The sequence below is a fragment of the Moschus berezovskii genome, chromosome 16 (assembly GCF_049115385.1).
Source record: "Moschus berezovskii isolate FMDL1 chromosome 16, NW_MosBer_1.0, whole genome shotgun sequence".
NCBI lineage: Eukaryota > Metazoa > Chordata > Mammalia > Artiodactyla > Moschidae > Moschus > Moschus berezovskii.
In genome coordinates this window covers 85208161-85280249 of record NC_142475.1, presented here as the reverse complement: position 1 = coordinate 85280249, position 72089 = coordinate 85208161, and the positions used below count along the sequence as shown (strand labels likewise).

The following is a 72089-nucleotide window of genomic DNA, read 5'->3' as shown; positions in this document are numbered from 1 at the left end:
TGAGGAACGCTGGACTGGAAGAAGCACAAGCTGGAATCAAGATTGCCGGGAGAAATATCAATAACCTCAGATATGCAGATGACACCACCCTTATGGCAGAAAGTGAAGAGGAACTCAAAAGCCTCTTGATGAAAGTGAAAGAGGAGAGTGAAAATGTTGGCTTGAAACTCAACATTCAGAAAACAAAGATCATGGCATCTGGTCCCATCACTTCATGGGAAATAGATGGGAAAACAGTGGAAACTGTGTCAGACTTTATTTTTTGGGGCTCCAAAATCACTGCAGATGCTGATTGCAGCCATGAAATTAAAAGGCGCTTACTCCTTGGAAGGAAAGTTATGACCAACCTTGATAATATATTAAAAAGCAGAGACATTACTTTGCCAACCAAGGTCCGTCTAGTCAAGGCTATGGTTTTTCCCGTGGTCATGTTTGGATGTGAGAGTTGGACTGTGAAGAAAGCTGCTCACTGAAGAATTGATGCTTTTGAACTGTGGTGTTGGAGAAGACTCTTGAGAGTCCCTTGTACCACAAGGATGTCCAACCAGTCCATTCTAAGGGAGATCGATCCTGGATGTTCATTGGAAGGACTGATGCTAAAGCTGAAACTGCAATACTTTGGCCACCTCATGCGACGAGTTGACTCACTGGAAAAGACCCTGATGCTGGGAAAGGTTGGGGGTGGGAGGAAAAGTGGGCGACCGAGAATGAGATGGCTGAATGGCATCACTGACTCTGTGGACCTGAGTTTGAGTGAGCTCCGGGAGTTGGTGATGGACAGGGAGGCCTGGCGTGCTGTGATTCATGGGCCCACGGAAAGTCGAACACGACTGAGCGACTGAACTGAACTGAACCATGTTACAAATAAGTGGTGAGAATGTGAGAGTGTGCACTCATATTTGAGAGGAAGACATACTGCCTAGCTTGTGGGAGCACAACTCCTCACAGGATCTTAGTTCCATGACCAGGGATTGAACCTGGACCAGGGCAATGAAAGATCCAGTCCTACCATTGGACCACCAGGAAATTCCCAAGCTTGTACACACTCGTCTTAATCCAGATTTTATTGGAAAAGCTTTCAACCTTTCAATGCTGAGTAAGTTTTGAGCTGTGCGTTGCTGTATACAGCCTTTATTTTGTTTATTCTATACCCAATTTGTTCATAGCTTATTTTTTTATCATGAAAGGATGTGAATTTCTATTCTATCAGTGAGCAACAGAAAATTGAAATTAAGAAAGCAATTCCATTTAGAATAGCATCAGAAAGAGTAAAGAATTAAGCAAGGAGGCAAAGCTCCTGCACTGAAAACTACAAAAAGTTGCTGAAACATTATGGAATATGCAAACAACTGAAAAAATTTCATAAACTCGAATATTTAATATTATTAAGATGTCAATACAACATACAATGATCTACAAATTCAGTGCAATTCCAGTAAAAATCCCAAAATATTTAGTACAGAAATTAAAAAAATCTAAAATGTAAATGAAACCTCACAGTATTCCAAATAGACAAAACAATTGTTGTTGAGCAGTCACTAAGTCATGTCCAACTCTTTGTGACCCTACAGACTTTAGCATGCCAGGATCCTCTGTCCTCGACTGTTTCCCAGAATTTGTTCAAACTCATGTCCGTTGAGTTGACTATGCTCGCTAACCATCTCATCCTCTGCACTTCCACTCCTCCTTTTGCCTTCAATCTTTTCCAGCATCAGAGTCTTTTCCAATGCGACAGCTCTTCACTTCAGATGACTAAACTATTGGAGCTTGGGTTTCAGCACCAATCCTCCCAGTGAATATTCAGGGTTGATTTCTTTTAGGATTGACTCTTTAGATCTTCTTGCTGTCCAAGGGACTCTCAAGAGTCTTCTCCAACACCACAGTTCAAATGCACCAGTTCTTTGAATTTATGGATCTTTGTCAGCAAAGTGATGTCTCTGCCTTTTAATATGTTATCTAGTTTTGTCGTAGCTTTCCTTTCTAGGAGCAAGCCAAAACAATAATATTTTCTTTTCCTAAAATGTACTATAACGCTACGATAATCAAAACAGTGTGGTGTCGGCCTAGAGACAGACATAAAGAGAAAGTGGTCATCATGCTGGAGTAGGAAGACCCAAAGCACATGACCTACCTCAGATACATCAAAATTACAACTCTTCACAGTGCAAATGTTGATGACAATGACCTAAAGACCAGCAGAAAAGATTCCTATTCATAGAATTTAAACAAGCAGGCTAACAATATGCAGGCCTTGTCATTCTCCTTTCCTAGCTTTGAACCAGTCCATTGTTCCATGTTTAGCTCTAACGGTTGTTTTTTGACCTGTATACAGGTTTCTACAAAGGGAACATTTCATGCAAAGATGGGCTCAATAAAGGATAGAAACTGTTTGAATCTAACAGAAGCAGAAGATATTAAGAAGAGGTGGCAAGAATACACAGAAGAACTGTACAAAAAAGATCTTCACAAACCAGATAATCATGATGGTGTGATCACTCACCTAAAGACAGACATCCTGGAATGTGAAGTGAAGTGGGCCTTAAGAAGCATCACTATGAACAAAGCTAGTGGAGGTGATGGAATTCCAGGTGAGCTATTTCAAATCCTAAAAGATGATACTGTGAAAGTGCTGCACTCAATATGTCAGCAATTTGGAAAACTCAGCAGTGGCCATAGGATTGAAAAATGTCAGTTTTCATTCCAATCACAAAGAAAGGCAATACCAAAGAATGTTCAAACTACCACATAATTGCACTCATCTCACATGCTAGTAAAGTAATGCTAAAAATTCTCCAAGCCAGGCTTCAGCAATATGTGAACTGTGAAATTCCAGATGTTCAAGCAATACATGGACAGTGAAATTTCAGATGTACAAGCTGGTTTTAGAAAAGGCATAGGAACCAAAGACCAAATTGTTGACATCTGTTGGATCATTTAAAAAGCAAGAGAGTTCCAGAAAAACATCTATTTCTGCTTCATTGACTATGCCAAAGCCTTTGACGGTGTGGATCACAACAAACTGTGGAAAATTCTGAAAGACATGGGAATACCAAACCACCTGACCTGCCTCTTGAGAAACCTATATGCAGGTCAGGAAGCAACAGTTAGAACTGGACATGGAACAACAGACTGGTCCAAAATAGGAAAAGGAGTATGTCAAGGTTGTATATTGTCTTCCTGCTTATTGCACTTATATGCAGAGTACATCATGAGCAATGCTGAATTGTAGGAAGCACAAGCTGGAATCAAGATTTGCCGGGAGAAATATCAATAACCTCAGATATGCAGATGATACCACCCTTATGGCAGAAAGTGAAGAAGAACTAAAGCTTCTTAATGAAAATGAAAGAGGAGAGTGAAATTTTGACTTAAAGCTCAACATTCAGAAAACTAAGATCATGGCATCCGGTCCCATCACTTCATGGCAAATAGATGGGGAAATAGTGTCAGACTATTTCGGGGGGCACCAAAATCTATGCAGATGGTAATTGCAGCCATGAAATTAAAAGATGCTTACTCCTTGGAAGGAAAGTTATAACTAACTTAGATAGCATATTAAAAAGCAGAGCTATTACTTTGCCAACAAAGGTCCATCTAGTTCAGGCTATGTTTTTTCCAGTAGTCATGTATGGATGTGAGAGTTGGGCGATAAAGAAAGCTGAGTGCCAAAAATTGATGCTTTTGAACTGTGGTGTTGGAAAAGACTCTTGAGAGTCCCTTGGACTGCAAGGCGATCCAACCAGTCCATCCTAAAGGAGATCAGTCCTGGGTGTTCATTGGAAGGACTGATGCTGAAGACGAAACTCCAATACTTTGGCCACCTCATGCGAAAAGCTGACTCATTGGAAAAGACCTTGATGCTGGGAAAGATTGAGGGCAAGAGGAGAAGAGGACCACAGAGGATGAGGTTGAACAGCATCACCAACTCAATCGTTATTCATTTGGGTAAACTGGGAGTTGGTGGAAAAGGTGCTAGAGACCCACTCCAGTACTCTTTCCTGGAAAATCCCATGGACGGAGGAGTCTGGTAGGCTACAGCCCATGGGGTCACTAAGAGTTGGACACGACTGAAGGACTTCACTTTCACTTTTCACTTTCACTCATTGGAGAAGGAAATGGCAACCCACTCCATTGTTCTTGCCTGGAGAATCCCAGGGATGGCGGAGTCTGGTTGGCTGGTGTCTATGGGGTCGCACAGAGTCGGAGACGACTGAGTGACTGAACTGAACTGAACAGGTTTCTAAGCATACAGATGAAAAGAAAGTGGAAGGAAAGTAAAGTGTTAAACCCTCAGTCATGTCCAACTTTTTGTAACCGCATGCACTGCAGTCCACCAGGTTGCTCTGTCCATGGAATTCTAAAGACAAGAATACAGGAATGGTTTGTCTTTCACCTCTCCAGCTTCCCTCATAGTTCAGTTGGTAAAGAATCCACCAGTGATGCAAGAGACCCCGGTTTGATTCCTGCGTCAGGAAGATCCGCTGGAGAAGGGATAGGCTACCCACTCCATTATTCTTGAGCTACCCTGGTGGCTCAGCTGGTAAAGAATCCGCCTGCAATGTGGGTGACCTGGGTTCAACCCTTGGGTTGGGAAGATCCCCTGGAGAAGGGAAAGGCTACACACTCCAGTTTTCTGGTCTGGAGAATTCCATGAACTGTGCAGTGCATGGGGTCACAAAGAGTCAGACAGGACTGAGTGACTTTCACTTTCACTTCTACAGGTGATCTTCATGATCCAGGGATTGAACCTGAGTCCCCTGCATTGCAAGAGGTTTCTTTACCATAAAGTGGTCTGGTATCTCCATCTCTTTAAGAATTTCGCACATTTTTTTGTGATCTGTACAGTCAAAGGCTTTACCATAATTAATGAAGCTCAAGTAGATGTTTTCCTCAAACTTCCTTTCTTATTTCCTGATCCAAGGAATGATGGCAATCTGGTTTCTGGTTCCTTTGCTTTTCTAAACCCAGACTTTACACTTTAAAATTATCAGTTCATGTACTGCTAAAGCCTACCTTGAAGGATTTTAATCATAACCTTGCTAGCATGAGAAATTAGCATAATTATACATCGAGGCTGTGTATTGTCACCCTGCTTATTTAACTTATATGCAGAATACATCATGAGAAAAGCTGGGCTGGAAGAAGCACAAGCTGGAATCAAGATTGCCGGGAGAAACATCAATAACCTCGTATATGCAGATGACACCACCCTTATGGCAGAAAGTGAAGAGGAACTAAAAACCCTCTTGATGAAAGTGAAAGAGGAGAGTGAAAAAGTTGGCTTAAAGCTCAACATTCAGAAAACTAAGATCATGACATCTGGTCCCATCACTTCATGGAAAATAGATGGGGAAACAGTGGAAACAGTGTCAGACTTCATTTTGGGGGGCTCCAAAGTCACTGCAGATGGTGACTGCAACCATGAATTTAAAAACACTTACTCCTTGGACGGAAAGTTGTGACCAACCTAGACAGCATATTAAAAAGCAGAGACATTACTTTGCCAACAAATGTCTGTCCAGTCAGGGCTATGGTTTTTCCAGTGGTCATGTATGGATGTGAGGGTTGGACTGTGAAGAAAGCTGAGCACCGAAGAATTGATGGTCTTCAACTGTGGTGTTGGAAAAGACTCTTGAGAGTCCCTTGGACTGCAAGGAGATCCAACCAGTCCATTCTAAAGGAGATCAGTCCTGGGTATTCTTTGGAAAGACTGATGCTGAAGACGAAACTCCAATACTTTGGTCACCTCATGTGAAGAGTTGACTCGTTGTTAAAGACTGATACTGGGAGGGATTGGGGGCAGGAGGAGAAGGGGAAGACAGAGGATGACATGGCTGGATGGCATCACCGACTCAATGGACATGAGTTTGAGTGAAACCCGGGAGTTGGTGATGGACAGGGAGGCCTGGGGTGCTGCGATTCATGGGGTCACAGAGAGTTGGACATGACTGAGCAATTGAACTGAACTGAACTAATACAGTAGTTTGAACATTTGTTGGCATTGTTGGAATGAAAACCGACCTTTTCCATTTCCATGGCCACTGTTGAGTTTTCCAAATGTGCCTGCATACTGAATGCAGCATTTTAATAGCATTATCTTTTAGGATTTTAGATAGCCCAGCTGAAGTTTTGTCACCTCTACTAGCTTTGTTCATAGTAATGAAACCACTTGACTTCACACACCAAGATGTATGGCTCTAGATGAGTGACCACACCAATATGGTTATCTAGGTCATGAATTTTTTTTGTGTGTGTAGCTCTTCTGTGTATTCTTGCCACTTCTTAATAGTTTCTGATTCTTTTAGGTCCTTACGACTTCTGTTATTTATTGTGCCCATCTTTGCATGAAATATTTCTTGGATATCTCTAATTTTCTTGAAATGATTTCTAGGTTTTCTTACTCTACTGTTTTCCTCTGTTTCTTTTCATTGTTCATTTAAAAAGGCCTTCTTGTCTCTCCTTGCTATTCTCTGGGACTCTGCATTCATTTATTCTTTATGTTTTCTTTTTTTTTTTCCATTCTCCCATGCTTTTTGCTTCTCTTCTTTCCTCAGCTCTTTGTCAAGTCTTCTTGGACAATCACTTTGTCTTCTTGCATTTGAGCATCTCATGATGAGGACAGAGTATGAGATGCTTAGATAGCATCCCTGACTCAAGTGAATTTAAGCAAAATCTGGGAAACAGTGAAGGACAGGGAAGACTGGTGTGCTTCAGTTCATGGGGTTGAAGAAACAGACAAGACTTAGCAACTGAACAACAACACCATACTCACATAAATAATGTATTGAAGAGTAGCTTTCCCCACAGTCTTACTAATACTAAACATTGCATTATTGAGTATATTAACCAGTGAGGTAAAAATCATCTCATGTTAATTTGTTTTCATTTAACCATTCATTCATGGGATTGTATTGATAGCACAAATAATACATGTATTATTGGCTTCCAAATAAAATTAAATTAAATGTAATATAATGTCTATATATAGATTCATAATGTATACACATATGCCAATTAAGCTAATAAAGGTAATATATCATTTAGTACATTCTATGTATCAGAAATTATACAATTTTAAATTAAATGAGAATTTAATGCTCACAACTAGCTATAACAAGATGATTTTATGGGTGATAAAGCAAAATTATTAATTTGCTTAATACTATAAATTATAAAGCCTAGATTTGATCCAATAAGTCAGTTTTACAGCTGATAGATTTTTCTTATGTCTGAATTTCTCATGGAGCTAAGTGATTTATTCAGGAAAATCCTGGATAACAGCAAGGTGATAGAAATGTATTTAGGATGAGCCTCTGAGTCATCATTTTTAAGGAGCATTAGTGCCTTGTGTTCCTCAGAAATCCTCTGCCTGGAACACAGGCATCATCAACAGACTATGTCTCTAATGAAGGACTTTAAAAGGGTTATTTCTGATGGTAAGTCTTCCCAAGCTACTTGTTTTGCTTGAAAGATGAGTGGAGATTCAGTTACCTACAGTAACACTTTCTCTGGATGAAAGTTACTATCACTTTTTAGATACATAAATTGTTTTTGGAATGCTTCCAGAAGGAGGGGACTTAATTCCTAAACAACCTTTCTTGGTTTCACCACCACCTCCCAAAGCAAATCATCAGTATCACTCTCAGCACCAACACAAACACCATCCCTGTGGGCAGAGCTGCTCACTAATAAATATATATGTGTTGTATTTCTGTTTGTATATGTGATCCAAATTATTGATTCCTAGACTGAGCGACTGAACTGAACTGAACTGAAATAAATAGAATTATTAACTCAACAAAACAGAAAGAAAAACACTACCAAAATTCTTTCTCAAAGGTAAGTAGCAGAAAAATAAAGTTAAAGAAAATTATTATAAGTGGAAAACAGAAATACACATAATAATACACATATAGGCACACACATAGAAAACTGCATGAAAAAAGGAAAACATAAAATTTGTCTAAAACTCTCCTCTACACACTAGATTCTCCTGTTCCTCCTTTTTCTAAGAAATGTTTCTGAAACACACTCTCTCATTCATTCATCTCATGATCTGGATTGTAAATCAAGATAAAAATTGTTGATTACTTAGGACTCTTCCTCCTGAGGCATTGATGTGTTTATACAGAAAAACAGGTGAACTGCTGGCACTTTTTAAATATACTTGTCGCCTTATATAAGTGATTTGATTATTCAGTTCAGTTCAGTCGCTCAGTCGTGTCCGACTCTTTGCGACCCCATGAATCACAGCACGCCAGGCCTCCCTGTCCATCACCAACTCCCGCAGTTCACTCAAACTCATGTCCATCGAGTTGGTGATGCCATCCAGCCGTCTCATTTTCTGTCGCCCCTGTCTCCTCCCACCCCCAATCCCTCCCAGCATCAGACTCTTTTCCAGGGAGTCAACTCATCCCATGAGGTGGCCAAAGTATTGCAGTTTCAGCTTTAGCATCAGTCCTTCCAATGAACACCCAGGACTGATCTCCTTTAGAATGGACTGGTTGGATGTCCTTGCAGTCCAAGGGACTCTCAAGAGTCTTCTCCAACACCACAGTTCAAAAGCATCAATTCTTCGGTGATCAGCTTTCTTCACAATCCAACTCTCACATCCATACATGACCACGGGAAAAACCATAGCCTTGACTAGACGGACTATTAGTTCAAGTTAATAAAAGCAAATTTAACACACAAATAAGTTGTTAAAACTGCCTCCTCAAAAACTCAGTCTCATGTTACCTCATGTTAGTGACCTCTAAAAGAGGTGATTACCTGTGGTCCCAGTAAGTAGAATGCACAGATCATACAAGTAGATATTCTGGGATCATGTAAGGACAGCCAAAACCGTTGTCCCATCTAGGATGTGCTAAAGCAAACTTTTCTCTAGGAATCATGACACATTAGTTTCATCACAGCAAATCCAAGCACAGAGGCAAGTAAATCAGAACCACACTTGAAGCAAGACATCTGATCAACTAATAAGGAATCACTTTGATAGGACCAGTGTTTCTCATAATTTTGAAGAAATATTTAAAACAAGTGGTCTAAGTGGCCAAGGACTTATATAGGTAAACACCCTTGTGGATGGTAGAAGAATTCAAATTTCTTCTAAATAGGAAGGGTTGCCAAAAAGACAGCCAGATAAGCTGTTCACAAAATCATGGAAATAAGCCTGTCACTTAAGTATATCTGAGTTTAATTTGTAAACTCTTTCCAGTCCATATCTTAGAAGATTTATCATCAATGAGATGTTCTCCTTTGGGTAATAGACCTGGGCCAAAAGAGATCAAAGTGCTATTTTCAAATGGCACAGGATTTCAAAATATGTAGACTTTCATCATTTCAACTACATCCTAACTGAGGCACTGATCACCATGCCAGTGAGTTCCCATCCACCCCTTCAATGATCCCCTTTTCCCAGGGACAGAGCTTCCCTGGACCCAGGCCAAGCTGATGCTCCACACGTACAAAGCTAGATCATGTTATAATATTAACCATTCACTTATTTCTTCAACAGGTAAGCTCTCTTCTTGAAAATAAGAAAGTCCACACAATGATTCATTTGCCTGATAGTATAGATGAAGAAAAGTTAATAAGACTTGTTCTTGGCCACCTAATTAGTCCCAGGACTGAATTTTTCTATCATGTAATCTGGTGCTTTCTATACTTTCAATATTATTATTAATGCTGGGTCACATCTAACTACAGGACAGTTGCCTTTATAAAGGATTTGAAAATGTACCTCAGGTTTGAAAACTAATAACTAAATTCTTTCTCAATGCATGCATCATACTAAGTCGTTTCAGTCCTGACCAACTTTTTGAAGCCATGGGGACTGCAGTGGCTCAGTTCATTTGTCCATGGGATTCCCTAGGCAAGAATACTGGTGTGGGTCCCCATGCCCTCCCTCTGGTGATCTTCCCGACCCACGGATTGAATCCACATCGCCTATGTCTCTTGCATTTGCAAGCGTGTTCTTTACCACTAGTGCCACCTGGGAAATCCTTATCAGTGCATAATGGTCAGTATTATCAAGTGACGTAATTTCAATTTAGAAATATTTAGGGTTACAGTTTCATTCTTACAACACATTTCACAACAGATTACAACTTGTCCCTTAATGTATTTGGCCACTTAATGAAGTCTTCTGAGAAAGAGGAGCATCTGAATTTTACTGAATATGATTCTTGAAGGTGATGGGTCATGTTCTGTGTTTGGATGATCTATACTATCTTTCTAATGTTACTCCGTGATTGTACATAATGGCTTAGACACAAGTTAGTGAATTATTTTTTTCTTTCACTATTCAGTGCTTTTGCTATTCTGTGGTGTCAGACTTTCTTTTTTGGGGCTCCAAAATCACTGCAGATGCTGATTGCAGCCATGAAATTAAAAGACGTTTACTCCTTGGAAGGAAAGTTATGACCAAACTAGACAGCATATTTAAAAGCAGAGACATTACTTTGCCAATCAAGATTATGGTTTTTCCCGTGGTCATGTATGGATGTGAGAGTTGGACTGTGAAGAAAGCTGATCGCGGAAGAATTGATGCTTTTGAACTGTGGTGTTGAAGAAGACTCTTGAGAGTCCCTTGTACTGCAAGGAGATCCAACCAGTCCATTCTAAAGGAGATCAACCCTGGGTGTTCATTGGAAGGTCTGATGCTAAAGCTGAAACTCCAATACTTTGGCCACCTCATGCGATGAGTTGACTCCCTGGAAAAGAGTCTGATGCTGGGAGGGATTGGGGGTGGGAGGAGATGGGGACGACAGAGAATGAGACGGCTGGATGGCATCACCAACTCGATGGACATGAGTTTGAGTGCACTGCGGGAGTTGGTGATGGACAGGGAGGCCTGGCGTGCTGTGATTCATGGGGTCGCCAAGAGTCAGACACGACTGAGCGACTGAACTGAACTGAACTGAGTGTACACAATTGTGTTTTCTTAGAGATTTTGTTCCTTAATTTTCTCTGCCTTGAAAAGAGTAATACCACAAATATACCAGCTATTCATGTGATTTGTGTCTATCTGTGCGTTATAGCTGGAGAAGGCAATGGCAACCCACTCCAGTACTCTTGCCTGGAAAATCCCATGGATGGAAGAGCCTGATGATCTGCAGTCCATGGGGTCGCTAAGAGTCGGGCACAACGGAACGACTTCACTTTATTATTTCACTCTCATGCATTGGAGAAGGAAATGGCAACCCACTCCAATGTTTTTGCCTGGAGAATCCCAGGGACAGAGGAGCCTAATGGGCTGCCATCTATGGGGTCGCACAGAGTCGGACACGACTGAAGCGACTTAGCAACAGCAGAAAAATACTAAGAAATACTCATCCCCCAAGGAATTAGTTTTGCTTTGTTGGGAGAGATATTTTACCCATTTCAAATGCATGTTTTAAAATAACCTACTTCTTTTTCAAAAGGAAAATGTATAATGTAGTTATTTAAAGTTGGATCAAACTGAAAATCTGTCTTTGCTTCAAATAACTACACAAATATATATCTGATTCTTCTCTCTGGCATCACCCTCTTATGAATAATTTTTTTTAATCTTACCCATTACTAACAAAATTATACTTTTAGTTTAGGTGTTTACTTACTTATTACCTATATACGCCACATTGGAACTTTAGTTCCATACAAAAGAAGCATTTTTGTGTGTGTATTTACTGTTGTATACCAGCTCCCATAAGTCTCTGGCCCAGTGTAGGCACCGAACTATATATATATATATATATGTAAAGTAAGTTAAAATTACCTGCACTGAATGGAGTAGAACACAGAGCCACTTTTTCCAGTAATAATTGTGCACACTACAGAATAGCAATGGGAGAGCTCTATAGAGATGCACCTATTTAGTTCTTCAAGGTGCTACCTTATACTCAAACAGAATATCAATTTCCTCAGTGATTGAGTTGCTTATTTTTTCTTTAAATATCTCTTTCACCCAAGTGTCACTTCCTTTGAAATTCAAACATTTGAATTTCATTTCCTGAGCCTATTTCATTCCATTTATCATGATGCCCATTAAGGGAATGTATTTGCAGAAAAATATCATCAGATGACTTTTCATTAATACAAGAAGAGTCTACAGAGTATAAGTAATCTGGGAAATGAAGGTAAATGGGGAGATGAAGGGAAGAAAATGCCTCCTACTGAGAATAATGTCTCAATGACACTCTTCACAATGTGGCCAATGATCAGATATGTGTTTAGCTATTTTTCACTTCATGATATCAAGGAGTATTGATAGGTGAGAAGAGTAGAGGAAGGAAGCAAAGACTAAAAGTCCTGATAATGTTGTCTAACTTCATTTAATCACATTTTCCTCCTGTATAAAATGGAGTGAAGACCCCTCTAATAATATTTGCTGCTACATGATGTAAAGAACCTATCAAAATATATGCATTGTACTTGCATCCAACAGTAGTACACTCATTCCACTCACTCAATGCCTAATATTTTTATGGAATTAAAAGTTCAGATTAAACCAAAATATCCTCACATAACATTGCTTATGTCATTAATTTTTGTGAAGAACATATTAACTGCCCCTTATTTTCTTCAAAAATATCAGAGATAAGCAGGTGACCGTTGGTTCTTAGGGGAGATTCTTGGTGATGGTACAAAGGATCATCTAAACAAGCATTAAACTTACAAACCATCAAGACTCTATCCACCAAGAATGCCAGAATGCCTTGCATTTCCTCCTTCAGTTCTTATACCTTGAAAGATTGCTGTTGGCAATTAATAATGTATGCATCATTAATCTTCTTACTCTTCCATTGAGTCCCAGGTATAGCCTCTAGGACGCAATCATTGGCCAGAGTTTCCCTCTCCAAATCCTCTGTTTGGTCTTAGCATAGAAACCACACTTACTCAGTGTTTTTCCCATCCTTACCCCCAGGGTACTACCCTCTCTTCTGTAAAAATCATTAGACAGAATAAACCACATAGCATTTAGTCAAGATACTGTTGAAATGTTTCATTCTCATCAGCAAGTACAAACTGGATAATTTTAATAGATTAAGTACTGATGGTATGTTTTAGACCTAGACTTTGTTGGAAAATGTTTGGTTTCTTATGAACTGAAGATACTCATGCACAACTTAGTAAACACAGTCACACCAGTATGATGCTCTGGTATTATAGTATGTGTAAATTATGGGAAAAAGTAGTTTCAGTTGATCATTGGATTTGAGAAAGTGATATTTCTGAGAAGAAACAGAAGTAACATTTGCTACAAGTGTTTTAGTCAGAAAACTTAGATTTATGAGTTATATAATGTAGGATGACCTTGTATCCTTTACATGCATAGAGGAGCATTACAGTCTTTCAATAGTTCATCTTAACTATTTTATTTTTATGATGCATAATTTTAATACTGGGAAAATTCTGAAAGAAATTTTTAGTTTTATAAAAAAGGAATCCTTTGCAATACTATCAACTTGCAGTGCTATATGTGATACATTTGCTACAAGGCTGCAGCAATTCCAACACGATTTTCTTGAAGGACAAAGTGGATAATTAAAACTACAGGTGAGTTTCTTATCTATATACCTAAACATAGTATGGACTACTATGTTTCATTTGAATGAAAGCAAAACTGAGTTTTAAAAACTTTGGTCAGAAATTCATAACTGAAACTTTTGAAAGGAAGCTGTATTCTAGTTTTCCTGACACACACTGTGGGATAAAAATGTGTGATTTTATTTCAGTAAATTAGTAAATATTCATGGTTTCAATTTGTTTCTCTGTAATATGGGGAAAATGATAATGGAACCACCAGTTTACATGGACAAATCAACTGAAGTAAATATGCCATGTAGATAATAAGGGGATCATTTAATGTAAATACATGTATTAGACCTACACATAGATACATATAGTTCCCTTCATAGCTTTGAACCTAATTAAATGACTTTCTGTTGAAATTTGATAAAAAAAAATGCTTACCATTCTTATTTCAAATGTTTCCTCAGTCTTTGTATGGAAGAAAACATTTCCTTCATATTCAAGGAAACCATGCGGTGTAAGGATATTTAAACAAATAAGAAAGCAAATTAAGAGTAATTTCAAAATTTCTGGCCTAAATTATGTGGCAAAAAAAATGAAGTAGATTGTGAATTATTCATTCCTCCTTTTGCAGGTACTTCTCTATTTGTTTTTAGTAAATTCTTATTTCAGAAAAAGAAAATCAGTAGTGATTCTTGCACTTCCCATCTGTCTCTTGCCCACATATTTATCTGAGAAGTTCTATACCAGACTACAGGCTAAGCAGAAATTAAAGAAGTTATTAAATCAGTTCCTATGGAAAGCAACTTTAATCCAAGAAATATATATATATATATATATATATATATATATATACAAAAATATATATATATATATATAAAGAATTTAGTACAGGAGCATATATATATATACAGGAGCAGACTCTGGAGAAAAATTATACAACAATGATCCACTAGGGGATTATAGTGCTTTCCCTTGCTTATTCAGAATCTATAAATGTGAACATACAAGCCTTGGTAAAGTGCATTAATAGTTACCAAAAAGACTAAAAAATAACTAGCCATTATCAAATACCCAACAAATGTTAGTTCCTAGTCCTTTTTTCAGTCAATGAAATACCTTTTTCTGGTGAGAAATCAGCATGGAATGTATTCTTAATGGAGATGATCTACAAAATTTCTTAAATTTCTTTCACAATTTACAACAAGGAAAGTCTTCCCTATGTGTGTAAATCATTACTTTCTGGGCCTCAAGGACAACCTAAGCTACTCTCCTCTTCAACATACTCCACATGGCATTTTTCACCTCTGTGTTTCTCACTGTGCAAATGATAGGATTTAACATGGGAGTGAGGATGATAGAGAACACAATCACCAACTTGTCCGCAGGGTAAGAGGTCACAGGACGCATGTAACTAGATATACAAGGGAAGAAAAAGAACACCACTACTGTAAAGTGGGCACCGCATGTAGAGAGGGCCTTGTGCCGTCCTTCAGAGCCCTGGGACCTCAGGGCGCTTAGGATGACTGTGTAGGAGATGAGGAGCAGGACAAAAATGAGCAAGCATATGGCCCCACTGTTGGCTGCCACCACCATTCCTAGTGTGTGTGTGTGTAACTGCAGGCAATTTCCAAGAGTGAGAAGAAATCACACATGAAGTGGTCCATGACATTGTGACCACAGAAGGTCAGGTCCATGATGAAAAGAATCTGCACAGTGGCGTGCAGGAGCCCCCCGGTCCAGGCCACCACCGCCAGGAGCTGGCAGAGTCCCTGTCTCATGATGGCCACGTAAAGCAGAGGCCTGCAGATGGCCACGTAGCGGCCACAGGCCATGGCAGTGAGAACGATGACCTCTGACCCTCCCAGGAAGTGCTTCAGAAAGAGATGAGTCAGGCAGCCACCCCAGGAGATGGTTCTCCTCTGGTACAGCAGGTCGATGGTCATTTTGAGGGTTGTGGCAGATGTGTAAAAGGCATCTATGAAGGCCAAATGAGTGAGAAAAATGTACATTGGAGCAGAAAGTGCGGGACTGAGGGAGATGGTGATGGCAATGAGCAGACTGGCCACCATGGTAAAAAGGAAAATGAGAAGAAAGACAATAAAGAGTACTTTCTGCAAATGTTGATTCTGTGTGAGTCCCAAGAGAACAAATTCAGTCACATTGTTTTGAAGCATGAAAGTGAAGTCGCTCAGTCGTGTCCAACTCTTTGCGACCTCATGGACGGTAGCCTGCCAGGCTCCGCACTCCACGGGATTTTCCAGGCAAGAGTACTGGAGTGGGCTGCCATTTCCTTCTCCAGGGGACCTTCCCAACCCAGGGATTGAACCCAGGTCTCCTGCATTGCAGACAGACGCTTTACCATCTGAGCCATCAGGAAAGAAGATCCATTCAGCAAGTAACAACTTCTTATGGCCTGAATTACCTAAAAAGTAATAAAGAATGGTACTTGTTAATCTTGAAAGGATTCTGTTCTGAATTTCTGAGAACAAAAATAGCGCAATCACTGTAAATGCGGAGCATGTCTTTGACATTCTTGCCCAGTATTTGCTTCAAGACTTTCTTACTTCTTCAATGATGGCTTTTATCTCTTTAGACTCCTAGTACCTATCACCTGTAAAATATCGATAGGACATTTGATACATGATTTACTGAAAAACACTGTGCTATGTATGTGAGATCTGGATTCTCACTTTCATTCCTTCTCCATTGGACTTTGCTGCATCATCTCAGTATCTCAAACTTTCAAGCCCTCCTCTCTGTCTATGAGGTTATAAGTTGTAATTCTCAGATGTATCTTGTAGGCTCAGAGGTCCTGTGCAAATATAATTCCTTCCTCCATGATAATTTATATTTGAACACTCAGTTCTAACTGTGAAAACAAATACATGGTCAACAATTTTCTATCACAGTGAAGTGTAAGTCGCTCAGTCATGTCCAACTCTTTGTGACTCCATGGACTGTATAGTCCACGTATAGTCCATAGAATTCTCTAGGCCAGAATACTGAAGTGGATAGCCATTCCCTTCTCCAGGGGATCTTGACAACCCAGGGACTGAACCCAGGTCTCCTGCATTGCAAGCAGATTCTTTACTAGCTGAGCTATGAGGGAAGTCCCTATCTATCATAAGCAAGTCATTTATGGAAATGTATATAAGTCCTTGGCGACACATCAACCCTGGTACCTATCAGAATACATAAGCTATTCAGGTGTGTTTTTTCACTCTGACTACTATACTGTCTGGCATGATGTCTGCAGTGCCTGAAACCTATTAAGTGATAAGACATGCTTGGTAAATAGTCATTCTCCATAGATAAGAATAGCTCTGCTTTTCCAGATTATGGGCTTCCCTGCTGGCTCTGTCAGTAAGGAATCCATCTGCAATGCAAGTGATGGGGGTTTGATCTCTGGGTCAGGAAGATCTCCTGGAGAAGGAAATGGCTACCCACTCCAGTATTCTTGCCTGGGAAATCCCATGGACAGAGGAGCCTGTCAGGCTACAGTCCATGGAATCACAAGAGTTGGATACAACTTAGTGATTAAACCACCACCACACAGACTACAAGGCTACATGGATTCGCTTTTCCTTTCGGCAGGTTGCAGCTGCAAGAAGGCTGTGCAAATTTCCAGATAATTTCCAAGGAGCTTACCAAGAGGCTTTTGATATAAGCAAGAAAGAGTTGCAACCCACTCACCCCATCCGGCTGGGGCTGGCTCTTAACTTTTCTGTGTTCTACTATGAGATCCTCAATAACCCGGAACTGGCCTGCACACTGGCTAAAACGGCTTTTGATGAGGCTATTGCAGAACTCGACACACTGAATGAAGACTCGTACAAAGACAGCACCCTCATCATGCAGCTGCTGAGAGACGACCTCACATTATAGACATCAGACAATGTAGGAGAAGAATGTGATGCGGCAGAAGGGCAGAAAACTACGTGCATACAGGGTGTCATCTTTCTTCCCCTTGAAACCTTTTTACTCATCTCCATTCCTTATTCCATTTGGATTTCCTATAGCAAAGAAACCCATTCATGTGTATGGAATCAACTGTTTATAGTCTTTTCACACTGCAGCTTTGGGAAAACTCCATTCCTTGATTTGTGTTTGTCTTAGCCTTCCTGGTGTGCAGTTACTGCTGTAGAAATGTATTAATAGCTTCATTTCATACAAACATAAATAACTTCCAAACACTTATGTAGAAGACTAAAAATGTATCTGGTATTTAAGTAATCTGAACCAGTTCTGCAAGTGACTGTGTTTTGTATTACTGTGAAGATATGAAAATGTAGCTAATTACAATTTAAAGAGTGTTCTACATAACTTCTTAATTTCTACATTCCCTCCTTCAGAGATTTCCTTTCAGTAAGCAACTTTTCCATCCTCTTAATGTAGTCCTTTTTAGTAGGAATCCAGAAGTATTAGATTGAATGGAAAAACATTCTACATTTTGGGGCTGGGGGATCACAGGTTAAAATGCCTCCTATATCACATGTGATGGAGGTCTTGTGTTATCTGTGACAACAGGGAGTTTCCTTATTCACTCTTCATTTGCTGCTGTTTAAGTTGACAACTTCCCTTCCCAATAAAAACTCACTTACACCTCCTGCCTTTGTAGTTCTGGTATTCATTTTACTATGTAATAGAATTAGTATGTTGCTGCCAGAATACAACCATTGTTTTTGGCAAATTAAAGTGCATGTCATTTCTTAATACACTAGAAAGGGGGAAAAAAAGCACACAGTCCAGTCTAATACATTAGTACTTTTCCATGCAGATTTGTGCACATGTGAGAGGGTGTCCAGTTTGTCTAGTGATTGTTATTTAGAGAGTTGGACCACTATTGTATGTTGCTAATCATTGACTGTAGTCCCAAAAAAGCCTTGTGAAAATGTTATGCCCTATGTAACGGCAGAGTAACAGAAAATAAAATTACATTTTATAAAACAAAAAAAAAAAAAAAAAAAACCTACATGGATTCAGGTGTTGTTGTCCTCTAGCTCTGTTTATTGTTATTCTCTATGAGAAACATATATTAATTATTGAAAGGTAGTTTCAGTCTAGGTTTATAATTTCTGGCACACATTATAGGGTAGGTATGAAAATAATTATTTCCTCTTGGAAAGAGCATGTTAGTATGTAAAGATAATTATATTATTTTATGTGTTATTATTTATTCTTCAAAATTATATTCCATATATAATTTAACATAGTCATCTTCAAAAAATTGATAGCTTCAATAGACTTGGATTAAAAAAAAAACTTGCATAGGTATTCACAGGAAGAGGATTTGTTAAGAAAAGGAAATCCCTATTTTCAACATTCTAAAAGAAAATAAAAGAATATAGAGAACAGAGAGAAATAACATTAATAGATAAGTTATAGAGATAGGCAATACACTATACAGACAAACATATTAAGACCAACTAATACAAACACATACAAAGTCTATTACTATAAGTATCTATTGCATGTTCACTCATTCAGCAAATATTTATTACGTATGCTGACATGTCCCTGGTAAATGCCCTTAAATGCCTGAAATGTCATTACCAAACAGCAACAACACATCCATCCATATATCCATGATCTTCCCACCCCTTCCTGTTTCTGCTACATGTGTTCTCACGGCCCCTTCTCCCCTCTGCCCACAGTATCCATCTTCTGCCATTCCTGGTTACTGCATTCTGCATTACTAACAGAATAAGCAAAGAAAAAAAAAAAGAGAAGAGACAACACAAACATAATAAAATGTATTCTGCAGGAAATGTGTCTTTTCCTTTCAGAGATAAATGGATACTTTTTAAATGCATACAAGATGAAAATTGTATACTTGTGGAGACAAAATGCAACAGCTCCATGGTATTTCCTTATTCGGAGGTGGCATACACCTGCATTTACCCCTAAATAGAAAGAGACTAGTGTACATAAAGCAAGAATTAGACATATTAGAAATACAAGTATTTTAGACATAACTAGGAAGAAATAATATTTTTCATTTTTTTCTCTCCATAATACTTTTTTCTGGGAGGAAATCAGATGGAAAATAATTTTAATGGATAAAGATCATGATTTATAAATATGTTCAGCACATACTGAAAAGCTGTGGACAATTCAAAAGCTACAATGATCACTTAACATCAGATAAATGGATAAGTAATACATAGTGCATCTTTTTTATTTAAGTGTAATTTTTAATATAGATGTTTAAAAAAATTGGTTAGCTTCTTAAAGGAAATTCGTGTGCTGTATTGCTAACTGGGAAACATTTTGATGTTATTCTTAACACTAATTATTTTTAATCCTAATATAAATATGCATCAAGAGGAAAAAAAGCAAAATATCTTTATTTCTATATTAGTAGTATTGTAGTTGAGTCTACATTTCTTGATATTTTGCTTGCTAAAGAAGGGTGCCAAATTTCAGGTAAGTGTGGATAAGGCATGATTATATGATTTATAAAACCCATTTGAACCTGAGTTTATGATTTTATGTTTTCCTGAAAATAAAAATCTCATCTATGAACTTGTCTGATATAGGTCCATGGCCAGAGCCCAAGGCAGCTGTTACTTCAGAAAAAAAGAAGTTAAATGATTAAACTGTCTATAAGCATCTACGTTAATTTATAAATGGTACCCTTCTGTAAGGTCTGTCTGTTGACTCTTAAAAGTACAATCACATGTTCTGTTTGTAGGTAAATTTTATGAACTTTCTTCAGTCAGTTCAGTTCAGTCACTCAGTCGTGTCCAACTCTTTGCAACCCCATGAATCACAGCACGCCAGGCCTCCCTGTCCATCACCAACTCCTGGAGTTCCCTCAAACTCACGTCCATCGAGTCGGTGATGCCATCCAGCCAACTCATTCTCTGTCGTCCCCTTCTCCTCCCGCCCCCAACCTTTCCCAGCATCAGAGTCTTCTCCAGTGAGTCAACTCATCACATGAGGTGGCCAAAGTATTGCAGTTTCAGCTTCAGCATCAGTCCTTCCAATGAATACCCAGGACTGATCTCCTTTAGAATGGACTGGTTGGATCTCCTTGCAGTCCAAGGGACTCTCAAGAGTCTTCTCCAACACCACAGTTCAAAAGCATCAATTCTTCAGCGATCGGCTTTCTTCACAGTCCAACTCTCAATCCATACATGACCACAGGAAAAACCATAGCCTTGACTAGACGGACCTTGGTTGGCAAAGTAATGTCTCTGCTTTTCAATATACTATCCAGGTTACTCATAACTTTCCTTCCAAGGAGTAAGCGTCTTTTAATTTCATGGCTGCAATCAGTATCCATAGTGATTTTGGAGCCCACCAAAATAAAGTCTGACACTGTTTCCACTGTTTCCCCATCTATTTCTCATGAACTCTGGCTAATTGGACCCCAAGGGTATTTCATCATCCTTAGCATACCATGCCAACAATTCAATTATTTCATATAAATTAAATGGGCTTTGGAGGATAACTTTTTTGGTACTCATCTTTAATTTTGAACTTCTCCTTAGGTCTACATGAAAACAAAACACTATGACAAGAGAACAGAATAAGTTAACCATTCATGAATTTAGGCTTTTGATAACAAATGAGATTAATATGGAGCCTGAATATCACCATTATATAAATTAGTCAAAGTGGATATTTATTTGATGTAAATTTTTTTCATGATAATACTTAGTATTTTTCTATCTATCTACCATTCATGCAAATCATATTTTTAATACTGTTTTCAGATGTACCTTAAATGATAATACGAACTTTATAATAATATTTTCCACAAAGAGTTGGGCGTGACTTAGCAACTGAACAATAGCAACAATAATATTGGCACTTAAAACAAATAAAGTTTACACTATTTTTTCAAAATGGCTATATCTTGAATTTATTCTGGAATTAGATTAATATGATAATGATGAAAATAAGTCTATCAAATTATATTCAGAGATGGTAGAACACGTATATTTCAGTCATCTAAATTTACCTTTTAATAGCCCTACTAAGTAGAGAAAAAATTAAGCATAATAAGTCCTACTAAATAGAAAAGAAATAACCACAATTAATAGCAAGGAAATACAAGACACAGAATCAAAACAACATTTGCAAATTCAGAATAAGAAGCCAGGGCACTAACTTCAGGGACAAGGTTTCTTTAAATTAACGTTTTTCAACCTAAGGGTCATTAGAAGCTCAGGTTGCCACCTCATGTAAGGTCTATTACAATTATCTACTAAAATAAATACCGATATTTTAAATTATATTCAAAATGTATTTAATTCTATTTAATTGAGAAATTTTCTTACATAGAAACACACACTGTTCAAATATGGTTGTATTAATAGAAGAAAAATAGGTTGTACCTAACTTTTAATTGGCTCCAGAATATGTGTCACTGTGAGCAGCATATATCATGAAGGAAAAGAAAACTGAAACCACATGATTAAACCTAGTTTGACTATACACTCCAATACTATAGGGCAGTAATAATATGAGTGATGGCAGATACCAAAGACAGTCTGAATGATGATTTGAAACTATCTAACAATTGGAAGGACTGATGCTAAAGCTGAAACTGCAATACTTTGGCCACCTCATGCGACGAGTTGACTCACTGGAAAAGACTCTGATGCTGGGAAGGATTGGGGGTGGGAGGAGAAGGAGACGACAGAGAATGAGATGGCTGGATGGCATCACCAACTCAATGGACATGAGTCTGAATGAACTCCGGGGGTTGGTGATGGACAGGGAGGCCTGGCGTTCTGTGATTCATGGGGTCGCAAAGAGTCGGACACAACTGAGCAACTGAACTGAACTGAACAAACTATAGAAATATGGATTTTTCTGAGTGTCACTCTGGAATGAAAGGCAGAATCATATCAGAGAAACAGCATGTACTGACAAGGGCATCAATTCCAAGCTCATAAAGATTGAAATCCATTCACTATGCTCCTTGAGTGGCCATTCACCTTTTACTTAAACAGCTATGGTACAGTGTAAAGAGATCACTTTACAACTCCTATACCTGTCTAGTCCAGCTGTCTAAGCTCTAGAGTTGCACCAAAATGAAAACAGAGTTAGGTCTAAATCAGTGCAGACTGTCCATCGAAATATTAAAAAAAAAAAAAGAGGTCCTGGAGCTATACCAGGAAAGTGTGGTTTCAGACTACAAATCCAAGGACAGAATGGTTGAAAACCCCTGAGAAAGAGCCACACAGATTCTCAAACTTGAAGGCTAAAATAGAATGAAAGCAGAAGAAATTATATATGCATCTTCTCATAGTTGATTGGAAATAGTTGAGGGGTGGTTTGACTTTTGATAGTTTCAGGGACTAATTTCATAAAGAGTGGGTACCTGGCAAATTGTTCTTATGGGCAGTGTTGTGCATTTCCATGGGTAGAGAAGCATGATATCAAAGGCAGAAGGCACTCCAAAGTAGAGCTCATATTATGTTAATCCAATCCCAAGGTACTTTAATCGCAGAGAGCATCTCCTAAATTGTTTATCAGAAATAGAATAGTTTCAGGAAGTGAATTGTAGTCTCATAATTCTTCCAATTATACTTCTAAATGAAGTCGAAGCAACTGTTTTATGTCAATAGTCATACTTGCTTGGGCAGAATCACAGAAATTGGAAACAGTTTCCATTTACTTAAATAAACTACTTGTAGAAATAGGAATGACTGGTTTCAAGTTATAGAAGATGATGACATAATGTGAAATAAAACTCATATTTCCTCATCCTAAAGATAGTGTTCTTACTCTCCATCATGATTTTATAGCAATAACATTTCCTAAAGATTGCTGCACTATAGTGTTGATTGATTTTAGTTTTTCAATAAAACATATGGACCCTTGAACTTGCAAGCAGGATCTTTCTGTCAAAAGAGAAAGTAATAAACATATCTATGACATATACACACACTTTTATTTTGAATCAGACTTCATTTATGAAGTATTCGTATTTAAAAACAAAGTCTTATAATTTCTTTGAGTTGTTTAGCTGAGAAATAATTACTTTGGTCAACAGTGGACTAATGATTCCTATTTTGTTTTTGTATATCCCATCTAAATGATTTCTTAAAGCAGTTTTCAACAAAGATTCCAGATTCAAGGGGCTAAGTGTTAAGCCAAGATTCTAATATTGAATGTTTTCACAGATCTAGTTTACTATAGCCTTTGAAAAATAACTGCACTTGTAATTTAATAGTGGGTCACTTCCTTGACATGTAGTCAAAAACATTTTTATATTCTAAATCATAATCACATACCAGCCCCAAGGAACTCTGTATAATACAAAGTTCATAGGATGTGGAGTAAGAGTTCAGTTCACTTCAGTTCAGTTCAGTCGCTCAGTCGTGTCCAACCCTTTACGAACCCAGGGAGGCACGCCAGGCCTCCCTGTCTATCACCAACCCCCGCAGTGCACTCAAAGTCCACAGTGCACTCAAAGTCCGCATTGCACTCAAAGTCCGCACTGCACTCTGCAGTGTCCACAGAGTCGGTGATGCCAATCAGCCATCTCATTCACTGTAGTCCCCGTCTGCTCCCACTCTCAATCCCTTCTAGCATCAGACTCTTTTCCAGTGAGACAACTCGTCGCATGAGGTGGCCAAAGTATTGCAGTTTTAGCTTTAGCATCAGTCCTTCGAATGAACAACCAGGACTGATCTCCTTTAGAATGGACTGGTTGGATCTCCTTGCAGTCCAAGGGACTCTCAAGAGTCTTCTCCAACACCAGAGTTCAAAAGCATCAATTCTTCGGCGATCAGCCTTCTTCATAGTCCAACTCTCACATCCATACGTGACCACGGGTAAAACCATAGCCTTGACTAGATGGACCTTGGTTTGCAAAGTAATGTCTCTGCCTTTAAATATGCTATCTAGGTTGATCATAACTTATCTTCCAAGGAGTAAGTGTCTTTTAATTTCATGGCTGAATTTCGCATCCACAGTGATTTTGGAGCCCAAAAATTAAAGTCTGACACTGTTTCCACTGTTTCCCCATCTATTTCCCAAGAAGTGATGGGACCAGATGCCATGATCTTTGTTTTCTGAATGTTCAGCTTCAAGCCAACCTTTTCACTCTCCTCTTTCACTTTCATCAAGAGGCTTTTGAGTTCCTCTTCACTTTCTGCCATAAGGGTAGTGTCATCTGCATATCTGAGGTTATTGATATTTCTCCCAGCAATCTTGATTCCAGCTTGTGCTTCTTCCAGCCCAGCGTTCCTCATGATGTACTCTGCATATAAGTTAAATAATCAGGGTGACAATATACAACCTTGACGTACTTCTTTTCCTATTTGGAACCAGTCTGTTGTTCCATGTCCAGTTCTAACTGTTGCTTCCTGACCTGCATACAGGTTTCTCAACAGGCAGGTCAGGTGGTCTGGTAATCCCATCTCTTTCAGTATGTTCCATAGTTTATTGTGATCCACACAGTCAAAGGCTTTGACATAGTCAATGAAGCAGAAATAGATGTTTTTCTGGAACTCTCTTACTTTCTCCATGATCCAGTGGATGTTGGCAATTTGATCTCTGGTGCCTCTGCCTTTTCTAAAACCTGCTTGAACATCTGGAAGTACACGGTTCACATATTGCTGAAGCCTGGCTTGGAGAATTTTGAGCATGACTTTACTAGCGTGTGAGATGAGTGCAATTGTGCGGTAGTTTGAACATTCTTTGGCATTGCCTTTCTTTGGGATTGGAATGAAGACTGACCTTTTCCAGTCCTGTGGCCACTGCTGAGTTTTCCAAATTTGCTGGCATATTGAGTGCAGCACTTTCACAGCATCATCTTTCAGGATTTGAAATAGCTCAATTGGAATTCCATCACCTCCACTAGCTTTGTTCGTAGTGATGCTCTCTAATGCCCACTTGACTTCACATTCCAAGATGTCTGGCTCCAGGTGAGTGATCACACCTTCGTGATTATCTTTGTCGTGAAGATATTTTTTGTACAGTTTTTCTGTGTATTCTTGCCACCTCTTCTTAATATCCTCTGCTTTTGTTAGGTCCATACCATTTCTGTCCTTTATCGAGCCCATCTTTGCATGAAATGTTCCCTTGGTATCTCTAATTTTCTTGAAAAAATCTCTTGTTTTTCCTATTCTGTTGTTTTCCTCTATTTCTTTGCATTGATCTCTGAGGAAGGCTTTCTTATCTCTCCTTGCTATTCTTTGGAACTCTACATTCAGATGCTTATATCTTTCCTTTTCTCCTTTGCTTTTCGCGTCTCTTCTTTTCACTGCTATTTGTAAGGCCTCCTCAGTTCAGTTCAGTTCAGTTCAGTCGCTCAGTCTTGTCCAACTCTTTGTGACCCCGTGAATCACAGCACGCCAGGCCTCCCTGTCCATCACCAACACCCGGAGTTCACTCAAACTCATGTCCATCGAGTCGGTGATGCCATCCAGCCATCTCATTCTCTGTCGTCCCTGTCTCCTCCCACCCCCAATCCCTCCCAGCATCAGACTCCTTTCCAGGGAGTCTACTTGTCGCATGAGGTGGCCAAAGTATTGCAGTTTCAGCTTTAGCATCAGTCCTTCCAGTGAACACCCAGGGTTGATCTCCTTTAGAATGGACTGGTTGGATCTCCTTGCAGTCCAACGGACTCTCAAAAGTCTTCTCCAGCACCACAGTTCAAAAGCATCAGTTCTTCGGTGATCAGCTTTCTCACACAGCCATTTTACTTTTTTGCATTTCTTTTCCATGGGGATGGTCTTGGTCCCTGTCTCCTGTACAATGTCATGAACCTCCGTCCAGAGTTCATCAGGCAGTCTATCTATCAGATCTAGTCCCTTGAATCTATTTGTCACTTCCACTGTATAATCATAAGGGATTTGATTTAGGTCATATCTGAATGGTCTAGTGGTTTTCCCTACTTTTGTCAATTTAAGTCTGAATTTGGCAATAAGGAGTTCATGATTTGAGCCACAGTCAGCTCCTGGTCTTCTTTTTGCTAACTGTATAGACCTTCTCCGTCTTTGGCTGCAAAGAATATAATCAATCTGATTTCGGTGTTGACCATCTGGTGATGTCCATGTGTAGAGTCTTCACTTGTGTTGTTGGAAGAGGGTGTTTGCTATGACCAGTGCATTCTCTTGGCAAAACTCTATTAGCCTTTTCCCTGCTTACAGCGGCTGCACTTTGCTGGAGCAGCTGTGAAGAGATTTTCCACGACCAAGGTCAGAGAAACCCAAATAAGACGGTAGGTATTGCAAGGGGGCATCAGAGGGCAGGCACACTGAAATCATAATCACAGAAAACTAGTTGATCTGACCATATGGACCACAGCCCTGTCTAATTCAATGAAACTAAGCCATGCAGTGTGGGGCCACCCAAGATAGGTGGGTCATGGTGGAGAGGTCTGACAGAATGTGGTCCACTGGAGAAGGGAATGACAAACCACTTCAGTATACTTGCCTTGGGAAACCCATGAACAGTATCAAAAGGCAAAATGATAGGATACTGAATGAGGAATTCCCCAGGTCGGTAGGTGCCCAGTATGCTACTGGAGATCAGTGGAAAAATAACTCCAGAAAGAATGAAGGGATGGAGCCAAAACGAAACAGATACCCAGTTGTGGATGTGACTGGTGATAGAAGCAAGGTCTGATGCTGTAAAGAGCAATATTGCATAGGAACCTGGAATGTCAGGTCCATGAATCAAGGCAAATTGGATGTAGTCAAACAGGAGATGGCAAGAGTGAACATCGACATTCTAGGAATCAGTGAACTAAAATGGACTGGAATGGGTGAATTTAACTCAGATGACCATTATATCTACTACTGTCGGCACGAATCCCTTTGAAGAGATGGAGTAGCCATCATGGTCAACAAAAGAGTCCGAAATGCAGTACTTGGATGCAATCTCAAAAATGACAGAATGATCTCTGTTCATTTCCAAGGCAAACCATTCAGTATTACAGTAATCCAAGTCTATGCCCCAACCAGTAATGCTGAAGAAGCCGAAGTTGAACAGTTCTATGAAGACCTACAAGACCTTTTAGAACTAACACTAAAAAAAAAAAAGATGTCCTTTTCATTATAGGGTACTGGAATGCAAAAGTAGAAAGTCAAGAAACACATGAAGTAACAGGCAAATTTGGCCTTGGAGTAAAAGTATTTGGGTTTAAAGTTGACTTGACTTCCCTGGTAGCTCAGACGGTAAAGTGTCTGTCCACAATGTAGGAGACCTGGGTTTGATCCCTGAGTGGGGAAAATCTCCCGGAGAAGGAAATGGCCAACCACTCCAGTATTCTTGCTGGGAAAATCCCATGGATGGAGAAGCCTGGTAGGTTATAGTCCATGGGGTCGCAAAGAGTCGGACACGAGTGAGCTTTCACTTACCTGTTGTAAGGTTTAGTTATTTAGTTTTTCTAATCTTCCATTGTTTCTGTAAAATAAGAACAGTACATTTTAATTTTTTAGTGTCCTTCTGACCATTTGAGAATATTAAAAATATTCACAGCAGTTTAAATGGAGGATAATCGTTTTTTAGAAGAACTGACAACTTGTTCACAACAGAATAAGAAACCCAACACAGTTTTAAATGTTGGGTATGTTGTGTGTGTGTCAAGAGAGTATTGGCAGGTCTCTTCTTTCTACTTTACATTCCACACTGACCTAGACCCAGCAGGCCACACAGCTATCTGAGGGCCAACTTCTTATATACAGAGGCACGTTATATAACTGTAATCAGAAACGAAAACATTTCAATTTCAACAAAACAAATGAGGTTTTGCTGAAATGCTGTCTTTTATTCCAATATCATTTGAAATGGTTGAAAGAGTATCACAAATGGACTTAGAATAATAAAGATGTAAATACTAACTCTGTCTCTAACAATGGGCAGATTATTTAACTTTTTGAATTTCAATGTTCTTCATTTGAAATATAAGAATAACCATAATAATAACATCTATCTCCCAAATATGCTGTTAGTGCTTGGTGAGGTATGCTAGTGTTTCATAGTAATAAAATATGAAAATGTAAAGACTGTGATAGGAATAAAATCCTCTGACACTGCTCAGAGAATTCAAGTACTTAAATAGTACAGGATCGTGTCTGAAGTACACCCACATTGGCCACCTAATTTTACCATGGATGGATGAACCATAGCTTTTCATTTGATCATAAAGGCTCTTTTAAATTGATTGTGCTGGAACTTTTCATAAAAAGCCTCAGTCTGAACCTTTAAAAGGCCTCTTTCTCAGGGCCAGGAAACCCATGTCAAGAGCCTGTCACAGATTTCGTGTTACAAATTTAGGCGAATTCCTCCCATTTTCAGGCCCTAAAATATCACCAGTCAGTCCATGGCCTTCCAGATTTACCTGATAAAGCTGATAGGACCCTAAAAACTTCCATTTCCTAAATGGATGACTTGAGAGAGAAAATAATAAATGTTCTAATTTTATTTGCAAAAGTGTAATTTACCAAGTTATTACAAATCATTATTAGCTTGAGGAGAAAAGTCTCCTCACATCTAAAACAAAAGATTAAAATTCAGTAATATTTCCAACAAAACCAAAAAATAAATACCCATATTTATCAGTTTATTCAATTCCATGTGATTTATATATGCAATATCTAGAACATCTCTACTAATATTTGTTCATGCAGCATAATCTGCAGAGCTTATTATTCATTTGACAATACTTCCTTTGTAATTTAATATACCAAATAATCCTAGTTGGTTTAATGTTAATATTTCTCTCCAACATAGCTCAGTGATCCTCTGAAGCATTCCAAATTTGAGGTGTCAAGAGAGCTTTCATTAGAATTTGATAGAAAGTTTGTTTAAAATATCAAGAAGTTTTAAACAACTTATTCAGATAGGATCAGGTAAATGTTTATTCACTTAAAGTGATAAAAGATTTCAAATGCAAATACAATTCACTTAAAGGAAAGAAAGTTCACATTAGCTTTATCAAAAGCCACATCAAAGTAAACTTATTCTCTTTATAGAGAGTGACCAAATTGAATCCTACACCTGCCTATTTTAATAACAAAATTCCTTTACCCAATTAAATTTAATGTAATCTCTATCCTCCCATACACAAAGCTCCTTTTTCAGGGTTCACTTTCTAAAAACCTTCCACAAGTTTTTGAACCCATAATAGTTTGCTCCTTAATATTACTTCAAGAAAACCACTTTTGAGGTTAAAAAAAAACTACCTTTTTTTTGGGGGGCGGGGTTATAAAGCATATATGGGACTTCCCTGGTAGCTCAGCTGGTAAAGAATCCACCTGCAATGCAGATCTGGATTCGATTCCTGGGTTGGGAACATCCCCTAAGAAGGGTTAGCCTACCCACTCCAGTATTCTTGGATTTCCCTGGTGGTTCAGATGGCAAAGAGTCCTCCTGCAGTGTGGGAGACCCGGGTTCAGTCTCTGGGTTGGGAAGATCCCCTGAAAGAGGGCGTGGCAACCCAGACTAGTATTTTTGCCTGCAGAATCCCCATGGACAGAGGAGCTGGGCAGACTGCAGTCAATAGTGTTGCAACGAGTCAGACACAAAACTGAGTGACTAAGCAAGATACAGCACAATGCATATATATTATATATACTATCTATATATATATAATATTTCCTTTATGTATTCATCCATCAGTGGATATTTTGGTTGATTTTATGTTGATCATGGAAGTGTGGGTATCTCTTCAGATTCCTGGTGTCACATTTTTGAATATTTACATGAGTATTGAATTGCTGAATTGTATGGTAGTTTTACTTTTAATATCTTGAGAAACCTACATAATGTTCTCCATAGTCACTGAACAAATGTATAGTCCCACCAATAATATAGTAGGCTTCCATTTTCACTGCATTCTCATCAAAGATTTTTGTTGATGAATATTTGATATAGCCATCCTTACAGGTGTGAGGTGATAATTCATTTGGGGTTTGATTGCATTTCCCTGTTGACTAGTAGTATGAGCACTTTCCAATTTCCTTTTGACAATTTTTATGTCTTCTTTCAAAAAATATTCAGTTTCTTTGTCCATGTTTAAGTTTGGTTATTTGCGGAGGGGGGGTGGTTCTTACTATTTAGTTGTAGAAATTCCTTATATATTTTATTTATTAACTCATTATGATAGTCAGGTGCTGTGTGTGTACATTCACTTCAGTCATGTCTGACTTGTGGACTGCAGACCACTAGGCTCCTCTGTTCATGGGATTTTCTAGGCAAGAATACTGGAGTGGGTTTCCATGCCCACCTCCAGAGGATTTTTCCAACCCAGGGATCGAACCTGAGTCTTCTGCATCTCCTGCACTGCAAGCGGATTCTTTACTGCTGAGCAACTGGAGAAACCCATGAGATACATAATTTGCCCATGTTTTCTCCCATTCCATAGGTTACTTTTTCACTTTGTTGATTGTTTCCTTTGATTAGTAAAAGCAGTCTGAATGTAGAGGAATTTTCCAAGAGTGTGTGATAGAAAAAAATGCAAAAGAATATTAAAATAACATTTTATAATAAACATTCATAATTATAATATAAAGAACATAAATATTTAAAGCAAATGTCAAAGAAGAGTAAATATTTGTAGCAAATATATACTTATATATATTTAATGTAAAAAGCATTCATCAAAATCCATTAGTAGTAATTCTTAATAGATTAAGAATTCAAGTAATTGACAATGTCTGTAGAGTGAAACTTCAGTTCAGTTCACTTCAGTCGCTCAGTCGTGTCCGACTCTCCGCGACCCCATGAATCACAGCAAGCCAGGCCTCCCTGTCCATCACCAACTCCCGCAGTGCACTCAAACTCATGCCCACAGAGTCGGTGATGCCATCCAGCCATCTCATTCTCTGTCGTCCCCTTCTCCTCCCGCTCCCAACCCTTCCCAGCATCAGAGTCTTTTCCAATGAGTCAACTCGTCGCATGAGGTGGCCAAAGTATTGCAGTTTCAGCTTTAGCACCAGTCTTTCCAATGAACACCCAGGATTGATCTCCTTTAGAATGGACTGGTTGGATCTCCTTGCAGTCCAAGGGACTCTGAACAGTCTTCTCCAACACCACAGTTCAAAAGCATCAATTCTTTGGCGATCAGCCTTCTTCACAGTCCAACTCTCACATCCATACATGACCACAGGAAAAACCATAGCCCTGACTAGACGGACCTTTGTTGGCAAAGTAATGTCTCTGCTCTTTAATATACTATCAAGGTTTGTCATAACTTTCCTTCCAAGGAGTAAGCGTCTTTTAATTTCATGACTGCAATCAGCATCTGCAGTGATTTTGGAGCCCCCCAAAAATAAAGTCTGACACTGTTTCCACTGTTTTTCCATCTATTACCCATGAAGTGATGGGACCAGATGACACAATCTATGTTTTCTGAATTTTGAGCTTCAAGCCAACCTTTTCACTACTTACTTTCTATATATTGTTCAAGAAACTGAGAGCACACAGACAGTTAAATAACTTTCTTTGACTTCAGGGAGATTACAGACCTATAATCATAGACAATTAACAAAGACTCTTAAATCTTCACAGGAAATAACGACACAAAGTTGAAAATTAACTAAGTTTCTCTCTCTTGGTCCATTTTGGCTGTTATAACAGAATACCAGCATGCCATTGGATAGCTTAAACCATGAGCATTTATTTTTCAGAGGCTTGCTGTCTTGGAAGTCAAATATTAAACTTTTAGCAGATTCCATGTCTGGTAAGGTTTCCTCCTTAGTTGATATCCACTTTTTCCTGTCTTCACATGGTTGAAAGATCAAGTGAGCTCTAGGAGTCATTTTATAAAGTTATTGATTCCATTCATGAGAACTCCAACTTTATGATCTAGTCATTTCCTAGGGTCCACCTCCAAGTACCACCACATTATAAAGGAGTTAATTTATGATTTTGGAGAAAGGACACAAATTTTCAGTCTATAGCAACATCCAAATGATAGGGAATAAATTACATAAGATCTGATAAAGTAAAATGTTTGGTTTCATTTGTTGATTAGTATTGTTTTGAGAGGGACTTCTCTGGTGGTTCACATGGTAAAGAATCTGTTTACAATGTAGGAGACCTGCGTTCAATCCCTGGGTCAGGAAAATCTCATGGAGAAGGAAATGGCAACATGGCAACCCACTCCAGTATTCTTGTCTGGAGAATTCCATGGACAGAGGAGCCTTGCAGGCTATAGTCCATACAGTTCATGGGGTCACAAAGAGTCGGACACGACTGAGCAACTAGCACTTTCACTTTCATTGTTTTGAGAAGACTTTGAGATATTATAAGAAATCTCCATGTACCTGGGATTAAAATCAGGATATGAGGTTCCTTGCACATTGTGATTTACTAGTGAAAATAACCCATGGTCCAATAGCTTCACCTCTCATGTGAATGCAAAAGTTGCTTAGATGTGTCTGACTCTTTGCAACCCCATGGACTGTACAGTCCATGGAATTCTCCAAGCCAGAATACTGGATTGTGTAACTGTTCCCTTCTCCAGGGGATCTTCCCAATCCAGGGATTGAACCCAGGTCTCCTGCACTGCAAGAGGATTCTTTATGAACTGAGCCACCAGGGAAGCCTAGCTCTCATGAACCCAGCCTAAATAAGGGAGGCAGAATAATGTTTCTTTGACCACAAATTTCCAATCATTCTGAGGCAAATAATATCTTATTTCAAGCCTCATTCAGAAAGAGAGATGATTTTATGAATGATGTCTCTGTTAAATAAAACAATAAATCTATTCTTTTTATTTCACAGCAACCTGTATTTCATTACTAAGGGAGATAAGAATGACATATATTGTTAGCATTTTTTAAAACTGTATCACCCAAAATATCTAGTATTAAGCTATGAAGTTCATAGCTGAAGTTTGTGGATTATGATTTATGCTAAATTTACACATGAAAGGCAGAGCCTGGGTCTCCATAGAAAGCTACGGACACTGTAGCAAAAAGGGAGATGGGGACATTAAAAAATATCAGCGGCATTATCAGATATTCTAAACCATCTAGGAAAGTGAAAGGGTCATATTTATAATAATATAACTCCAAAAACTTAGTCCACTTGAGGAGACAATTCAGAAAATAAGTAGAAAAATGATGAAAAATATTTCATTTACACCATATTCATTCAAATTATATTTTAAATGTACCCTCCTTATGATTAATATTTATAACTCTGAAACATCATTTTACTTCAACATTAACATGATAAGCAATATTAATAAATAAAGCAATGATAAAGCAATTGCTTTAACATGATAAAGCAATATTAACTTACAATTACAAAACTAAGATATGAACTTCAAATATTAATACAGGTTATCTATATGTGGGGCTTCCTTAGTGGCTCAGCAGTAAAGATCCTGCCAGCCAATGCAGGAGACACAAGTTCAATCTCTGGGTCAGGAAGATCCCCTGGGAAAGGTAATGCCAACCCACTCCAATATACTTGCCTGGGAAATTCCATGGACAGAAGGAAGCTGGCAGGCTATTGTCCATGCAGTTGCAAAAGAATTGACCATAACTTAGCAACAAACAACAATGTTTGTTTGTAAAGGATTGAACAAAATTTTTATGACATATTACTTAGTTTTCTGAAATCCGTAATGATTTATATTAATTTTGAAAAAGATTATATTATTTGAGAGAGAAACTTGAGAAATTCCAACAATAACTAAAATATGTAACTAAACTCATGTATAGAATGTATATCTATAGTCTCAGTAGAGATATTTTACACATAGTTTCTTTAAAAAAAATGAGACAACCTTAAAGGTGTATTTCAAACAAAATATATACTTTGAACTAGAAAATAACGGAAAAATTAATAAATTTTATTATTTAGAAGAATTCACATAATAAATTTTTTTCATACCCAATTAACTGAATCTTGAGGAGAAATTTAATAAATTTTGATATTACACAGAAGCATTTGATATTACACCAAAAAAGATCAATTCTTTTTTTTTTTTTATTGGAGGCTAATTATTTTACAATATTATATTGGTTGATTTTGCCATACATTGATATGAAGCCGCCCCAGGTGTATATGAGTTCCCCTTCCCGAAACCCCCTCCCACCTCCCTCCTCCCCTTATCCTCCCTCTGGGTCATCCCCGCATACCAGCCCCGAGCATCCTGTAACATGCATCGACCCTGAACTGGCGATTCGTTTCACATATGATAATATACATGTTTCAATGCCATTCTCCCAAACCATCCCACCCTCACCCTCTCTCACAGAGTCCCAAAGACTGTTCTATACATCTGTCTCTTTTGCTGTCTCGTATACAGGGTTATCATTTGCATCTTTCTAAATTCCATATATATGCGTTAGTAAACTGTATTGGTGTTTTTCTTTCTGGCTTACTTCACTCTGTATAATAGGCTCTAGTTTCATCCACCTCATTAGAACTGGTTCAAATGCATTCTTTTTAATGGCTGAGTAATATTCCATTGTGTATATGTACCAAAGTTTTCTTATCCATTCATCTGCAGATGGACATCTAGGTTGCTTCCATGTCCTGGCTATTATAAACAGGGCTGCAATGAACATTGGAGTACATGTGTCTCTTTCATTTCTGGTTTCCTTGGTGTGTATGCCCAGGAGTGTGATTGGTGGATCATATGGCAGTTCTATTTCCAGTCTTTTGAGGAATATCCACACTGTTCTCCATAGTGGCTGTACTAGTTTGCATTGCCACCAACAGTGTAGGAGGGTTCCCTTCTCTCCACACCCTCTCCAGCATTTATTGCATGTAGACTTTTGGATAGCAGCCATTCTGACTGGTGTGAAATCGTATCTCATTGTGGTTTTGATTTGCATCTCTCTGATTATGAGGGATGTTGAGCATTTTTTCATGTGTTTGTTAGCCATCTTTATGTCTTCTTTGGAGAAATGTCTGTTTATTTCTTTGGCCCGTTTATTGATTGGGTCATTTATTTTTCTGGAATTGAGCTGCAGGAGCTGCTTGTATATTTTGGAGATTAATCCTTTATCAGTTGCTTCATTTGCTATTATTTTCTCCCATTCTGAAGGCTGTCTTTTCACCTTGCTTATAGTTTCCTTTGCTGTGTAGAAGCTTTTAATTTTAATTAGGTCCCATTTGTTTATTTTTGCTTTTCTTTCCAGTATTCTGGGAAGTGGGTCTTGAAGGAATCCTGCTGTGATTTATGTCAGAGAGTGTTTTGCCTACGTTCTCCTCTAGGAGTTTTATAGTTTCTGGTCTTACATTTAGCTCTGTAATCTATTTTGAGTTTATTTTGGTGTATAGTGTTAGGAAGTGTTCTAGTTTCATTCTTTTACAAGTGACTGACCAGTTTTATTGAAAGTGGGTCATACATTTCCCTGCTGTCTCATTTTCTTTCTCTGGTCCAGAGCTTTTTCATGGCAATTTTCATCTCTCCATTTGTCAGAGTGTAGATTAGAGGGTTCAGCATAGGGGTGATAATGGTGTAAAACACAGTTAAGGATGTATCGATGGGTAAGATGGAAGGAGGCTTCACATACAGAAAAATTCAGGGCACAAAGAAGAGGACCACCACGGTAATGTGGGAGCCACAGGTGGACAAGGCTTTGTGCCTCCCTTCCTGACTAACACTCCTTAGGGAGTACATTGTTCCTTTGTTCCATAGTTGCTTCTGAATGTCTATGTTCTGGATAAAATTACCTGTAAATATAAATATTATGAGAGATTCCCTGAAATCTTTCGAAAATTTGTTTTTTCTCTCAATCAATAGGCAGTATGATTATTATGTTTCTTACTTTCAGGGTATGTAATACAAAACTGATTAAAACAGCATCTCTAACCTCAAAAATCTTATATACTAATGAAGAGGAAGTAATTTAGAGATATGTGTGAAAAAAGGACACATTTTTAAGTAAATGAGGTGTCTCACTTACCTTCCCAACTGAAAACTAACTAAATTTTATGTATAGTTAATATCTTATCAAAGCTGAATATCGATTAAACTTTTAATAAGGAGGTAAAGCAAAAATTATCTTTACTTTTAATTTACCAAGGTGATGACTGTGTGCATTCTGGTGGTAGAAGAATCTTCTTTACCAGTCACTGAAATTCCATATAGATATATTTAACAATTTCACTTTTTTCCAAAATTTAAGAAAAGAAACTCACAACGTTAATTAACAAAACTGTAATAGTTTAAAGAAAGATTTACATGTTACAGGATATACACAAAATTAATATCTAAATTAAAACAATGTCTCTAAGCAATGAACAAAAAATAGATAAATAAAAATGTATAATGAATAAAAATATAAAATATTAAAGGAAATATAAATCTAAATGATCAATGAATATGTGATAAGATGTTGTAGGTCACTTATCAACAGAGTAGTAGAAATTTTTCCCATAGCCTTACCTACACTTGTATTGTGATTTTTGAATATAGGTTAGCCAAGCAATAAAGCAAAAAGAATCTCATTTTGTTTTGCATTCAATCATTCATTTATAAAATTTTATTGATGACATAAATGATAAATGTATTATTGGTTTCCATATACAGTTAACTGCAATGTAATGTTTATATAGAGACGTAATTTATATAAATATACAAATTTTTAAAAATACAAATAATAAATCATTTAATATGGCATCACCGACTCTGTGGACATGAGTTTGAGTGTACTCCGGGAGTTGGTAATGGACAGGGAGGCTTGGCGTGCTGTGATTCATGGGGTCGCGGAGAGTCGGACACGACTGAGCAAATGAACTGAACTGAACTGAACTGATGCACCATGTACCAGACATTTTGCGAAGACCTTATACATATTTTCTCTTTGAATTCTAAAATGAGGTATAATGAGACATTTTATGACTGAGATAAAGCAAAATATGATTTACTTAACAATATACAGCTTGTGGTGTTAAAGCCTGAATTTGAATCCAAGAAGCTGATATGTGTTTCTTGCATCTGAATTTCTCATAGAACTAAATGATTTATTCAATAAAATCCTGTACAACAGGCAGCAATAGTAATGTACTTAGGTAAAGCCTCTGGGTCATCGTTTTAAAGGAGGAGAAGTGCCCTGTGTTCCTCAGAGATCTATGCCTTGAGCACAGGCATCATCAACAGACTGTAATGAAGGACTTTAAAAGGGATGAACCATAGGGATGGGATGGGGAGGGAGGTGGGAAGGGCGTTCAAGATGGGAAGCACATGTACACCCGGGGCAGATTCATGTCAATGTATGGCAAAACTAATACAGTAATGTAAAAATAATAATAATAATAATTGGAAAAAAAGTGAAATAATTAATAATTTAAAAAAAGGGTTGTTTTAACTCTCAATCTCCCTAACTCACTGTGTTTTCCTTGAAAGATGAGAAGAGATGGAATCATCTGCAGTAGCACTTTTTCTTGCTGGAAATTCTTATCCCATTGTTTATACAAAAAGTAATGCTTCCTTGGAATGCTTCCAGAAGGAGGGGACTAAATCCCTGAACAATCTCTATTGATTTCACCACTCCCCACCCCAAGTAAATCATTCGCATCACCCTCAGCACCAATATTAACACCACCCATGTATGTGAGTACATATGTGTGTGATATGTGTGTGTAACCCAACTTACTAATTTCATTATATAAAAAGAATCATTAACTCATCAAAACAGAAAGAAAATCATTGCATGAATACTTTCTCAAAGATAATTAGTGGAAAAATAAAGTTAAATTAAATTAGCACTAGAGGAAAACAGAAATATACATGTAATACACATAGAAAACTGCATAAAAGAGAAATACATATTGTCTCTAAGACTCTCCTATGCATTACTAGATGCTCATGTTCCTCCTTTTTCTAAGAAATGTCTCTGAAACACAGACATGCTCTTTTATCCACTCATCTCATGATCTACATATTGACCAAAACGCAAACACATAAGTTTTGATATTTTTCCAAAAGAGATTAAATAGAGATAACAGTTGATCGCTCAAGGCTTTTCATCCAGAGGCTACAATTTGTTTGCACAGAAAAAACAGTTGAACTACTGACACATTTTAAATATGATATAATTGTCCCTGTATACAAGTGGTCCAATTATATCAGTAGTTTCATAATAGAAGTTCATATTAATAAGACCATGTTTAATGATCAAAAAAGTTGCTCAAATCGCCTCAAAAATTCAGTCTAATGTCTTCTCTGTGACCTTTTTTTTTTCTTTTTTTAAAATTTATTTTATTGGAGGCAAATTACCTTACATTAATATATTGGTTGGCTTTGCCATACATTGACACGAATCCACCCCGGGTGTACATGTGTTCCCTTTCTTGAACCCCCCTCCCACCTCCTTCTTCCCCATATCCTCCCTCCAGGTCATCCCCTTGCACCAGCCCCAAGCATTCTGTATCATGCGTCAAACCTGGACTGGTGATTCATTTCACATATGATAATATACATTCTACAATGCCATTCTCCCCAATCATCCCACCTTCACTCTCTCCCACAGAGTCCCAAAGACTGTTCTATACCTATGTCTCTTTTGCAGTCTCGTATACAGGGCAGAGGCACCAGAGATCAAATTGCCAACATCCTCTGGATCATGGAGAAAGCAAGAGAGTTCCAGAAAAACATCTATTTCTGCTTCATTGACTATGCCAAAGCCTTTGACTGTGTGGATCACAATAAACTGTGGAACATTCTGAAAGAGATGGGAATACCAGACCACCTGACCTGCCTCTTGAGAAACGTGTGTGCAAGTCAGGAAGCAACAGTTAGAACTGGACATGGAAAAACAGACTGGTTCCAAATAGGAAAAAGGTGTACGTCAAGGTTGTATATTGTCACCTTGCTTATTTAACTTATAGGCAGAGTACATCATGAGGAACGCTAAGCTGGAAGAAGCACAAGCTGGAATCAAGATTGCCGGGAGAAATATCAATAACCTCAGATATGCAGATGACACTACCCTTATGGCAGAAAGTGAAGAGGAACTCAAAAGCCTCTTGAGGAAAGTGAAAGAGGAGAGTGAAAAGGTTGGCTTGAAGCTCAACATTCAGAAAACAAAGATCATGGCATCTGGTCCCATCACTTCATGGGAAATAGATGGAAAAACCGTGGAAACAGTGTCAGACTTTATTTTTTGGGGCTCCAAACTCACTGCAGATGCTGATTGCAACCATGAAATTAAAAGACGCTTACTCCTCAGAAGGAAAGTTATGACCAACCTTGATAGTATATTAAAAAGCAGAGACATTACTTTGCCAACCAAGGTCCGTCTAGTCAAGGCAATGGTTTTTCCCGTGGTCATGTATGGATGTGAGAGTTGGACTGTGAAGAAAGCTAATCGCCGAAGAATCGATGCTTTTGAACTGTGGTGTTGGAGAAGACTCTTGAGAGTCCCTTATACTGCAAGGAGATCCAACCAGTCCATTCTAAAGGAGATCAATCCTGGATGTTCATTGGAGGGACTGATGCTAAAGCTGAAACTGCAATACTTTGGCCACCTCATGCGACGAGTTGACTCACTGGAAAAGACTCTGATGCTGGGAAAGGTTGGGGGTGGGAGGAGAAGGGGACGACAGAGAATGAGATGGCTGGATAGCATCACTGACTCTGTGGACATGAGTTTGAGTGTACTCCGGGGGTTGGTGATGGACAGGGAGGCCTGGCGTGCTGTGATTCATGGGGTCGCAGAGAGTCGGACACGACTGAGTGACTGAACTGAACTGAACTGAACTGATACAGGGTTAAGGTTACCATCTTTCTAAATTCCATATATATGTGTTAGTATACTGTATTGATGTTTTTCTTTCTGGCTTACTTCACTCTGTATAATAGGCTCCAATTTCATCCACCTCATTAAAACTGATTCAAATGCATTCTTTTTGATGTCTGAAAAATATTCCTTTGTGTATATGTACCAAAAAAAAATCCAGTTACCTGACGGCTCCTGTATGTAGAAGACAAGATATTATCCAAATAAAATTTCTCGGATCACATCAGGGTATCTAAAGAATGCCTTCATCCAGCACGTATTGACTAGAACTTCACTCTACAAAAAAAAAAAAAAAAACTAGAAATCATGACGCATTAGAGTTTCAACTTAGTAAATCTAAGCATTAGTCAAGTAAATCAGGGTCAAACTTGGAGCAAATTATATGATCACTTAATGGGGAGTTATTTTGATAGGACCAGAGCTCTTAAGGTTTTTAAAGAAAGATTTAAAATAGATATTCTAATTTTTTAATAAAAAAAAAATGTTCTAAATGTCTAAGCATTTAAACAACAAACCTTGTGGGTGGCAGAGAAATTCAAATTTCATGTACATAAGAAGTGTCACAAAGACAGTCACCTAAGCTGGTATAAAAATGATAGTACTATACCTGTCACTTAGCTATATTTAAGTCTAATTTGTAAACAGTTTCCAGGCGACACCTTCGAAGACACATCATTATCGTTATATTCTCATTTGGGTAAAAGACCTGGATAAAAGAGGGCAGAATGCCATTTTTAAATGGCAAAGGATTTCAAAATGTTTGAACTTGCATCATTTCAACTGCATCCTTTTGAGTCTATGTCTCCACTGACTGAGACATTAATCAACATGGGAGTGAATTCCCATCCAACCCTGTCACGATCCACTTTTCCCAGGGGCAGAGCTCACTGGGACTAGTCAAGCTGATGCTTCACAAACAGAAACTCAGATCATAGTATTAGCCATTCAATTATTTGTTCATTATGTAAGCTCTCTCTTGAATAGAAGAATAGTCACAAAATGATTCATCTGTGTGATAATGCAAATGAAGAAATGTGAAGAGGACTTCTTCTTGGCCACTTAGCTACTACCAGGACTGACTTCTATCACCTCATCTGGTGTTCTGTACATCCTTCAAAGATACTAGTAATAATGTGTCACATCTAAGCACAGGACAGCTGTCATTATAAAGAATTTGAAAATGTTCCTCTGGTAGAAAATAGAACTAAATTCTTTCTAGATGCATAATGGTTAGTATTAAAAAGTGATATGCTCTCAATTCAGAAGTATTTAGGGTTATAGCCTTCATTCTTTCTCTATCTTAAGTTCCAGTAAATTACGACTTACAACACACTTCACAGATTGCAACTGGCTCATTAACATACTCAACAATTCTGAGAAGTGGGAGCCTTTTAATTCTACTGAATATGATCATCACAGGTGATACGTCAAACTCTGTGCTTGGATTATCTTTACTATCATTCTAATTACTCCATGGTCTTACCTAACCTTTTAACTTGAGCTAAGCAGTATTCCTCAATCTTTCTTAAACTTTTGACCCCTAAAGGTATTTTGTAGACATTCTGTTCCCTTAATCATCTGCACTTTGATAACAGTAATACCACAAAAGTTATACCCATTAATGTGTGCTATGTACATTTGTGTCTTGTATAAAAGGAAGTAAGAAACGTTTATCACACCATAAACTATTTTTACTTTTTTGGAAGACATATGACCCCATTTCGAATGTATGGCAAAACCAATACAATAATGTAAATTAATTAGCCTCCAATTAAATAAACTAAAAAAAAGAAAGAAAGAATAAATGTGACAATGAATAAATAAATCCATATTTTAGTCCTAAAAAAAAAAAGAAAGAAAGAAAGAGATGTAATGTGGTTACTGATATGGGCCAAACTGAAATTCTAGCTGTGCTTCAGTTCAGTTCAGTCGCTCAGTCGTGTCCGACTCTTTGCGACCCCATGAATCACAGCACGCCAGGCCTCCCTGTCCATCACCAACTCCCGCAGTGCACTCAAACTCATGTCCATCGAGTCGGTGATGCCATCCAGCCATCTCATTCTCTGTCGTCCCCTTCTCCTCCCGCCCCCAACCTTTCCCAGCATCAGGGTCTTTTCCAGTGAGTCAACTCGTCGCATGAGGTGGCCAAAGTATTGCAGTTTCAGCTTTAGCATCAGTCCTTCCAATGAACATCCAGGATCGATCTCCCTTAGAATGGACTGGTTGGATCTCCTTGCAGTACAAGGGACTCTCAAGAGTCTTCCCCAACACCACAGTTCAAAAGCATCAATTCTTCGGCGATCAGCTTTCTTCACAGTCCAACTTTCACATCCATACATGACCACAGGAAAAACCGTAGCCTTGACTAGACGGACCTTTGTTGGCAACATAATGTCTCTGCTTTTTAATATATTATCTAGGTTGGTCATAACTTTCCTTCCAAGGAGTAAGCGTCTTTTAATTTCATGGCTGCAGTCAGCATCTGCAGTGATTTTGGAGCCCAAAAAATAAAGTCTGACACTGTTTCCACTGTTTTTCCATCTATTTCCCATGAAGTGATGGGTTTTATGTTAGTCCAATCCAAAGATACTTTCTTTACAGAAGGACATCTCCTAAGTTAACCACGGATGTAAATTTTGGGAATTGGATTGTGGTCTAATAATTCTTCCAATTTAATTCTAAGTGAAATAGAAGCAAATAAAACTATACTTATGGCAATACACATATTGAATTGGGTAGAATCTCGGAACTTGGAAGCACCTTCCATTTACCTAAGCAAATTCCTTGTAGAAATGGGAAGACTGATTAATGTTACAGAAGATGATAGCATAGTGTGAAAGAAAACTCATTTCGCCTCATTCTGAAGCTAAGGTTTTTACTGTCCTTCATGTTTCTGTGACAGTAGTATGTCTACTAAACATTGTTACACAGAGTCCTTTGTGTTTTGTTTTGTTTTTTCCCAATAAATTATACAGTACCCTGGAAGTGGGAGGTTGGACCTTTCTGTCAAAAGAGTAAACTATGAACACATCTTTGACATATACACACATTCATATTTGGAAAAAAACTTCATTTATGAAAGACCCATAAGTAATTTACAACAAAACCTTGTCTTGTAAGTTAGAAAAGCTGTTTAGCTGAGAAGTACTTTCCTTGGTCAACTGTAGAATAACGATTTCTGCTTTGTGCTTATTTATCCCTTGTAAGTGACCACCTAAAGCAATTTTAATGAAAATTCAAGATTCAAGAACCTAAGTGTTAAGCCAACTTTCTAATAGTGGAACTTTTTACAGATATATTTTAGTGTGTGATTTTGAAAAATGCCTGTATTTAATTGTTACCATCATTGGAAGTTCTGATGCTAAAACTGAAACTCCAATACTTTGGCCACCTCATGCAGAGTTGACTCACTGGAAAACTCTGATGCTGGGAGGGATTGGGGGCAGGAGGAGAAGGGGATGACAGAGAACGAGATGGCTGGATGACATCACCGACTCGATGGACATGAGTTTGAGTGCACTGCGGGAGTTGGTGATGGACAGGGAGGCCTGGCGTGCTGTGGTTCATGGGGTCGCAAAGAGTCGGACACTACTGAGCAACTGAACTGAACTGAACTGAGCAGTTGTTAATCTAATAAAGTGACACTTTTTATGGCATATCATCAAAACTGTTTTAATATTCTGAATCATAGTCAAATGCAAGCTCCAAGGAGTTCTGTGTAGTATAAAGATCACAGGATGTAGAGTAAGAATATTTGGGCTTAAAGATGCCTTAAATGTTGGATGATCTGGTTATTTCATCTTTCATATCCTCCATTTGTTTATAAGAACACTACATTTCAAGTTTATAGTAATGTAGTGACCATTAAGAACAAATGTTTCATATCAATTTAGATAGAGTATAATTACTTTTTAAAATAACTGGTAACTTGTACCATACAAAATAATAAACTCAATGTAATTTTAAATACAATGTATATCCAGGTGTGTATCAAGAGAGTACTGGCAAGTATTTTCTTTCTATTTTATTTTCTGTACCCATCTAGGTACCTATAGGCCATGAGTTTTCTGAGTGCAAATTCTTATATATACAAGCACCTATATAACTGTAATAAGGAAGGAAAACATTTCAATTGCTATGAAACAAGTGCAGTTTTGATGAAATACTGTCTCTTTCCTGATTTCATTTGAAATGGTTGAAAGAGTATCAAAATTGAATTTAGAATAATGTAGACCTGAATAATGATTCTGTCTCTAATATTTGGCAGATTATTTAACATTTTTGAATTTCAATTTTCATCATCTGTAAAGTAATAGTTGTATTAATAATATACATGTATGTCTTGCAGAGGTGCTAATATATATATCTTGCAGAGGTACTAATAGCATATTTATAGAAGAAATAGCATATCTGATAGAAGTTAATCAGAGATTCAGTGAGGAAACTGGTATTATAGTGACTTGATTTCCATCTTCAATACTGTGGTGAGTGAAAGTCACTCAGTCACGTCTGACTCTTTGCTATCCCATGGACTGTAGCCTGCCAGGCTCCTCTGTCCTTGGAATTCTCTAATCAAGAATATGGGCCAGAATAGCCAGTCCCTTCTTCAGGGTATCTTACCAACCCAGGGAGCAAGGGCTTTGAAGTAATAAAATAGGTAAATGTAAAGATAATGATAGAAATAAAACCTTCATATTGGGCCATTTCCTATCTGAAATTGAAATTGAATTCTTGTTCAATAACATTCTAATGGCATTTCTGCCCCCTGTATTTCTTACTGTGTAGATAACAGGGTTTAACATGGGAGTAACAAAAGCAGCGAATACTGCTATGGCTCTAACCATGGGAAAAAGAGCTTCTGGTCACAGACACACAGAATCACAGGGCACAAAGGACAAGATAACAGCTGTGATGTGGAAAAGTTACTGAGCCAAACTTTGGTCTGCTTGTCCAAACAGAAAAGTCAATCTACTGACACCAGGTCGTGGTGAAGAAACTTTAACATATATTGAAGGTGCCCAGCATGGAGTCCAGAAAAGCTAATGCTAAAAACACCAGGATGCCCTGATGGGTTTCAGGAAAGCATTTTTAACATCCAGGTGAGGGAAGGTGGGGGGTCCCAGGGTGTATGTTACGTCATTCATGATTCTCTGATTTGTTGATGGTGATGTAACAAAGTTGTGCCAAAGGGATCCATCTTTAGGCTCCTGTATATCTAGGGGCTATGTGTCAAGTGTTTAACTCTCCCATTTGGTGTGTTTTTTAGCATCTGTAAAACAGTTTTGGAAATGTGCATCAAGTACTGTTATCTACATACTTCTGAGAGGAGCTAAAGCAGAGAATATAGGGGATGGGTCTGTTCAGGGAAAGCCCAGTATGATCTTGCTCAGTTACAATCCCCCTTTTGTTTAATAGTCCTCAATCCTGAGGAGAACAGTTGTCAAACAAGAAAAGCAATAACTTATCTGAGAGAAGTTCAGAAACTCAGTGAGAAAAGTTGGAATTTTGATGACTCAATTTCCATCTCCAATGCTGTGGCGAGTGAAAGTCACTCAGTTATGTCTGACTTTTGCTATCCCATGGACTGTAGCCTGCCAGGCTCCTCTGTCCTTGGAATTCTCTAGTCAAGAATACTGGTGTGGGTAACCAGTCCCTTCCTCAGGGAATCTTCCCAACCCAGGGATTGAACCCAAGTATCCTGCATTGCAGGCAGATTCTTTACTATCTGAGTCACCAGGGATAAGCTTCCCTAAATCTTTCAGAGAATGGGGCAATAACCACTGGGGCTATTTCTTGCTGAAATGGGGCATGCGTGTGTGTTCAGTGATGTCCAATGCTTTGCAGTTCCATGGACAGTAACCCACAAGGATCCTCTGTCCATGGGATTCTCCAGGCAAGAATACTGAAGTGGGTTGCTGTTTCCTTCTCCAGGGAGTCTTTCTGACCCAGGAATCAAACCCAAATGTGATCAAACTCTCACATCTCCTGCACTGGCCGATAGATTCTTTACCTCTGAGCTATCTGGGAAGGACATGGGACATAGTCCTGCCTCAATTTAGGAAATAAAAAGTATCACACAAATAGATCAAGAATTCAAGTGATTTACAAAGTCTATAGAATGAAATTTATGTTCTGTACATTGCGCAAGAAACTGAGAATACAAAGGCAATTAACTAATTTCCGCTGACTTCAGAGAGATTGCAGACTAATAAACAAAGAACAAAAGCCTTTATCTCCTCACTTGAAATAATTACATAAATTCAAAAATTAAGCTTCCCTCTCTTGGTTCACTTGGGTTGCTAAGACAGAATACCATAAACTTGATTGTTTAAACAATAAGCATTTATTTTCACAGGTTTGGAATCTCAAAAGTTCAAGATTAAGGTGCTGGCAGGTTCCAAGTTTGGCAAGATTCCTTCCCTAGTTGATAGACAGCCGTCTTTTTCCTGTGTCTTCATATGGCTGATGAATCAAGTGAGCTCTTGGGGTCTCTTTATAAGGATGTTAAGCCCATAGCCTTGTGTGTGTGTGTTCGGTCACCTTAGTCCCTCTTGAATCCACACTGAATAAGGAAGGCAGAATAATAAGTTTTATGACCACATGCTTCCAATCATTTTGAGGCAGGTAAACTAGTCTGAAGCTAGGAGGGATTGGGGGTGGGAGGAGACGGGGACGACAGAGAATGAGATGGCTGGATGGCATCACCGACTCTGTGGACGTGAGTTTGAGTGAACTCCGGGAGCTGATGATGGACAGGGAGGCCTGGCATGCTGTGATTCATGGGGTCCCAAAGAGTCGGACACGACTGAGCGACTGAACTGAACTGAACTGACCTGAATGTTCCCTTTAAAGCCTGATGCAGAGATAGACAGAAGATTGCATAAATGATGTCTCTGTGAAATAAAACAATATATTCTGGCTTCTTTATTTCTTAGTAACACGTATTTCATTAGCAAGGTAGATAAAAATGGCATATATTGTCAGCATATTTCTTAAAAATTATATCACCCAAAAAACCTGGTATTAAGCTCTGTAGCTCATGAATTATGGATTATGCTAAACTGACATATGATAGGCAGAGCCTGGATCTCCATGTAAGGTTATGGAATACCATAAGCAAGGAAGGAGGTAGAGATATTGAAAAATGGCAGATATTTTGCCAGGTGTTCTAAATTACCTGGGAAGATTAATAGATTGTCTTTATGATAATGTAACTCCAAAACAATCTAGTCGAGACAATTCAATTAGAAAATGAGTAAGATGTGGTTGCTTTTCCATATTTACATCCTGTTAATTCAGATTATTTTTATAAATTTAGTCTCCTTATGATAAATATTTGCAACTCTGAAACATCATTCTACTTCAACATTTACATTCTAAGCTATATTAACACAATAATATATGCTTCTTGCAGAAACAAAAGCAAGATAAAGATTTCAAATATAAATATGGGTTATATTGTGTGGAGAGAAATGTACAATAATTTATTTCATATTACTAATATTATTTTTCTGAAATTTGTAATGAATCCTATTAATTCTGAAATTATGTAAAAAAGAAACATGAGAAAATCTTCCAATAACTTAAATAAATTTATAATATTAACTATAGCTTAACTCTTATATAGGACATAAACCTATACTCAAAATAGAGATATTTTAGATCCCAAAATGATACATACTTTCATAAGAAAATGTGAAAATCTCAAAAACATATTTCAAAGGATATATATACTTTGAACTACAGAATTATGAAAATCTTGATAATATATTTTATTCATCAGAAGTATTCATGTAATAGATTATTTCATGTCTAAGTTAAGAAAACGTGACAGAAAATTTAATACACTTAAATATCACACCAGGCATTCCTAAAAAAAGAAATTCTTCATTGAAAGCGGGTCATACATTTCCCAGCTATCTCATTTTCATTCTCTGGTTCAGAGCATTTTCATGGCAGTTTTCATCTCACTATTTCTCAGAGTATAGATCAGAGGGTTCAACATAAGTGTGATAATGGTATAAAACACAGTCAAGGATTTATCAATGGGTAAGGTGGAAGGAGGCCTCACATATAGGAATATACAGGGCACAAAGAAGAGGAGCACCACAGTGATGTGGGAGCCACAGGTGTACAAGGCTTTGCACCTCCCTTCCTGACTAACATTCTTCAGAGACTGCAGAATGATCCCATAGGAGATGAGCAAGAGTGTAAAGATGATCACAGACATTGCCCCATCATTGGCCACCACTGTGAGGGCAATAATATGAGTGTCTGTGAAGGCAAGTTTTAACGGGGGGTACACATCACAGATGAAATGGTCAATGATATTCGGGCCACAGAAGGGAAGGTTTTAAACAAAAAGAGGATGAAATATACCATGTAAAAACCCACCAACCCAGGCCAACAGCAGCAGCAGAACACACACTCGCTGATTCATGATTGTCAAATAATGCAAGGGTTTGCAGATGGCCATGTAACAATCATAGGCCATGACCGCCAGAAGGCATATATCAGCACCACCAAAAGAGTACCATATAAAAAGCTGGGTCATGCAAGCTTGGAAAGAAATAGTTTTCTTTTTAGACAGTAAGTCTTTAATCATATCTGGGGTGACTGTAGTAGAATAAACAGCATCTATAAATGATAAGTAGCCAAGAAAGAAGTACATAGGGGGATCCAGGGTTGGGCTGACCATCACTGTCACAATAATGAGTAGATTGCCCATCATGGTCACAATGTAGTTGAGCAAGAACAAGACAAATAATATTTTCTGACCCTGGTTGCTCTGAGTGAGCCCCAAGAGGACAAACTCAGTTACATTGTTCCTTTGTTCCATACGTCCTTATCTACGTCTTATGTTCCAGATAAAACTACCTGTAAATATAATTATTATGAGAAACTTTCTGAAATATTAAGATAATTTTTCATTCATTCATTCAATCAATAGGTCATATGGTTATTATGCTTTAGCATTTTCAGAGAACATAATTCAAGGCTGATTCAAACATTATCCCTAACCTCAAAAATCTTACAGACTACTGGAGAAGAAGTATTTAAGAGACATATGTGGGAAAAGGACACTTTTTTATGTAAATAAGGTGCCACAGTTACCTTTCCAACTGAAAACTAACAAAATACTACGCATAGTTAATATGTTATACAAAGCTGAATATTGATCAAAGTTTTAAAAATGAAGTAAAGCAAGATTTTCCTTATTTTATTTTTCATTTATTAAAGTGATGACTGTCCATTATAGTGGTGGAAGGATTTTCTAAATCAATTATTGAAATTGCAAGTAGATATATTTAACAGTTTCATCTTATTCAAGGAGTCAGGTAAAGAAAACACAACATCAATTAAGAAAAGTGAAATAATTCAAAGAAAGATTTACATTTTAGAGGATATACACATAATTAATATCTATATACAGTTAACAAGTAAAAATATAAAATGAGTAAAAATATAAACAATTAAAGAAAAATAAATTAAATGATCACCAAATATGTGATAGGATGCTATAGCCCACACATGAACAGAAACATAAGAATTTTCCCTACAGCCTTACCTACACCACGCATTATGATTTTTGCATATGCTAACCAAACAATAAAGCAAAAAAAAAACCTCATTCTGTTTTTTATTCATTGAATCATTCATTCATTCATAGTATTCTATTGATGACATAAATGATAAATGTGTTATTTGTATCCAAATAAAGTTAAATTAACTGCAATGCAATGTCTATACAGAGATACATAATTTACATACATATCCAAATAAAACTAATGAAAATAATAAATCATTTAGTAAATGCTGTCTACCAGGTTCAAGACATTTTGATAATACTTTACACGTGTTTTCCCATTTAATCCTCAAATTAGTTATGATGAGACATTTTATGACTGAGATAAAATATAATTTTCTTAACAATATACTGTTTGTTTTCATAAAGCCTAGATTTAAATCTAAGAAGACAACTTTGCAGCTGATATATGATTCTTATATCTGAATTTCTCATGGAGCTAAATGATTTATTCAGTAAAATCCTAGACAGCAGCAAGCGATATCAGTATACTTAGCGATAGCCTCGGGGTCGTCATTTTTAAAGAGAAATAGCACCCTGTGTTCCTCAGAAGACCTGTGCCCTGAGCATAGGCTTCGTCAACAGACTACATCTAATGTAGGACTTTAAAAAGGTTATTCCTAACAGTAAGTCTTCAAAATGTATTTGCTTTCCTTGAAAGATGAGTAGAGATGGAATTATCTGCTGTAATACTTACCCTGGTTGAAAATTTCTATCCCATTATAGATATGAAAATTATTGCTTTCTTGGAATGCTTCCAGAGAGAAGGGGTCAATCCCTTAACAAGCTGTCTTGGTTTCACCACCTCATTCCTGAGAAAATTATCTGCATCATCCCTAGCAAAAACACCAACACCACCCCTGTGGACAGAGTTGCTCAGAAACAAATGGACTTGTGTGCATATAAATAGATAGATAGGCTCCATGTGTGTGTGTGCATGTGTGTGTGTAATCAAACTTATTGCTTTCATTAAATAATTAGAATCATTAACTCATCAAAACAGAAAGAAAAGCACCATATTAATTCTTTCTCAAAGATGATTAGTAGGAAAAAAGTAATGTTAAAAGAAATTAGTAGAACAGGAAAACAGAAATATATATATATATATAACATACACACACACAGAAAACTGCATAAAAAAGGGAAATAAAAATTATCTCTAAAACTCTCCTTATACATATTAGATACTCCTGTACCTCCTTTTTCTAAGATGTGTCTTTGAAACTTAAACACACTCATTTATTCCTTTATCTCATGATCTGAATAGAGACCAAAATGTAGATACTTATGTTTTGGCAATTTGCCAAAATAGGTTAAAGTAAACTAAGCTAAAAATTGTTAATAACTCTGGAGTCTTCATCCTGAGGCTGTAATTTGTTTATACAGACAAACTACAGGTGAATTACTGACTCATTTCAAATATAATTGTCCCTCTATATAAATGATTCAATTATCTCAATGATAACAAAATAGCAGTTTAAATTAATAAGACCATGTTTAATATTCAAGTAAATTGTTAAAAATCACCTCAAATAGTCTTATTTTCCTCTGTGACCTCTAAAACCCAGTTACCTGATGATTCCTGTATGTAGAAGGCAGAGCTTGTTCAAGTAAAAATTTTAGGATCATGTCAGGATAACATAAAGCATGTACTGATGAGAACTTCACTCTATGAAAAAGCTAGAAATCATGACACATTAGAGTTTCAGCTTGTCAAATCCAAGTATTAGTCAAATAAATTGGGATCACATTAAGAGCAAAACAATGGGGATTTATTTTGATAGGGTCATAGTCTCTAAGGATTTAAAATTATATGTATTTACACTGATATTCTGAATGTCTAAGCATTTATGTAGGATACAAAACTTTGGGTAGCCAATAAATTCAAATTTCATCTCAGTAGAAAAGGTTTTCATAAAGACTGTCAAGTAAGCTGTTTACAAAATGATGGAACTATGCCTATCACTTACCTATATTAGAGTCTTATTTGTAAACAGTTTGCACTGCACACCTTAGGAAACACATCATTATTGAAATGTTCTCCTTTGGGCAATAGACCTGGGTTGAAAGAGTACAGAGTGCCATTTTCAAATGGCACAGGATTTCAAAATATGTAGACTTGCATCATTTCAACTGCTTCCCTTTGAGACTGTGTCTCTACTGACTGAGCCACTAATAACTATACCAGTGAATTTCCATTCACTCCTGCAATGATCCACTTTTTTCAGGGGCAGAGCTTCACTGGAATCTGGTCAAGTTTACTCTCCACAGACAGAAACCCAGATTGTGGTATTAGCCATTCAGTTATTTGTTCAACAAATAAACTGTTTTCTTGCATAGAAGAATGGTCATGTGATGCTTCAATGTGTGATAACACAGATGAAGAAATGTCAACAGAACTTCTTGGCCAACTAGCTAGTACCAGGACTGAATTCTTCTATCACCTAATCTGGTGAATGCTACTCTTTCAAGACTATTATTACAAAAATGTCATATCAAGCTGCAAGATTGTTGCCATTATAATTGATTTGAAAATATTCCTGAGCTAGAAATAGAAGAACTAAATTCTCTTTCAATGCATGATGATTAGCATTATCAAGTGACATGCTTTCAATTTAGAAATGCTTACAGTTATAGCCTTCATTCTTTCCCTAACGTCAGTTGTAGTAAATGCCAGTTTGCAACACCCTTCACAGATTACAACTGGCTCAGTAACATAGCTGACCACATAGTCTGGGAAGACTCCTGAGAAGAAAGCGTCTCTCAGTTTTACTGATGTGATCTTCACAGGTGATAGACCAACATCTGGGCTTGGATGACCTTAACTAATAGTCTAGTTACACCATGCTTTTACCTAACAATTTAGACATGAATTAGGGCAGTATTCCTCAATCTATTTTTCATTATTGCCACATGGAGATGTTTTTGGACATTTTGTCCCCTTGATCATCCGTCCTTCAAAAGTAGTAATGCCACAGATATATGACCCATTTATGTGTGTTATGTGTAAAAGCAGTAAGTAATCTTTATACTCACATAAACTAATTTTATTGGGAGACATATTGTCCCCATTCCTAATGCATGTTTTTAAATAGTATAAAACTTTTTAGTTTTAGTTTTTCTTTTAGTTTTCCTAAAAGGAAGAGACTTAATGTGGCTTTTTAAGCTCAGGCAAAACTGAAATTCTAGCTGTGTTTCAAACAGCTACACAAATCTCTATCCAATTCTTCTCTTCTGTACCATGTCTTTTAAAATGTCTCTCATACCACCCATTACTAACAAAACTATATTTTTAGTTTAGTTGCTCACTTGCTTATTACCTATCTATTCCCCACTGGAATTTAAGTTCCTCATAAGCACAATTCTTCACTCTATTGTTCAGTGTTATATACCCAGCTCCCATAACTGTTTGGCCCACTGTATGCACTGACCTGTATTTTGTGATAAATAAGTGAAAATCTCCTAAATTTAATTGACCATGAATTCATATGTTTTTCCAAGTAATTAATGTTACCACTATGTGATAACAATGGGAAAATGCCTATGGAAAGAGGATATATTTAGCTCTTCAAGGTGCTCCCCTCTTGCCCAAAGTATCAATCTCCTCAATAATTGGTTTGTTGTGTTTTTCCTCTAAATGTTTTTGTTTTTTTTTTTTACCCAAGGTTCATTTTCTTTGAAATTCAAACATATTGGTTTTGCTTCTTGAGCCTATTATATCCCACTTTTCCTGATGCCCACAAAGGGTAATAAATGTACAGAAAAAGATCATTGGATGGCTTTTTCCTGGGACACAAGAGGAATCAAGAAAGTGTATGTAACCTGGGAAATGGAGTCAACAGAGTGTTAAAGGGAAGAAAATGCCACCCTCCAAAAACAAGGAAGTAATGTCTCAGTGACAAGGTGGCCAATGATCAGATCCATGTTTGGTATGTTCACTTCTTGATATCAAGTAGTATTGTTATTGTGAGGTACAGAAGAAGCTGAGTCTTTTAGACTTGATATTGCTGCTTAACTCTATTGGGGCTAATTTTCTCCTTGAGAAAGGAAGTATAAACACCTGTAATAAAATTTGTTGGTGCAATAATGGATGTAAAGTATGTAAAAAGCCTAGTAAAATGCATTCCTCATAGTTGCCTCAATCAATAAGCTCATTCCCCTCACTTAATGGCTAATATTAATGTTTTCACTGAATTGAGTCCATATTAAACCAAAATATCCTTACACAACAGATCCAAACACAATTTATGTATTTATGTCATGAAGATTTAGGGCACATATACTCACTGTCTCATTTTTTTTTAATTATCATGAATAATCAGGTTTATTCTCAGGAGAGATTCTTGGTGATGAGTGCCAAGGAACATCTAAACGAGCTTTCCACTTACTCACAAATCAGCAAAGCTCTGTCCATTGAGAATAGCAGACTGTCTTGCATTTCCTCCTTCAGTTCTTGTACCTTCCATGTCTCTCTTGATAATTTATCATTTTGCCTCATTAATCTTCTCACTTCCCTATTGAGCCCTTGTTATAGCCCCTAAAATGCACGCATTGCCATTTGTTTCCTCTTCAACTCCTCTGTTTGGTCTTAGACTAAAACAACCTTTACTCAGAGTGCTGTCCTTACTCCTGGTACTCATAGGTAACTCTCTTCTTCTCCCTAATAGTCACGAAACAAAATGATCCATGTATCATATAGTCTAGATTTCATTGAAATGCTTCATTGTCACCTGCAATTGTAAATAATCATTTTAATAGATTAGGTGCTGATTGTTCCATCTTCCAGGCCTAGACTTTGTGGGAAAAAATTTCTGTTTCTCATCAATTTGAGACAGCCATGTACAACTTAGTAAACACAATCTAAGCAGTTGGAACCTTGCTTGGGAATTACTGTATAGTCAAACTAAGAAAGAAATAGCTTCAGTTGATTGCTGAGCTTGATAAAGTGATATCTGTGAGAATGAACAGGCACTGGAGTATTGTAGTCAGAGAAGCTCTGATTTATAAGATTTATATAATAACGTGGAATGCCCTGATAATTTCCCACATGCATAGAGGAGCATTGCAGGTATCCCCCACTTTGTGAAACTTCACCTTAGCCACATTGCTTTTATGAAGATCAACATTAATTAACATTTGTATTCACTACTGAAAGAAATCTAATGGGGATTTTTGCTTTTACAAAAATTTATGTTACCCATTTGCTGTGCTGAGATATATTGCTACATATGAGATAAGGTGGCAGCAAATTTTAAACCATCTTCTTGAAATAAAAAATGAGTCATTAAGACTGCAGATAATTTCTTATCTCTAGAGCTAAACATGCCATATAACTGTGTTTCATTTCATAGAAAGATCGAGTTTTAAAGACCTGGGTTGGAAGTTTGTATCTGAAATTTGTGGAAAAAATATGCATCCCAATGTAATAACTCCTCACACATTTTATGAATGAAGCACTTGTGATGTGAAAGAATTAAGTTAGTAAACCTCTCTTAGCTTCAATTTTCTTCTCTGTAAAAGTTAGGTAATGATAAAGGAACAACTACTTTAGTACCTAGATGAATCATCTGAGGTCAATGTGCCTGATAGATACTAAAGGGGTCTTGAAATGTAAATATTTGTATATATATATGTGTGTGTGCAAATATATATATATATATATATATATATATATATAGCAGACCTGCAGTAGCTTTGGATCCCAATTGTAGGCCTTTCTGTTTAAATTTGGTAAAAATGTTAACCTTTCTTGCTTCAAATGGTTCATCAAGTCTTGATATGGAAAATGAGTACACTATATTCAAGAAAAACTGTGAGGTATTTAAGCAAATAAGATTAAGTTAAGAGCAATTTCAGAAATTTTGGCTTAATATTTGTGCCACAAAAAAATCAAAGATAAATTGTGACTTATTATTTTCTCCTTTGTGGGTGTTTCTCTAACTGACTTTGGTAAATTCATAGCACAGAAAAATAAATTAGCAGCAGTTCTTTCACATATCATCAGTCCTGTCTGTCCCCAGGAATCAGTCTTAAAAATCTATATCCTTTATTGTTAGCATGACAGGCAAAGCAAATTTTAAAAGTTCTGAGGTCAAGATCCTATGGAAAAGCTACTTTCATTCAACTGGCAAAAAGAAAGAATTTAGTAAAGTAGCAATAAAACTGGAGAAAATCATAATCTACAGTCACCAAACCAGGGGTTCATAGTTGTTCTTTCCATTGCCAATTATGAATCTATGATCATAAATATTGAAGCCATGATAAGTACATTAAAATTTATCAAAATACCTAATAAACGCCTAGCCATTTGAAATAATCAACAACAAATGCTAGTTTCTAGGTTCTTTAATTTTTCTCTCAGTGATCTGCAAAATTTTTTTCTCTCACAGTTTACAAAAAGTAAAACCCTTTGTATGAGCTTTCTCAGGGGGTCAGTGGTAAAGAATCTGGGCTACAGTTCACAGGGTTACAAAGAGTTGGATATGATTGAAGCGACTTTGCTCACACCCACGCAATATCCGTTCTATGTACGTAAATCATCACTTTGTTGGTATTATGAACAGCCTAAGTTACATTCCTCTTCAACAAACTACTCATGGCATTTTTCACTTCTATATTTCTCACTGTGTAAATTATAGGATTCAACATGGGAGTGAGGATTGTAAAGAACACAGTTACCAACTTGTCTGCAGAGTAAGTAGTCACAGGTCATGTGTAGCTGAATATACAAGGGATAAAATAGAGCACCACTACTGCAAAGTGGGAGCCGCATGTAGAGAGGGCCTTGTGCCGTCCTTCAGAGCCACAGGACTTCAGGACGCTCAGGATGACTGTGCAGGAGATGAGGAGCAGGAAAAAAATGAGCAAGCACATGCCCCTGTGTTAGCTGCCACTCTAATTCCAATCTTGTAGGTATTGCCACAGGCAATTTCCAAAAGTGAGAAGAAATCACACATGACGTGGTTAATGATATTGGGGCCACAGAAGGTCAAGTCCACAGTGAATGATATCTGCACGGTGGCGTGCAGGATCCCTCTGGTCCAGGCCACCACCACCAGGAGCTGGCAGAGCCTCTGTCACGTGACGGCCGTGTGGTACAGAGGCCTGCAGATGGCCACGTAGTGGCCACAGGCCATGACAGTGAGGACGATGACCTCTGACCCTCCCAGGAAGTGCTCCAGAAAGAGCTGACTCAGGCAGCCACCCCAGGAGATGGTTGTCCTCTGGTACAGCAGGTCAATGGTTATTTTAGTAGTGCTGATGGAAGTGAAGGAAGCATCTATGAAGGCCAAATAAGTTAGAAAGAAGTACATGGGAGCAGAAAGTGTGGGGCTGAAGGAGATGGTGATGATGATGAGCAGGTTGGCCATCACAGTAAATAGGAAAATAAACAAAAAGACAATGAAGAGTATTTTCTGCAAGAGTGGATTCTGTGTGAGTCCCAAGAGAACAAATTCAGTCACATTGTTGGGATGCCTGAGGACATCCATTCAGCAAGTAATACTTTCCTGGGGTTTGAATTACCTAAAAAGGAATAAAGTATGATACTTGTCAATCATGAAAGATGTGTGGTCTGAACTTCTTAGAACAAAAACAGCAGTTACTGAAACTACGGAGCATGTCCTTGGCATTCTTGCCCCACAACTTGTTTCAAGTGTTTCTTACTTCTTCCATGATATCTTTTTATCTCTTCAAACACCTAGTACCTGTAACCTGTAAATCATCTATAGGGAAACTTTCAATTTGTAATTTATTGAGAAAACATGGTGCTACGTCCGTGAGATCTGGATTCTCCTTCTGGTTCCAACTGCATTTGACTCTTCTAAGTCTTCTGAGTGCCCCATGTTTCCAACCCATCCTCTCTGTCTTTAAGGTTACAGTCGTAATTCTCAGATGTATTTTGTGAGGGATCCCTCACAAAGGTAAGAGTTATTCTTTCTTCTAGGAGAATTTATATTTGAACCCTCAGCTCTAATCATGGAGAGAAAAACATGACCAAGCAGGCAGTTTAGGGAAATGTATAAAAGTCTTTGGCAATGCACATTGACTGATATCTACCAGAACTCATAAAGCTATTTAGGCATGTTTCCTCACTGTCCCTACTTTAGTGTGGTGGACACATGATGTCAGAAATACCTGACACCTATTAGGTTATGAGTGAATGCTTGGTGAATTGTCATCCTCTATGGGTGAAACAGTCCTGATTCCTTAGACCATAAACTTAGCAAGAATTCAAATGCCCTCATCCTCCAGCCTTGTTTATCATTACTTTTTTAAGAAACATAAATTAATGTTTGATAGGAAGCTACACTTTAATACTTTCTGATACTTTCTGGCACACATTATGGGGTAAGTGTGAAAACAATAATTCCCTCTAGGAAAGAATATGTTACTGGGTCATATTAAAATCAAGACAATTATAATACTTTAAGCATTAGTTTTTATTCTGAAAAATTATGTTCTACATATAGTCAAATTCTATAAATTTACAGTTTCAGTAGATCTGGAAGATTAAAAAAAAAAGCACCTCTTGCATAGGTGTTAACTACAATAGGATCTATTAAGAACAAGAAATCCTTACATTCAAAGTTCTAAGGTAAAAACTAATGTGGAGGAAAAAAATAGTTTCTTACATAATTTGGATAAATAGTAATATACTTTGCATATAAATATATATTTAAACTAACTGAAACACATCTAAAATCCAGTACTTACTGTAATTACCTATTACAAGTTCACTCATTTAGCAAATATTTTTTGGACACAGATTTTGTATGTTAATGTACATGTGTTCACCTAAAGCTGTAAAATGTACCCCTGTTAAATGCCCTTTAATGCCTGAAATTTAATTACCAAACAGCAGCAACTCATCCATCCATGAGAAGAATGACCTTCCCACACCTTATGTTTCTGTTACATGCCTTCTCCTAAATCCCCATAGCATCCATAAATCATCATTCCTGGTTTGAAGCTACTGCATTACTAAGAGAATGAGAAGTTTGGAGGACATAAATTTCCTAAGGAAAAGACATAAATAAAATAAAAAGTATTCTTCAAAAAAAACTTTTCCTTTCAAAAATAAGTTGATAAAGAGCTTTATTTTTTAATAATCCATATGAAAATTGCATACTTCTGTGAAAGCAAAGTGCAGCAAGTTATTGCATTCCCTTATTCTGGGGTGGGATCCTCTACTGTATCAGAAAAAAGTATGGTACACCATATATAAAATAAGAATTTGACATAGTTAATAAAAGTGATTTAGGGATAGCTATGAAAAAAATAAATGGGCTTCTCAAGTGGCTAAGTGGTAAAGAATCCGCCTGTCAATGCAGGAGATGCAGAAAGCACAGGTTTGATCCCCGGGATAGGAAGATGCCCTGGAGGAGGAAATGACAACGCACTCCAGTATTCTAGCCTGGAGAATTCCATGGACAGAGGATCCTCTTGAGCTCAGTCCATGAGGTCAAAAAGAGTCAGACACAACTGAACACTCACATACACCCTGATGAAAAAATAAAAATCACTTTTTCCTTTTTCTTTGGCTCCATGAAACTCTTTCTAGGGATAAACTGTAAAGGAAAATGTATTTAAAGTAGATAAATCATTATTTACATATATGTTCAACATAATTATAATGAAGTGTGGAAAATTTAGAAGCTACATGGACTGTTCAACATTTAAAAATCTGATAGTTACAATACAGTGCATCTCTTCTATTAATGTACAGTTTTTAACAGAAGTGTTCTAAAAAATTCTACAACATCATAGGAAATTTCTTATGTTGCATTATTAACTGGAGAAATTTTTTATCTAAGTTGGAATTACATAAATATTCTCATTTAATTAGAACTAATTTATTGATTACTCTAATTTATATGGCAATAAGACACATATTTTTCCTCCAGTTTTATAATACTGGAATTGAGTCTACCTTTCTTGATGTTTTGCTTCCTGAATAAGCAGTTTAATCTAAGATTGGTGAGGATGATTTGCAAAATCCACTTGAACCTGAGAGTCTCTGATTATTTGATTTCCTGGAAAAAAAATCTCACCTATGAACATGACTGATGTAGGTCCATGGTATGACATAAGTTCATAGGTCCAGCAGATCCCCAGGCAGTTATTATTTCCCCAAGAAAGAAAGAAATTTGTAAGACTGAAAGTATCTACTAGTTCACCTACAATAAGAATCTTTGTTGATTTATAGATGGTACCTTTGCATGAGACCTTTCTCTTGAACCTTAAAAGTGCTACCACATATCCTTTTTGTAAGCAAATTCTGTGAAGTTTCTTAGCTGTAGCTAATTAAAACCCAGGGGTATTTAATCATCCTTAGCAAATCTTGCCTACAAGTCAGTTATTTAATGTAACTTAACTTCAGGAGATAATCTTTTTAAGTTTGATCTCCTCCTTCGGTCTACATGAAGACAGAATACTGTGAGAAGAGAACAAAATACGTTAACCATTTATGAATTTTGAGTTTTAAGCCAGCTTTTTCAATCTCTTTTTTCACCCTCAACAAGAGGCTCTTTAGTTCCTTTTCACATTCTGCCATTAGAGTGGCATCATCTGCATATCTGAGGTTGTTGATATGTCTCGCAATCTTGTTTACAGTTCCTGATTCACTCAGCCCAGCATTTCACATAATGTACTTCGCATAGAAGTTAAGTAAGCAAAAAGACAATATACAGCTTTGAGGTATTCCTTTCCCAATTTTGGACTAGTCCATTGTTCCAAGTCTGATTCTAACTGTTGTTTCTTGAAACGAGTTTAGGTTTCTCAGGAGACAGGTAAGGTCGTCTGGTATTCCCATCACTTTAAGAATTTTCAAGTTTGTTGTGATACACAGTCAAAAACTTTCACATAGTCAGTGAAGCAGAAATAGATGCTTTTCTGGAATTTCCTTGCTTTTCCTATGATCCAGTATATGTTGCCAATTTGATTTCTGGTTCCTCTGTCTTTTATAAATCCAGATTGTACATCTGAAAGTTCACTGTTCACATAGTCTTGAAGCCTAACTTGAAGGATTTTGAGCATTTTACCTTGCTACCATGTGAAATGAGCACAATTGTACAGTAGTTTGAACATTCTTTGGCATTGTCCTTCTTTGGGATTGAAATGAAAACCGACATTTTCCAGTCTTGTGGCCACTGTTGTGTTTTCCAAATTTGCTGGCATATTGAGTGCAGCAATTTCATAGCTCATCTTTTAGGATTTGAAATAGCTCAGCTGGAATTCCATCACTTCTAACTAGCTTTGTTCCTAGTAATGCTTCCTAAGGCCCACTTGACTTCACACTCCAGGATGTCTGGCTCTAGGTGAGTGACCACACCATCATGGTTATCTGGGTCATTAAGATCATTTTTGTGTAGTTCTTCAGTGTAATATTGCCACTTTTTCTTAATCTTTTCTGATTCTCTTAGGTCCTTGTCATTTCTGTCTTTTATTGTGCCCATTTTTGTCTGTAAGTAAAAATTATTAGTAGAGACTTCATTAAATCTTAAAATATTCTATTTATCCATTTAATCAATAGTCATTATAGATTATTTTGTTCCAGTTCTTTCAGAGACCATGATACAAGGCTGGTTAAAACATCCTGCCTAACCTCGAAAAACTGATAACAGTAATGAGGAGGCTAGTAATAAAGAAATATAGCTAGAAAAAAAAAAAAACACATTGTAAAGAACAAAATGGCACACAATTACCTTTCTATCTGGAAACTAACAAAATTGTACATATAATCAACATCTTATACAAAATTCAATATTGATTGAAGTTTTAGTAAAAATTAAAAACAATGTATTTGTTTTACTTTTATTTATTAAGAAGATGATTTTCTCCATTGTAATGGTAGAAAAATCTTAACCAACCATTGACATTCCAAGTAAATATATTTAGTAATTTCATCTTTTTAAAGAATTCGTGAAAAGAAATTACAACATCAGTTAATTAGTTTGGAAAAGATTTGTATTTCAGAGGATATACACAGAGTTAATATTTAACATAGACAAATATCTAAGCAATTAACAAAAGTATAAATATAAAATGAATAAAAAATATAAACTATTAAAGGAAGATTACATATTGATGGTCCATTAATATTATTGGTCCACTCTAACAATTATTACATATTAATGGTCCATTGATATGTGCAAACATATTAATATGACTATTACATATTAATGGTCAACAAATATGTGATGGGATGCTTTAGCTCACCCATGAACAGAAAAGTAGGAATTTTCCCCACAGTCTTCACAGCACTACATATTGTGATTTTTAAACACATATTGACCAAATACGAAGTTTAAAAAAAATCTTATTTTGATACGCATTCGTTCAATCACTCATTCATATAATTTTATTGATGATATAAAAGATAAATCTAGTTTGGTCTCTAGATAAATTTAATGCAGTGTAATTTCTATACAGAATGACATAATTTATATACATATCTATATTAAACTAATAAAATAATAAATTATTTAGTACATGCTATGTACCATCTTCCAGACACTTTGCTAATACTTTATACATGTTTTCTCATTTTATACTCTCAATTAGCTATACTGAGACAAATTTTTAAGTCTGAGAAAAAGGGAAATATAATTTTCTTAACACTATACAGTTTTTTAGGAGAAGGCAATGGCAACCCACTCCAGTACTCTTGCCTGGAAAATCCCATGGGTGGAGGAGCCTGGTGGGCTGTAGTCCATGGGGTCGCGAAGAGTCGCACACGACTGAGCGACTTCACTTTCGCTTTTCACTTTCATGCATTGGAGAAGGAAATGGCAGCCCACTCCAGTGTTCTTGCCTGGAGAATCCCAGAGACGGGGGAGCCTGGTGGGCTACCATCTATGGGGTCGCACAGAGTCGGAAACGACTGAAGTGACTTAGCAGGAGCAGCATACAGTTTTTAAGTGGATTTAAATTCAAGAAGCTGCCTTTACAGCTGATATGTGTTTCTTGTGCCTGACTTCCTCACAAAACTAAATGATTTATTCAACAAAATCCTAGATAGCAGGAAAGTAATAGTAGTATATTCAGGAGAGCCTCTGTGTCATAAGTTTTAAGGAGTGACAATGCCCTGTGTTCTGCAGAAGACCCGTGCCCTGAGCATAGGCATCATCTACAGACTATGTCTCTAGTGAAGGGCTTTTAGAAGATTATTTCTGGTAGTAAGTCTTCCCAACCCACTGTGTTTTCGTAAAAGATGAGTGGAGATGGAATTATCTGCAGTAACACTTTCTCTGAAAGGAAATTGCTATCTTTCATATCTGACTCTTTTGACACCATGGACTGTAGCCCGCCAGTCTTCTCTGTCCATGGGATTTTCCAGGTAAGAGTACTGGAGTGGGTTGCCATTTCCTTCTCCAGGGGATCTTCCCAACCCAGGAATTTAACCTGGGTCTCCTGCATTTCAGGCAAATTCTTTACTGATTGAGCTACAGAATTTAATGCTTTCTTGGAACACTTCCAGAAGGAGGGGTTTGATCCTTGAACCACATTTCTTGATTCTGCCACCCCATCCTTGAGCACATCATCAGTATCACCCTCAGAACCAACACCAACCCTGTGGACACAGCTGCTCACAAATAAATGTGTGTGGTTACATGTGTGTTTGTGTGATATGTGCATGTCTCTGTGCGTGTAATCCAACTTCGTTGTTTCATTAAATAATTAGGATAAATAACTCATCAAAACAGAAAGAAAAATACCACATAAAGTCTTTCTCAAAGGTGATTACTGAAAATATAGTAAAAGGAAATTAGTACAAAGGAAAGAAAAATGTACATAAAATGCACACAAAAAATATATATTAAAGAAGGGAAACAGAAAATCTCTCTAATACTATTCTATGCATACTAGATAAACACATGTGTGTTTCAGACACATCACTGAAACATAAACAATGCTTTATTTGCTCAACTCATGATCAAGGTAGAGACTAAAAGGTAGACACTCATTTTTTGTAATTTGTCAGAAAATAATAAATCAATCTAAAATTTGTTGATAACCCAAAACTCTTCATCATGAGGCTACAACTGTTTTATATAGACAAAGCAAATTAACTACTGACACATTTTAAACATAATTGTCCCTGTTTTATCGAGTCCAAGTTCAATCTGCTCACAGCAGGACAGGTTAATGACTAGAGATGTTGAGGCAATTAATAAAACTTTATTTGGAGAGCTGACTGACCTAGAAGATGGCAATCCAATGTCTTAAAAACAAAAACATTATATTAGGGTCTGGATGCCAAGTTCTTTTATAGATCAGAGATGGGAGGAGATGAGAAAACAAAGTAAAAAAGGCCATTAATCTTGCAAATATCTACTGGAATAACAAGCGTCAGGCAGAAGATGTATTAATTTCTTCCTACCATCTACAGACACACAGGGTTCTGAACAAAGGCATTTTAGTTTAACAGTCAGGTAGAAGGGCAGAATTCTCTGAATCTGAGCATTATGTGTGATTATAATAACAAAGGCAACTAAACAAGAAGTTAGAATTGGCTTTTCCCTGAAAGATCAGTATATAAATGATTATGCTGCTTCAGTGATTTCATAATAGTCATTCAAATTATTATTCTCATTAAGTTGCTAAAATCACCTCAAAAACGTAGTTTCATATCATCTCTGTGAGCTTTAAAACCCAGTTACCTGATGGTTCTTATATGTAGAAGGCAGAAATTGTGCAACTAAAATTTCTAGGATCATGTCAGGGTAACCATCCAGCATGTACTGACAAGAAAAATTCTGAACAAAAGAGTTAGGAATCATGACCAACTAGAGTTTCGAGTTAGCAAATCCAAGCATTAGTCAAACAAATCAGGGCCAAAATGGGAGCAAATCATCCAATCACTTAGTGGGGAGTTATTTTTATAGGACCAGAGGTTTGAAGGATTTAAAATAATTAAAATGCTTGTTCTAAATATCTAGCATTTATATAGGAAACAAACCATCCAGAGGAATTCAGATTTCATCTCAATAGAAAATATTGCGAAGAAGACAGCCAGCTAAGTGTTAGTCGCTCAGTCGTGTCCGACTCTTTCCGACCCCGTGGATTGTAGGTCTCCAGGGTCCTCTGTCCAGGGGATACTCCAGGCAAGAATACTGAAGTGGATAGCCATGCCCTTCTTCAGAGGATCTTCCTGAATCAGGGATTGGACCCAGGTTTACTGCATTGCAGGCAAATTCTTTACTGACTGAGCTACCATCTAAATAGGTGGTGGTGGTTTAGTCTCTAAGTCATGTCCAACTCTTGCGACCCCGTGGACTGTAATCTGCCAGGTTCCTCTGTCCATTGGATTCTCCAGGCAAGAATATCAGAGTGGGTTGCCATTTCCGTTTCCAGGGGATCTTCCCGACTCGGGAATAGAACCCAGGTCTCTTGCATTGCAGGCAGATTCTTTACGAACTGAGGTACAAGGGAAGTCCCTAATCTAAATAAAAGGCATTGCCAAAATGACAGCCAACTAAGCTGTTTACAAAATCATGGAACTGTTCTCTGTGACTTAGCTATATTTGATTTTAATTTGTGAAAATTTTCTAGTCTATGCCTTAGAAAGCACATCATATAAAGATGTTCTACTTTGAGTAATAGAACGGGCTAAAAGAGTGCAGAATGCTATTTCCAATGTGCAGACTTGTGTCATCTCAGCTGCATCCCTTTGACGCTGTTTCTCTTCTGACTGAGGCAGTAATCACTATTTGGTGAACTCCCATCAACCTCTGCGATGGAAGAGGAACAAAATGTTGGAAGAATAGGACGGCAAGACCACTCTCTCCCCCACAAATTCATCAAAAGAACATTTGAACGTGGAGTAAAGTCCACAAAACAACTTCTGAATGCTGGCAGAGGACATCAGGCAACCAGAAAAGCAGCCCATTGTCTTCGAAAGGAGGTAGGAAAAAACATAAAAGATAAAAAGAGAGACAAAAGAGGCAAGGACAGAGCTCCGTCCCGGGAAGGGAGGCTTTAAAAAGAGAGAAGTTTCCAAACACCAGGAAACACTCTCACTGACCAGTCTGTGGGGAGCCTTGGAACCTCAGAGGGCCACATAACCGGGAGGAAAAAGAAAGAAATAATTAAAACCCGCAGATTACCTGCCAAACGGTAACTCCCAGCGGAGAAGCAGTGCTGCTGCTGCTGCTAAGTCACTTCAGTCGTGTCCGACTCTGTGTGACCCCATAGACGGAAGCCCACAAGGCTCTCCCATCCCTGAGATTCTCCAGGCAAGAACACTGGAGTGGGTTGCCATTTCCCTCTCCAATGTGTGAAAGTGAAAAGTGAAAGTGAAGTCGCTCAGTTGCATCTGACCCTTAGCGACCCCATGGACTTCAGCCCACCAGGCTCCTCCATCCATGGGATTTTCTAGGCAAGAGTACTGGAGTGCAGATGCCTGCATAAGCCATTAGAAAGCGGGGGCTGGGCAGGGAGGAGCCGGCTGAACTGCTTAGAGAGAGGACTGGGCTTGAATGCCGTGAGAACAATCTGAGAGAACTTGGGATAGCAAAGCAGGCTGGGATAACTTCCCCATGAAAAGGCGGAAAGCTCTAACCTAAGACTCCGCCAGCCCCACTCACAGAGCGAGCCGGCTGCTGTTGGCCCATCCCCCATCCCCCGCTGAGACAGGCAGGGAGGTCAGCCAGAACCAGAGGGGGCAACCGCAGCCCCAGAAAGCCATCCGATACAAACTGTAGGCAGGCTTGTTGCTAATCAAAACTTCTTGGGCTCGGGCCCGTCAATATCTCCCTGAGAAGGTGAGCCGGTTGTACACTCAGAAAACCGAGCGGCACGGACCGGGGAGGTGGTAAGTCACAGCGACTGCACTCGCCAAACACCTGGTCACCTGAGCTGCTCGGACCGGGGAAGGCACAAAACGCAGGCCCAACCAAGTCTGTGCCTTTATGGAGTACCCAGAAAACTGAACTTGAGCCACTCAGGCCTGGGAAATGCATACAGCCCAGCGCCGGCCTCAGACAGTTCCCAGCAGAGCAACCTAGAGCCTATGCAGTGTAAACTGGGACAGCACACGCGCTGTGAGCGGGGGCAAACCCACTGTGGCTGAGACGCTGTGAGCACTCCACACAGAGGCCAGAGATATTTGTCTGCAGTGTTCCTCCCTTCCCAGAACAGGACTGAACAACTGAGCCTTAAAAAGTGTCCACCCGCCCCCTACTATCAGGGCGGAAATTAGACACTGAAGAGACCAGCAAACAGAAGCTAAAACAGAGGGAACCACCTTGGAAATGACAGATAGAGAAGTCTAGAGACTACTCCAAGAATAAGACCAAAAACCAGAGACAAGAGGCTTAAGCCTGAATCCTGAGAATACCAGAGAACTCCTGGCTCCAGGGAACATTAATCTATAGGAACTCATCAAACCCCTCCATACCTACACTAAAACCAAGCACCACCCAAGGTTCAACAAGTTCCAGAGTAAGACATACCACACAAATTCTCCAGCAACACTGGAAAATAGCCCTGAGCTTCAATATACAGGCTGCCAAAGTCACTCCAAACCCACTGACATCTCATAACTCATTACCGGACACTTCATTGCACTCCAGAGAGAAGAGATCCAGCTCCAACCACCAGAACACCGACACAAGCTTCCCTAACCAGGGAACCTTGACAAGTCACCCATCCAACCTCGCACACAGCGAGGAAACTACATAATAAAGAGAACTCCACAAACTGCCAGAAGAGGGAAAGGCTACCCCAAGCAAAGCAATATAAGCAAGATGAAGAGGCAGAGAAATACCCAGCAAGTAAAGGAAAAAGATAAATGCCCAACAACACAAACAAAAGAGGAAGACATAGGGAATCTACCTGATAAAGAATTTCGAATTTTGATGATGAAAATGATTCAAAATCTTGAAAGCAAAATGGAGTTACAGATAAATAACCTGGAGTAAAGGATTGAGAAGATGGAAGAAAGGTTTAATAAGGACTTAGAGGAAATAAAAAAGAGTCAGTATACAATGAATAATGCAATAGGTGAGATCAGAAACACTCTAGAGGGAACAAACAGTAGAATAACAGAGGCAGAAGACAGGATAAGCGAGTTAGAAGATAGAATTGTAGAAATAAATGAAACAGAGAGGAAAAAAGAAAAACGAATTAAAAGAAATGAGGACAATATTAGAGACCTCTGGGACAATGTTAAATGCTCCAACATTCGATTCATAGGAGTCCCAGAAGAAGAAGACAAAAAGAAAGACCATGAGAGAATACTTGAGGGGATAATATTTGAAAGCTTCCCTAAAATGGGGAAAGAAATAATCACCCAAGTCCAAGAAACCCAGAGAGTCCCCAACAGGATGAACCCAAGGGAAAATACTCCAAGACACATATTAATGAAATTAACAAAGATCAAACACAAAGAACAAATATTAAGAGCAGCAAGGGAAAAAGAAAAAATAACACATAAGGGGATCCCCATAAGGATAACAGCTGATCTTTAAACAGAAACTCTTCAGGCCAGGAGGAAATGGCAAGACATATTTAAAGTGATGAAAGAAAATAACCTACAGCCCAGATTACTGTACCCAGCAAAGATCTCATTCAAATATGAAGGAGAAATCAAAAGCTTTACAGACAAGCAAAAGCTGAGAGAATTCAGCATCACCAAACCAGCTCTCCAACAAATGCTAAAGGACCTTCTCTAGACAGGAAACACAGAAAGGGTATATAAACTTGAACCCAAAGCAATACAGAAAATGGCAACAGGATCATACTTATCAATAATTACCTTAAATGTAAATGGGTTGAATGCCCCAACCAAAAGACAAAGGCTGGCTGAATGGATACAAAAACAAGACCCCCATATATGTTGTCTACAAGAGACCCACCTCAAAACGAGGGACACATACAGACTGAAAGTGAAGGGCTGGAAAAAGATATTTCATGCAAATAGAGACCAAAAGAAAGCAGGAGTAGCAATACACATATGAGATAAAATAGACTTTAAAACAAAGGCTGTGAAAAGAGACAAAGAAGGCAATTACATAAGGATCAAAGGATCAATCCCTGAAGAAGATATAACAATTCTAAATATTTATGCACCCAACATAGAAGCACCGCAATATGTAAGACAATTACTAACAAGTATGAAAGGGGAAATTAACAATAACAAAATAATAGTGGGAGATTTTAATACCCCACTTACATCTATGGATAGATCAATCTAAAAGAAAATTAACAAGGAAACACAAACTTTGAATGATACAATAGACCAGTTAGACATAATAGATATCTATAGGACATTTCACCCCAAAACAATGAATTTCACCTTTTTCTCAAGTGCACAAGGAACCTTTTCCGGGATAGATAACATCCTGCGCCATAAATCTAGCCTTGGTAAATTCAAAAAAATTGAAATTATTCCAAGCATCTTTTCTGACCACAATGCAGTAATATTAGATCTCAATTATGGGAGAAAAACTATTAAAAATACCAACATATGGAGGCTGAACAACACGCTGCTGAATAATGAACAAATCATAGAAGAAATCAAAAGAGAAATCAAAATATGCGTAGAAATGAATGAAAATGAAAACACAACAACCCAAAACCTCTGGGACACTGTAAAAGCAGTGCTAAGGGGGAAGTTCATAGCAATACAGGCACACCTCAAGAAACAAGAAAAAAGTCAACTAAATAACCTAACTCTACATCTAAAGAAATTAGAAAAGGAAGAAATGAAGAACCCCAGGGTTAGTAGAAGGAAAGAAATCATAAAAATTAGGGCAGAGATAACTGCAAAAGAAGCAAAAGAGACCATACCAGAAATCAACAAAGCCAAAAGCTGGTTCTTTGAGAAGGTAAATAAAATTGACAAACCACTAGCCAGACTCATCAAGAAAGAAAGGGAGAAGAACCAAATCAATAAAATTAGAAATGAAAATGGAGAGATCACAACCGACAACACAGAAATACAAAGTATTATTAGAGAATACCGTCAGCAATTATTTGGCAATAAAATGGATAACCTGGAAGAAATGGACAAATTCCTAGAAAAGTACACCTTTCCAAAACTGAACCAGGAAGAAATAGAAAATCGAACAGACCCATCACAAGCACGGAACTAGAGGCTGTAATCAGAAATCTTCCAGCAAACAAATGCCCAGGTCCAGACGACTTCACAGCTGAATTCTACCAAAAATTTAGAGAAGAGCTAACACCTATTCTATTCAAACTCTTCCAGAAAATTGCTGAGGAAGGGAAACTTCCAAACTCATTCTATGAGGCCACCATCACCCTAATCCCAAAACCTGGTAAAGACCCCACAAAAAAAAAAAAAAACTACAGGCCAATATTACTGATGAACATAGATTCAAAAATCATTAACAAAATTTTAGCAATCAGAATCCAACAATACATTAAGAAGATCATACATCATGACCAAGTGGGCTTTATCCCAGGAATGCAAGGATTCTTCAATATCCGCAAATCAATCAACGTAATACACCACATTAACATACTGAAAAATAAAAATCATATGATTATCTCAATAGATGCAGAGAAAGCCTTCGACAAAATTCAACATCCATTTATGATAAAAAAAACCCTCCAGAAAGTGGGAATAGAACAGACATATCTCAATATAATTAAAGTTATATATGACAAACCCACAGCAAACATTTTCCTCAATGGTGAAAAATTGAAAGCATTTCCCCTAAAGTCAGGAACAAGACAAGGGTGCCCACTCTCACAACTACTGTTCAACATAGTTCTGGAAGTTTTGGCTACAGGAATCAGAGCAGAAAAAGACATAAAAGGAATCCAAATTGGAAAAGAAGAAGTAAAACTTTCACTGTTCGCTGATGACATGATCCTCTACACAGAAAACCCTAAAGACTCTACCAGAAAACTACTAGAGCTAATCAATGATTACAGTAACGTTGCAGGATATAAAATCAACACACAGAAATCCCTTGCATTCCTATACACTAATGATGAGAAAATAGAAAGAGAAATTAAGGAAACTATTCCATTCACTGTTGCAACGAAAAGAATTAAATACTTAGGAATATATCTACCTAAGGAAACAAAAGACTTGTACATAGAAAACTATAAAACACTAGTGAAAGTAATCAAAGAGGACACTAATAGATGGAGAAATATACCATGTTCATGGATTGGAAGAATAAATATTGTAAAAATGATTATACTACCCAAAGTAATTTATACATTCAATGCAATCCCTATCAAGCTACCAACGATATTTTTCACAGAACTAGAACAAATAATCTCACAATTTGTATGGAAATACAAAAAAAACTCGAATAGCCAAAACAATCTTGAGGAAGAAAAATGGAACTGGGGGAATTAACCTGCTGGACTTCAGGCTCTACTACAAAGCCCCAGTCATCAAGACAGTATGGTACTGGCATAAAGACAGAAATATAGATCAATGGAACAAAATAGAAAGCCCAGAGATAAATCCACACACCTATGGACACCTTATCTTTGACAAAGGAGGCAAGAATATAAAATGGAGAAAAGACAGTCTCTTTAACAAGTGGTGCTGGGAAAACTGGTCAGCCACTTGTAAAAGAATGAAATCAGAACACTTCCTAACACCATACACCAAAATAAACTCAAAATGGATTAGAGAGCTAAATGTAAGACCAGAAACTATAAAACTCCTAGAGGAGAACGTAGGCAAAACACTCCCTGACATAAATCACAGCAGGATTCTCCAAAACCCACCTTTCAGAATATTGGAAATAAAAGCAAAAATAAACAAATGGGACCTAATTAAAATTTAAAGCTTCTGCACAGCAAAGGAAACTATAAGCAAGGTGAAAAGACAGCCTTCAGAATGGGAGAAAATAATAGCAAATGAAGCAACTGATAAATGATTAATCTCCAAAATATACAAGCAGATCCTGCAGCTCAATTCCAGAAAAATAAATGACCCAATCAATAAATGGGCCAAAGAACTAAACAGACATTTCTCCAAAGAAGACAAAAAGATGGCTAACAAACACATGAAAAAATGCTCAACATCCCTCATAATCAGAGAGATGCAAATCAAAACCACAATGAGATACCATTTCACACCAGTCAGAATGGCTGCTATCCAAAAGTCTACATGCAATAAATCTGGAGAGGATGTGGAGAGAAAGGAACCCTCTTACACTGTTGGTGGGAATGCAAACTAGTACAGCCACTATGGAGAACAGTGTGGAGATTCCTCAAAAAACTGGAAATAGAACTGCCATATGATCCAGCAATCCCACTCCTGGGCGTAAACACCGAGGAAACCAGAATTGAAAGAGACA

The 72089-nt window shown here is 37.7% G+C and overlaps 4 pseudogenes; 1 reads left to right on the top strand and 3 right to left on the bottom strand.

Annotated features, from left to right (window-relative positions):
* Positions 1-14778: 14778 nt before the first annotated feature.
* On the bottom strand, positions 14779-15695 carry LOC129560401 (olfactory receptor 4C13-like; annotated as a pseudogene).
* A 970-nt stretch (positions 15696-16665) lies between these two features.
* LOC148775307 (14-3-3 protein theta pseudogene) lies at positions 16666-17406 on the top strand (annotated as a pseudogene).
* Positions 17407-35821: 18415 nt separating this feature from the next.
* On the bottom strand, positions 35822-49044 carry LOC129560289 (olfactory receptor 4A47-like; annotated as a pseudogene).
* Positions 49045-56355: 7311 nt separating this feature from the next.
* On the bottom strand, positions 56356-57281 carry LOC129560402 (olfactory receptor 4C3D-like; annotated as a pseudogene).
* Positions 57282-72089: the final 14808 nt, after the last annotated feature.